The sequence below is a fragment of the Sabethes cyaneus genome, chromosome 1 (genome assembly GCF_943734655.1).
Source record: "Sabethes cyaneus chromosome 1, idSabCyanKW18_F2, whole genome shotgun sequence".
Taxonomy (NCBI): domain Eukaryota; kingdom Metazoa; phylum Arthropoda; class Insecta; order Diptera; family Culicidae; genus Sabethes; species Sabethes cyaneus.
In genome coordinates this window covers 137,143,135-137,215,223 of record NC_071353.1, presented here as the reverse complement: position 1 = coordinate 137,215,223, position 72,089 = coordinate 137,143,135, and the positions used below count along the sequence as shown (strand labels likewise).

Sequence of the window (72,089 nt, the reverse complement as noted above, 5' to 3'; positions counted from 1 at the left end):
TGCTTGATGGATTTTGCGCTGGATTTCCGGACTCCATGGGTACGGATTCTTTCTCACTGGATCTAATCCCCTATGTTCCTCTTTAATCTCAATCGTGTGTTCCAACAAGTGTGTCATTGAAAACTTTCCTGGCTCTGCTACCATGAACAATTTCTGTATTTCCGCTAATTCCATACACTGTCCTTCAGTTAATGCTTTCTCTTCCTCTTCCAAACTTTTATGAATCTCATCATCTAAAATGTCTATTATTTCGTCTTGAATTGTGGGACGAATTCCAAACTTAAGCCAGAAATCGTATCCCAACACACATCTTCGGTTTAGTTTCGGAGCGATCAAAACAGGTAAAATTTTAGTAGTCCCGTTGAACGTAATTGGAATTTCCGAACAACCTTCTACATCTAAATTCTCTCCTGCCGCGGTCTTCAGATTTACCGACGTTGGCTCTACTTTTAAATTTAAAGCTTTTATTATCTTTCTCGCTCCGACGCCTAAAACCGTACGTGCCGCTCCGCTGTCCAGTAAACCGATCAGCTCTATCCCCATCAGTTCGATTCTCGTAAATGGCCGGGCGTCACCACTGAGCTTGACGAGCAAAGAAGCTATCTCCTCTCGTTCAGTTGCTTGCCCCGAAATCTTTGAGTATCCTAACTGTTGAAGAATAGTGGATGGTTCATTTGGTGTAATTATTAGAGGACTTTCAGAGCGGTTAATATGACTGCTGTGCCTCATTGAGCAGTCCGTTTCAAGTTTTTTGCCTGACAATATGGACAACTAGCTGTTTCGAAACCTGGAAACCCACATTTTTCGCAGAATACGTGCCTTTTTTGAGGACAATCTTGCCATGAGTGTCCCTCCTCGTGGCAATTAAAACATGTTCCTTGCCTAACTGGAATGTAAGCATTTACTATTCTCTGAAGGGCGTTTGTTCCACTTGACCCTGGTTTCCCCTCGTCTACGTTTCTTCCAGACTTTTGGTTGTCTGCTGGCTTCGAGGGTTGATTCCTAAAAGAATTTTGTCCCCCGTTACCCTTTTGATATTCGCTAGACCGATTAACCGATCTTTTATCTCCAGCTGAATTGAAATTAGGTTTAAAATTTCGTTCCTGATAACTACCTCGTTGATTGGAAAAACGATTATTGAAGCTATTGCCATTTCTATTGAATATCCGTTGTTGTTCTCCTAACTCTTCTACGTGCGCTCTCTGTTCGAACCTGTTGTCCCTTCTTCGATAAATTTGCCAATTGATAGAATCAAACCGTTTACCGAATTCCCTCATTCTAGGAATCGACGAAATATTGGCCGCAAGCATCGCTGTTCGGCAGTCTTCCCTAGTGTTTCGGAATAACACGTTAAACTTACGGACTTCATCCCAAGGCTGGGACATGCTACGGAATAGACGTACCATATCGAGATAATAGTCTTGGAATTTTTCTCGCGGTCCTTGCATTCGTTTATTGACTAGGCTTTCATACTGGAAGTCAATATCGACAGGTAAAAATTCATTTTTTAATTCACTCACCAGATTTTCCCACGTTTCCAATTCATTATTCCCATTGACCTCCATATACCAACTTCTAGCTTTCCGCGTAAACAGATGGTGTGCTGACAAGAAAAGCTCCTCATCTGAAAACCCTTCCGATCTCGCGTTAAATTTAACCTCCTTCAGAAATTCGTTCAGTCTTCTACCATTGTCCAATCCATCGTACCGCACTGACCATTTGTAAATCGGGAATCGATTACTGTTCGGTCGTGCTTCACCGAATCGTTCCTTATTTCCTTCTCTATGGTTCTTACATTTCCCTTCACTCAATCTCGCTTCCATACTTGCCGACGAACTACACCTTTTCTTGATCCAATCTACAAAGTTTTCCGGTTGAACTTCAATTTCCTTATCGCCAGATCTATCCTCAACATGAGTGTTATTTGAATCCCTTTCTTTGTCCTTCCCTGCACTATTTTTGTTTTTATCCTTTTCTTTCTCTAACGCTTCAATTCGCGCAAGCAGTTGCTGTACCATATCCTTCAACAGATCATTCTCTGATGCCAACTGCATTACCCTATTGCTCTCACCACCCTCTTTTTCACCTCCTATTGCGCCTTCTTCCTGATCGACTTGCCCAACGTGTTCTTCTACCTCTCTCCTAGCTACTACTCTTTCATTTTCCCTGGGCAAATTCTCCTGCTGTTCCGAATCTCTCATCCCAAGCTGATCAACTAAAGCTTCCCCTTCTTCTGAGTTTGAATCCACTTCTGCTTCCGAATTACTCTCTTCTCTTAGCGCACGCAAGCTTTCATTCACGCGCGCAGTTTCAGCTTCTCTCACTTCCGGTAAAGGAGAGGTAATTGAGTAGAAAATGTTCAATAGTCTCAAACATTCTCCACCTATTAACGCAATTTGATTCAGATGCTCTTCATCTTTAGCATGAACTTGCAAACGTTCCATGCGGAAGAAAATGTGTATCAGTCTAGTCTTAAATGATTCGTTAGGGATTTCCCTCGGACCTTTATTCTCTAATTGCGTTTTTATCAATTCTAGCTTATCATCGCAACATTTCAATTCTCCTCTTAGTGACGTCCAACATTTTCTAAGATTCAAATTAGGTTTTTCTTTTTCTGATTTCAGGAAACCACGCAACTTCCGTTCCTGTTTACTTCGCGATTCACTCATCATTTCCGCGCCGCGAATTTGCAGTTCGTGATCGAGTTCGTCGTTAGCAAGGTGTGCTACGTTCATAGTGTAATATTTCGTAAACAGATGCTGGTGTTCCATTATGAAATTTGTAAAAGATATTCTAAGTCGCTAATGTACTACAACTGAAATAAAATGCACGTTTTTCTTTGTGTTATTTCCTCAAACCGATCTCGAATCCCGCACTGAAATTATTTGAGTGTAACTAATTTAGTTTACTATTCTTTTAAACGATCGTATAGTTTTCGTTCAAATTGGACACAGAACCCCTCTGAAACAAAATCAAATTTCACTCGCAGTGTAAGTTTCAATAGTTTCGCCACTTATCAGTGAGAATTGTTTTGTGAAAGCACGGATGTTTTCCCAGAGACGTAAGTAGTAATCGGCTGTTTTTCAGGTAATTCTACGAGCTAAACCCTTCAAAAACGATGGTAAGTCAATTTTTGTTGGGCGCCAAAGTGTAAGTTACTGGTTTAGCCTCAGCCGCGAGCGTTGCTGAGACTCCCTGAAACAAGCCTCAGGGTCGGCACGCTTATCCTGGGGTTTTCGCGGGAAAGCAAGGAGATACCTGATATAGTCGATGGAAAACTCACGATTTACCTTTTCACAAATTTATTCACACTTTCCGGACTTTTACCTTCTATCTTTGATCTTTGTACCACCCACTTTCTTAATCTATCTAACCTTATATTTCTTCGGCGGGGCCCCTCTTCTTCAGCATACACACACAGCCTGCACCACCTTTCGTCCTCTTCGGTTACCACCAATCGCTGCTGCACGTGATCGCCGCTTCCGGCCTGGATGCACGTCGAAACTGTTAACCAGCGGTCCTTGCCGCTTCTTCTGCGTCGGATGAAGGACTCACTCGGGCTTTGCCGATCCGCCAAAGGAGTCTGGCTCAACGGATGATCGTTCTGGGTTTTAAAACAAACACTGCGGGGTTCTGGGAGAAAAACATCGAAGGCGTTAGTTGGCTGGCGAGGGCTTTGGTTGGCAAAACGACGTAGGGATGGCATTACCTGTATTCGCTATGTTACACTCACTTCTTTTACAGCACAGCACTTTCAACAATGGTATATAATTTTTGGCTTTGTACTAGGTCACTGCTTTTGACCGTTCGGTTTGAGGTCCTCTTTCAAAATGCTGTTTTTGAAAGTTGAGTGTAACTTAAATAAGCATTTAGTTCCAGGTCATTGCCCTACGCCAACGGTTAATGCCCTCGCCAAGTACATAAGCTGAGCCTTCCGCCAGATTGTTTATATTTGCATCTGACGCGAGTCCTGTCATCCGCGCGGCCCTCATTTTCAATCGTTTCCTCCTAGTGGTGGGATATGATAGGTGACAGGCTGCGTACTTAAGGTTGATTGGCTGATTGTTAGCTATCTGTTGGGTGGTGTTGGGTGGTACTGTGGGAGAAAAACCATCTACTACGACAAACATTTCCAGCTTTTACATTTTACAATAAATAACATTTAAACGAATTATACAATAAATCTCAGAAACCTTCTAAGCGGAGGCTACCAACGCTTACACGTTGTAAAATCAGCGGTTTACAATAAAGTTTATTGTGAAAACATGAATAATATTCATTGAATATTCATCGTAACTTCAGTGTAACTTACAGAGCTTTTCACAGTTTCAATGTGGTTTTTCCACGTTTTGTAACAGTGAAATTCAATGTTTTTCCGCTGTACATTTTTATTCGGTTTATATTTGAACATATCGCAACAACTTGCATTGTAATCGCTCACTGTACAAATTATCACTAATTTATATCTATTACACGGCTTTTCTTAATGAAACTTTGATCAAAACCTATAATAATGGATAAAATGCTTTACATTTTATTAATTTTAAAATAAACAGCGGCATTTCATTTGTAATTATAGATCACCAACAATTCGGCTAGTATATGAGTTTATGAATTAGCGTTTTGCGATAGGTCGGTTAGCGAATTAGTGAATTAGCAGTACCTAACACTGCAAATAAGAATAAAGTACTAATATGTATCCAACGAAATCGTATTCGATGCGCACAACGAGCTTATTTGTACTATTTTGGAGGCGATATGCACACTAAGGAATAATTTTAAACGATTCCCTTATATAGGCATCTTTATACGATAAGATCCGATTAAGCGCGACCAGCTTAATATTGCTATACAACTTTGTGCTGAAAATCGTATGTTCGACAGATACTATTATTATAAACGATGAAACATTATCTTGTACGCGCGCTTTATTAGTCTTTATTTACGGTTTCGAATTTGTTAAGAGATATTTACGATAATTTTCGTACATTGATAAACGAGTTGGTGCTGGCTGGGTGTTTCTTGACGTAAAAGAATCCGTGCAGAGAGATTGTCGGAGGATAAGACGGTCTCTCACTAGGGGGGAGGAAGGTTTAGTTGGAAAAAGGGGGGCGTTTCTCTTGCATTTGGTCCGAAAGTAGTTCTACAAGTGGCTGAAGGACAAGAGGGGACTTCTGAACGTGGGGGATAGGGTGCCATTTGTCAATGAGTTGGTTTTAAAACTTAGAAAAAGGGTTTGTCTCGTTTTATAGGGAGTACCGAAATAAGACAGGGGGGGGGGGGGGCATAGCTGACAAAATGAGCAGAAATACTCAAATGGAGAAAAAGGTTTTTTGCGTTCTGACAATTTTCGATGCAGTAACAGATGTACAAGTGGTTGATAAACAAAGAGACCCGGAGTAAGATCGGGTCATCAGCTATATAGTTAACAATAAAACATTTAAAATGGGAGGCTTCAGCAGGGTACTTGTTTGAAGAAGTGTGCTTAGGGAGAGTGAAATAGTGAACTTCCTAAGGCCTGGCTTACAACACATGAGCGGGCCCTTCTCCTCACCTATTGGGGTCATTCTGCATTGGGAGGGCTTACTTAACTCATGTGTTGTTACGTAATACCAAGAGGATACGAGTCAAAACACACTTATAGCTAACTATAAAACCATAATAAAACTGAAGTTTTTGGAGCGTCTTAGTAGAATACAAAATCTGGAATTAAATAAAAAGAAAACTTATCCAATTTAATTCTACCATGTATATTTATTCTTGACAGATACTTATTTCGCCTACGACTCACAGGCTTCCTCAGTATCTGTTTTCGAAATAAAAACCAATCAAAATTGATCTTATCACGGTTTCTTGTCAAACCGAAAAAAATCTGATAGTTTTATGGTGCTATGAATATGGTGACACCTTGATGAAACAGATTTATCGCTGCTATTATGAAGAATATTAAAGTTCAACGCGGTACAACGCGCATGGCGGTAGAGGAAATGCTTCGTCAAACACGGAACAATCGGCGTCGACATAGGCGACCAAATAAGGACTACGATTGGAAACTCGGGACATGGAATTGCAAATCGCTCGGCTTCCCGGGTTGCGATAGGATAATATATGATGAATTACATCCCCGAAACTTCGAAGTCGTAGCACTGCAGGAACTTTGCTGGACAGGACAGAAGGTATGGAAAAGCGGGCATCGAGCGGCTACTTTCTACCAGAGCTGTGGCACCACCAACGAGCTGGGAACCGGCTTTATAGTACTGGGAAAGATGCGCCTGCGTGTGATTGGTTGGCAACCGATCAACGCAAGGATGTGCAAGTTGAGGATTAAGGGCCGTTTCTTCAATTACAGTATCATCAATGTGCATTGCCCACACGAAGGGAGACCCGATGACGAGAAGGAGGCGTTCTACGCGCAGCTGGAGCAGGTGTATGATGGCTGTCCGCGACGGGATGTGAAAATCGTCATCGGTGACATGAACGCGCAGGTAGGACGGGAAGTTATATATAGACCGGTAATCGGGCCAAACAGCCTGCATGCCGCAACGAACGACAACGGCCAACGATGCGTAAATTTTGCAGCTTCCCGCGGTATGGTAGTCCGAAGTACCTTCTTACCCCGCAAAGATATCCACAAGGCCACCTGGAGATCACCAGACCAACGAATAGAAAACCAAATTGACCATATTCTAATCGACGGTAAATTCTTCTCTGATGTTATAAACGTTCGCACCTACCGCAGTGCGAATATAGATTCGGATCATTTCCTAGTTGCAGTCTGCATGCGCCCAAAACTCTCGACGGTGCATAACACGCGTCGAAGCCGTACGCCGCGACCCAACATCGAGCAGCTGCGAGACACCGGAGTTGCCCAGGAATACACGCGGCAGCTGGAAGCAGCGCTACCAACGGAAGAGCAACTTGGCGCAGCAACTCTTGAAGATGGTTGGAAAGCCATTAAGACCGCCATCGGTAGTACTGCTCTAGCGGCGCTTGGTACAATGTATCCGAACCGAAAAAACGATTGGTTCGACGGCGAATGCGAGCAAATAGTGCAGGAGAAGAATGCAGCATGTGCGAGAATGCTGCAACACCGTACGAGGGCGAATGTGGAGCGATATAAACAAGCACGGAACAGGCGAAACTCGGTCTTCCGGAGGAAAAAGCGCCAACAGGAAGATCGAGATCGCGAGGCAATGGAAAAACTGTACCGTGCTAACGATAAACGGAAGTTCTCTGAGAAGTTAAACCGTTCGCGCAAAGGCTATGTGCCGCAGGCCGATATGTGACGAGACTCAGACGGTAATCTTGTCATGAACGAACGTGAGGTGACCGAGAGGTGAAAGCAGTATTATGACGAGCACCTTAACAGCGATGTAGCTGAACATGGAGGTGACGATATGGCAATAGATCTTGGAGCACGTGCAGAAGACGACAGAATACCAGCCCCTGACCTCCAGGAGGTAGCAAAAGAGTTCGGTCGGCTGAAGAACAATAAAGCGGCTGGGGCTGATCAGCTACCCGGCGAGCTGCTGAAATACGGTGGGAACGCACTGGCTAGAGCGCTGCACTGGGTCATTGTCAAGATTTGGGAGGATGAGCTTTACCTGAGGAGTGGACGGAAGGCATCGTGTGTCCGATCTACAAAAAGGGCGACAAGTTGGATTGTTGCAATTACCGCGCAATCATACTGTTGAACTCCGCCTACAAGGTACTCTCCCAACTTTTAAGTCGTCGATTATCACCATTTGCAAAGGAGTTCATGGGGAAATATCTAGGGGGATTCATGGGTGCCCGTGCCACCAAGCAAAGCCATGGGTTTATACCGTCTTTAGACATTACCCTTCTTTATCGACAGACTTCGTAGCCGGCTGTTAGAGTACAGGAAAATTACGAAAATTACGTGCCACCACGGACCAGATTTTCGCGCTTCGGCAAGTGTTGCAGAAATGTCGCGAATACAACGTGCCCACGCATCATTTATTCATCGACTTCAAATCGGCGTACGACACGATCGATCGATATCAGCTATGGCAGATTATACACTACTCCGGATTTCCGGATAAACTAACGCGATTGGTCAAGGCGACGATGAATCGAGTAATGTGTGTTGTTCGAGTATCAGGGACAGTCTTGAGTCCCTTTGGATCTCGAAGAGGGTTACGGCAAGGTGATGGGCTTTCATGTTTGCTGTTCAACATCGCTTTGGAGGGTGTGATAAGAAGAGCGGGTATAGACACGAGTGGCACGATATTCACAAAGTCCGTCCAGCTTCTTGGTTTCGCTAACGACGTTGACATCATTACACGTACCTTTGAGAGGATGGCGGAAACGTACATCGGACTGAAAGCTGAAGCCAAACGGATTGGACTTGTCATTAATGTATCGAAAACAAAATACATGAAAAAAAGAGGTTCTAGAGAAGTGAATGCTGAACTCCCTCACCGGATTCATTTAGACGGTGATGAAATCGAGGTGGTAGAAGAGTTCGTGTATCTGGGCTCCTGGTTACCGCAAACAACGACACCAGCAGAAAAATACAAAGACGCATTATGGCAGGAAATCGTGCCTACTTTGGACTCCGTAGGACGCTGCGATCGAACAAAATTCGCCACCGCACGCAGTTAACAATCTACAAGACGTTGATTAGACCGGAAGCCCTTTACGGCCATGAGACATGGTCTATGCTCGTGGTGGACCAACGCGCCCTTAGTGTTTTCGAACGGAAGGTGTTGCGCACCATCTACGGCTGAGTGCAGATGGAAGACGGAACGTGAAGGAGGCGAATGAGCCATGAATTGCATCAGCTGCTTAGGGAACCACCCATCGCTCACACCGCAAAAATCGGTCGCCTGCGATGGGCTGGGCATGTCGTGAGGATGTCGGACGACTGCCAGGTTAAAAAAGTTCTCAATAACGATCCGACTGGAACGAGACGGCGGGGCGCGCAGCGAGCAAGATGGATCGATCAAGTGGAAGGCGACCTGCGGACCCTACGTAGACTACGTGGCTGGCGAATTGCGGCCATGGACCGAGTAGAATGGAGACGACTTCTTCGTACAGCAGAGGAAACCACGGCCTGGAGCTGATTAATACCAATATATTAGGCGTTGATCAAATGATCTGACATAAAGTAATTCTTCATAGAGTAAAACAAGTTATTATTACACCGAGTATTATATAACATAGCCCTAGTTACGTCACCTTTTTGTACAACCTTTAGTAGTTCTTAGTTAAAATTTTCGAGTTCTGTTATTTTCAAATGGATTTTTCTTTTTAAATTCATTACGAATATTTCTTATTTGAGCTTCGGTTTTCATTCCAAAATTTCTCTCTTTGCTGTTTCCCTTTTAAGATTTTACTCTTTATTTTGTGTTTTTTTATTCCTGAATTTCTATTTTCTGTTTTTATTGTCTGATTTGCGCCTAATGGCTTTTGATTTTTAATTTTAATTTTTGATATTTTATTGTTTATTTTTGAGTTGCAGTTTTCGATTTTTGTTTTTTATCATTTTCAAATTTAGCTTTCTGATTGTTCATTCATGTTCTTCTGCGATTTTGATGTTTTATTTTTATTATGATACTAGCTGAGCTAGCCCGATTCTGTTCGGAATCGCTAAAAAGAAAGAAAAATAAAGCCTTTCATCGTTATTTCAATTTTCTGCCTTGTCTTCATCTCTGTACCTTATAAACTCATATGAATCATTTTAAGTGAATTAAACTTGCGTAAATAGTGAGCAATCAATTAAGTCGAACCACATCTATCTCAATTAAAATACAACGAGCAGAACCGTTTAAGTATGTAGTGAATTACATACTTCGTTTTACAGCTGGTCTCATGGAACCCTTCCGTGATCCCGTTACACTATTGAAAAGCGTTGCAGTGCACGAACCATATGCGGAAAGCAATAATTTCCCTAACGGAAACGGAGAGCTCAAAGTTCTCTTACACGATTGCAAATTAGCATCTACCTAGACCTTAATGGTTTGTCCTGTTCGTAGAGCTGTATAGCTTTCCCACCAGTGGAATGCTTAAGGTACGAAACCGTTCGCCATTCGGCTGCTCGCACTTGCTAGGTACCACCGGATATAGCACTGATGAGGACGTAAGTTGTTGAATATGGATAATCTCGTTATTCGCTTAGATTAACACCTGAACATAAAAGTTCTAACCTTTTTTCGCTGCTTCCCGTGATTGGAGTTGTTTTTTCCGCCTCGGAGTTCAGTCTATGCTCGGCCCGTTTGCCTTTGCCAGCCGAAGCCAAAACCAAGACCACCGAGTTAATTTATTCGAAAAGTTATATTACCCATCGCAGAGCAGCCACACGTCAGGGTCATGCCAAAATAATATAACAATAAAGAATTCAGCTCCCATCTTGGCGAGGAAGGACGTGAACCGATAAACTTTTCGAAGCTGTTTCCTACCGCGTGGCACTTGTTGTGTTGGAACCACCAAACAACTATCAGACCTAAGGCAAAACGATAGTTTCTTTACACTGTTTGACACCTACGCAGCACATACCGTAAGTTTTACGCATCCATCCATGATGGGTAACATAATAATCCTTCCCACTGTCAGTCAGATTTCCAACCGAGATTATCTCCGTGTGTTCGAAAAAACTCGAATCGTAAACGAGCAAAGGTCAATCTACCATCACACAAACGTGATGGAATCCCTGTTTCAGCTGTTGCCACATTCCAGCCGATCCCTTTCAGCCGGATGTCGGCAAAAGGTATCCACTTTTTTGCCGACAAATTTATCAAATAGACTGCCCAACTGACTACCTAACTGACAGACCACGAGAGAGCGAGCAGAAATCGTAGTCGTAAAATTTACTATTCAAATTCCACCAACAGTGCCAAAACAACCCAGCCACGGACTGGGGTTTCTCTGATTGCTAATTAAATTATTCCTCGGACACGAGTTGACCAACATTTCGAAAAGCTTTTGACTTTGATTTTCCGTACCGTACCCTGCCGTTCGTTCAGAATAGAGAATGCCGTTGAAGCTTGGAGCTGCTGCCAAGTGTGGATGCAAAACGGAACGGAAACGGAAAAGGTCAATTTTTCAAACCGTCATCGCTGCCTTGCCAGTTTTTCCCCTCCCGAATGAGTGCAATGGCTCTGTTAGGTTTGCGGTGCAGCCAGAGTAGAACCTCATTAAAGTATTGATAAAAATTTAATTACCGCTGTAAATTGGTTTCCGGTGGCCAACTAATCGAGCGGAATGGCAAAAGGTGGAATGGAACTAACCAAAAAAGAAAAGTTTCTTGCAGTGTCTACTTTGAGCGACAGCTAATTTTCTATGTGTCCAATTTATTTAGTCAATAACTTTTTGTTTTCCCTTTGTATCACCATAAAAGATAGTGGAATTTCTAATAAGCACCGGTAATTTCTAATTGCAACGAGACCTACCTACATAAGTGAGTAAAATGTAGGTAAGTATCATCCTCGGCATTCATCGAACGAGCGGAAGCATCACACTCCAACCTGTATTTGTCGTAATCGACAAAGCATATCCTCTTTCAACCTGTACTTAACACATTTCCCACATCATTGAAAAGTATACGCCGGTCGTGCAGCAGGGCTCGGCCCCCGGAATCTTGACGCAAACTTCCCGCTCGGCACGTACGCTTCCGGCAATGGTCTTCTTGCACGAAAGAGACAGTGAGAGCGGTTGGTTGGTTGGTTGGTTGGTTGGTTGGAAGGTACCTACCCGCGGCACCGACATCCGGTCGTGTTGGTACACATGTCGTCGACTTCACTAGAAGTACCTACCAACCGGCAGTCAGCCAGCCAGCTGTTGCGCAACAGGAAGGGGACAAGTGGGCAGCTCCCCCGAAGGACGACGAGAGTTCTTTAACACCTTTTCTTAAAAACTCATCCGCACTCAGCCAACGAGCGCGCGCGGGATGTTCCATCAGCCATCAATAAGAAAGCTCCAGAACGGCACGGGCACGGCAACGAGTGAGTGTGTGACAGGAAATGTAATAAGTGCTTAAGTGTTTCTTGGCGTTTTTTCGACACGTTTAGTTTCCACACGTTTTGGAGCACATTAGAAGGATCGTCAACGACTATCAATTTGAGGACGGAAGGCACTGCTGCTGAACTCAAGCTTCATAATCGAGCTGAACATGTTTAGATTTCAGATGCCGTAGAATTATTCCAATCAGCAGGGAAGGCAAATATATGCGCATTTCCGATGCTGTCAACACCTGTTCGGAAACATCCTAGTTTGTCATGCTTTCCCTAGGATTAGGGAATAGATTAGATAAATAGTGCGTAATTCAAGCCAAAGCGTCCCTGGAAGGGTCACACGGTTCCATGCCATAGGGCACAGCACGGCACGTGCAGCTACTATGAAGCTACGTTTTATTGCTCATAAGATCCAAAAATAGCCACTTAGTGTCAATGGTTGGTAAACTTTCCCCCATGAGTTGTTCCGTAAATGTGTGCGATTCAAACTTTGTTAATTAGTGTTGTTACAAACTTGTTTCCGGTTGACACAGTTTCACATGGGCGAAGCGGTTCCTGTGTACGACGCTGTGAACCAAGCAGGAACCAGCGCAGGAAAACCTCAGATTTGCTCATGTAAACAAGTTTGGCAAGAAACAGGAAATTGAATTCCTTCTTCCAGAATAAGCGAGCGAGAACTAACGGGCTCCAATCAAAACAAAACCACCATCTGCTCTCATTGTTCGGTTCTTCTGTTTGGGTATTTTCGGTCCCACGTGTGCTGTCCAAAATTCAAACGTTATCTCATCCATGAGTGTGTGTGCGTATTCGTAGCTGGTGTTTGGTGGAAAAGCGAAGAAAATCGTAGAAACTGAGTTTCATGAAATAAACCGTTTGTTGCCATGGAAAAGCTTAGTTTTCCCCATAAATTTAACAACTAATTAAGGGGCACTCGAAATGAATATAAATTGTTTCTTTTTTTGTCGGATTTTGTTGAATTTAATTCATCGAAAAGAGTCAATTTAAATCTAATAAGAAAATTGCACGGTGATCAAAAAAGACCAAAAACATATAAATAACATATGAATAATATGAATAATATAATAATATGAATTGAGTGACATTCAAATTATCAACTATTTGCTAAGGGTCCCAGCTTGCACGGGATTCAATATTTGAGCTACACTTCATGTGTTGAATGATACTGATTGAGCTAAAAATTGATGTCGAGAGTCATTTTAAAATTCAAAATGATGAGCCGGATTGCAAGGTAACCTTCTGAATGTTGGGTATGGTAGTAACAGTGTTTGTACTCTCATAGTAAATAACACTGGTAATAATGCGGGACAAAAGTGAAACACTCATAGTTTTCGATTAGCGCTATCATCCGGATGTATGCTGTCCTTACTTGCTGTCGCTTACTTACATGTACAGCTAACGAATAGTTCCCTCCCAAGCAACAAAGTGAGTTTTATTGTACTCTTATGGTAGCCCTGAAGACTAATTTTGTCTTAAATGAGTGTCTTATGAGTGACTCATAAGAGTGTAATAAAACCCAAATTGTTACTTGGGCTAATAGCCAACGAGTATTCTCGTAATGGAATTCGAGAAATTCCTACTAGAAAAATATAAAATGTGTTAAAATGCGTTAGTATCCCCGTAAACAGCGGAAGAGAGGAGGCACAAAGAGAATCTCTCACTGTCACAAAGGTCTATTTGAAAAATTACCCGAGCATTGATTCCGATTCAGAAACACGTCATAGAGAAAAGTGGGCGTTTTGATCGATAGGAAGATCCTGGTGAAGACAATGTAGCAATTTAAAGAAAAAATCGCAGACAAATGCTAATAGTGCGGGTGGTCCACAAGTGCATGTGGAAGTTTTAGGTATAATACTCATCAGGCCGGTTAAACCGATAACACCTGAGGTCAAATGTGCGATCAAGTAGCACTGAATTTCTTATTTCCTTCTTACTTCCTACTTCCTACTTCTTACATCGTACTTTTCACTTCTAACTTCTTATTTCTTACTTCCTACTTCTTACTTCTTACTTTTTACTTCTTTCTCCTACTTCTTAATTCTTATTTCCTACTTCTAACTTCTTACTCTACTTATTTCTTACTCTTCTTACTTCTTACTTTTTACTTCTACCTTTTTGCTCTCTTCTTCTTACTTCCAATTTCTTACTTCTTACTCCTTGCTTCTTAGGAGCAGTTCCACTTCATCGCGTTTCCTACCGCTGTCATCATTCCGTTTGGTAATCTGATGCTTCTTGAACGTCTGATTACTTGGGATACGGTTGAGTGTTCGATTCTGAGCTGTTTACTGCTCCGTCGATGAGAAGCATTCGGCTTTTCGAAGAAAGTACTCAAAGTTTTTTGCGTACTTTCTCTTGTTCCAAAGTTATCACTGTAATCTCTTAATCTTTTTTGGTAAAACTCTACCGAGATAAACAACATACTTTCAACTATTTTCACGTAGGACTACGTCTTACGGCAAGTTTTGAGATAGGGTGTCATTCCAAAAAATCCAAAAATGCGAGCGTCACGAAAAATGAAAGGTTTTGAGCGCTAATAGCTCAGCGGTTTTCCGATCGATCAATATTCTTACACCAATCGTTCGGAAAATCTTCTAAGAATTGACCCAAATGAAGAACAGTATGGATTCTTGATGTTGAACTATTGAAAAATTGAAAATAATGAACCTATGTTTTACCAGAATTCTCGCATTGTGATTGGTTGGAAGATTCTTTACGATGAGCTAAACCTATACCAATTTGATATCTGTGCTTGGAAAGTAAACCAAAACAAGCGACAAAGTTTCCTAATTTCAACAAGATTTCTTAACACCGCGGTTAAACCTAGACCATTTTGATGTCCTTGCTTGGGAAGTATGCCAGAAAGAGTGACAAAGCCCCCTCGTACCAACAGATTACTTACGAACGCGATTAAACCTATTCCAATTTGATGTCTGTGTTAGGGAAGTGTGCCAGAAAAAATGACACAAAGTCGTTGTCCCAACAGATCGCAAATTCTTTACTGCGAGACGATTAAACCTCGGCGAATTTGATATCTGTGTTGGAAAAATGTACTACAGATGTAGTGTTCGGTTATAATATGACTCTGTATGAATACGCATGCTTGCCGTTTCATTAGAAGTGTAGTGAAAAGATGTGCTGTTGATAAAATAGGATTGAATTGGTAAAATCCCTTCAACGTAGGAACCATGGGTAATAAAAACAATCTTTAATTTCAGTAAGGTAGCAGGAAAGCAATAGTTTGTGTTCTTGATTTTGTTAAATGTACAATCTTTTGATAATTGAACGTATGCAATGTTACTACTTTGATAAATGTTACATACAACGCATGTAGCATGTATATATGTTGCATATAGAATGTATACATGATGAATCGAATGATTACAAGCATGAATGCATGCTACTATCACTACAAAGACACTTACGTAGTCCTGCGTCACCTATATATGCGGTCGTGTCGTGTACACAACCCCTCTGATTTTTTTTTGAAACGATGATTCTACAATTGATGAAGGGACGGTAAGGGAAAGTAATGAAGGAGGATTTTTTGGGAATGGAGGGGAAAGAGTGGAAAGGAAGGGGGGGGGGGTAATAGGTAACTACGCTTAACAAGTTGTCGTTGTGACTCCTATCTTTTGTCCAATGCTGGAAGGTGCATGGGTCGAACCAAGCTATAATCTGAGATTATAACCGGATTTGAACCCACAACACCTGCCAGAGCGTGTGGCTCGCTGGTATCCGTGTACCTTTGAACCATAGAGGCGCTGGACAACAGAAGTCTGCACAACCCCCCTTATTAACCGTTTGCGACATGGGTTGGTTTATTTTTAGACACAAATTGTGCCTCTTCCTCCACCTGCTTTAGAAACCACCGACCGAGAAGTTTTAATCTAACTTGTTTTTACTTTCAGGACGACGACATTATGCAGGCCCTTACGACTTGCAAGGTACTGCGTATAACGTTGTTCGTCCGTAGGCGTGTTAGTCCGCGTTTCTCAGCGCGGGTCTTCGGAGAAAGGCTACTTTCCTATTAAATTGACCAAACTCGTGATTTGAATCCTGCTTGAGGACGCCGTGCGGATACTCGGCACTCCGGTAATAGATTTGGTGCTCGTTAGCCAACGAGTGGGGCAAAGCGTCGCCGTGGAACAGATGCAACACCTCACAGTGAGGTAGTCGGGCTTTCAGCGCTTCTACGGACTTGAAATCGACCCAATAGCAATCGTACAAGACTGCCCTACTCAGCTGGGGAAGCTGTGTTCCGATGTCCCGCACGGTGGTGTCGTTGATGTACTCGTTGAAATAAATGAGCAGCTTTTGCAGTGCGGAGAGTGTGCACTGTTGGACAAGCTGCTTCGATGCCTTAATACCCCAGAGGCGAAGGTCTGGCAGCTTCTTTAGTTGATTGAGCTGCAGAAGACCGACGTCCGAGATGTTTTTGCAGAAAGCTAGCTCAAAGCGTTCCAGCTCCGGCAGATTCTGACAAATTTTCTGCAGCTGTCGGTTGTTAAATGATGAATCGTGTATTGCCAGTGACCGGAGATTCGACTGCTTGATGAGGTCGTCGAAATCTTCACCGGTTGATTCGACGTGAAGCTGTCGAAGTTTTGGCAAAGACAGTGACTTCCAGCTGCCTAGTGCGATACTTTCCAATCGAAGGCATACGTCTTACGGCAAGTTTTGAGATAGGGTGTCATTCCAAAAAATCCAAAAATGCGAGCGTCACGAAAAATGATAGGTTTTGAGCGCTAATAGCTCAGCGGTTTTCCGATCGGTTTTCAATATTCTTACCCCAATCGATCGGAAAATCTTCTAAGAATTGACCCAAATGAAGAAAAGTATGGATTCTTGATGTTGAACTATTGAAAAATTGAAAATAATGAACCTATGTTTTGCCAGAATTCTCGCTTCGTGATTGGTTGAAAGATTCTTTACGATTATCTAAACCTATACCAATTTGATATCTGTGCTTGGGAAGTAAGCCAAAACAAGTGACAAAGTTTCCTCATTTCAACAAGATTTCTTAACACCGCGGTTCAACCTAGACCATTTTGATGTCTGTGTTAGGGAAGTGTGCCAGAAAAAATGACACAAAGTCGTTGTCCCAACAGATCGCAAATTCTTTACTGCGAGACGATTAAACCTCGGCGAATTTGATATCTGTGTTGGAAAAATGTTCTACAGCTGTAGTATTCGGTTATAATACGACTCTGAATGAATACACATGCTTGCCGTTTCATTAGAAGTGTAGTGAAAAGATGTGCTGTTGATAAAATAGGATTGAATTGGTAAAATCCCTTCAACGTGGGGAACCATGGGTAATAAAAACAATCTTTAATTTCAGTAATGTAGCAGGAAAGCAATAGTTTGTGTTCTTGATTTTGTTAAATTGTTTTCAAATGCACAATCTTTTGAGAATTGAACGTATGCAATGTTACTACTTTGATAAATGTTACATACAACGCATGTAGCATGTATATATGTTGTATACAGCATGTATACATGAAGAGTCGAATGATTACAAGCATGAATACATGCTAATATCACTACAAAGACACTTACGTAGTCCTGCGTCATCTATATATGCAGTCGTGTCTTGTACACAACCCCTCTGATTTTTAGTCAAAGTTTCTGTTATGTTTACTCACGCGGTAAAAAGTTGCTATCTAATCAGCGTGTCCAGTTTTTCCGAATACAGTTTTCAAAATACCCACAACTCAAAAACGAAAGGCTGAATAAATAAGGTGTATTCGGATAAGTTGTATGAAATTAAATGTAGTTATTAAAAATTTTATAGAAACAGTGGAGCAACTGGAGTAACATATGAAAAATACGTGTTCGACATAAAAAAATAAAATAAATCTGACCACACTCGTGTTTTAGTCTTTGACCTTGAAGTGCGGTCAGGCATTAATATTAATATTTATTTGAAACGATGGTTTTTACAATTGATGGAGAGACAGTAGGGGAAAGTAATGAACATTTTTTGGGAAAGGAGGTCCCTGGCCCTGGCAGGTGTTGTGGGTTTAAATCCGATTATAATCTCTGATTATAGCTTGGTTCGACCCATGCACCTTCCAGCATTGGACAAAAGATAGGAGTCGCAACGACAACTTGTTAAGCGTAGCTACCTATTACCCCCCTTCCTTTCCACTCTTTCCTTTCCCAAAAAATTTTCATTACTTTCCCCTACTGTCCCTCCATCAATTGTAAAAACCATCGTTTCAAAAAAAGGTAAATAAAATAAATCTGCCTTTTTCTCCGAATATCTCGAAAACGGCTGCATTTAGAAAAATAATTATTATGATTAATTTTGTTGTAAATGACATAGAGAATTGTTATTTGCATTGCAAATTTATATATTACTTGCAAAACTCGATTCCAAGTTGGAAAAAAATCACGAAAGTCGTTCTACGAAGTCCGTTTATGAAAGTTGCTCCGTCTCAGGATAACTTTTAAAAGGTTGCAAATTACTTCTATTTTTTCCAAAAAAATTTAAAAATTTTCAAAAATGGTATATTTTTGATATCTTAATTTTAAGTTTTATTTTCAAATTTTTGAAAAATTGGTAAAAAAATTTTCACGTTCAGAAATCAATTTTCTGCAACTTTTGTTTTGGCATATTTTTTGTAAAATCGATAGTTTTCGAGATACAATCTTTCAAACATAATACACATGAAAATAAATACGGCCTTTTTAAAAATGAGTCTTAAATCAAAATGATGCCAAAACCTGTGGAAGGTGCATATTTCCTCCTATCAAACAAGTTTGTAAAGTTTCATCTAAATCAAAAAGGTTCAAATTTTGTCATTTACCTATTTCACGTGGAACTGCTCTTAGTTCTTAAAAATCTACCTGCCTTTTTTGCACAGCTTCTCACATATTCAGTCTCCTTTAAGCTGCTTTGGTGTACGTGTAATTTACCGATGGAATAACCTGGGGAGCAGAACCAACCAAGAAGTGATCCGATGTGAGCGGTTATGTAGGTTATCAGAATCATATAAAAATGAGTGATTCGAAAGCAGTTACAAAACATGGTATTTCACTGACCCTACAGCAGCCTCCCAGAGGCCACCGAAATGAAATGTTCGGGGTGGTATAAATTCTATTCTATTTCTCTGATCCGCGCACACTTTTGTAACTATTTGATGATGTTCTTTGGTCTTCAGATTTTTTAGTAGTAAATTTGTAAATTTCCTAATAGAAAATCATCTTGTACCAATAAAATGCAATTCTACAAGAAATGAAGAATTCTGTTTAAAGCAACAGGTCGTTGCACTGAAAGTTGTTGCACATTTTTAGTTCCGTTTCAGTTCCTTTATCATTCCATTTTGACGTAGGACTACGTCTTACGGCAAGGTTTGGGATAGGGTGTCATTCCTAAAAATCGAAAAATGCGAGCGTCACGAAAAATGAAAGATTTTGAGCGCTAATAGCTTAGCGGTTTCCAGCGGTTTCGATTTTAAATGTTTTTACGCCAATCGATCGGAAAAGCTTCTACGCACCACACCAATAACGAAACCTATTAAGCATAAGCATAGGATACCGCCCGTGTGCTGCTACTCCGTTATTGACCAGGACCGATGAAAATTGCAAAATGATGGCTGGAAAAAGCGTACTTGGGACAGCAAACTATTCCTCATTGTGCAACCATATTAGGTCCCTGCATGCTGCATCAATACCGACGCCGGCCACGTCCGAAGGCGGGTCCTGGTGGGATGGGAAGGAATGTTAGTCCAATACTTGTTGCTACTAAAGACCAGGGAATCCTCTGCATCTTCACAAGTATTTCGGGAAAGGAAATGTTAGTAGATGGTGGGAGCTAGATGGATAATGTAAGTTATATGAGACTAACCTGGATATTCGAAAATTGTCTTGTAAAGCCAGTAATTACGAGAATTAAGATATAAAAAATACCTTTTTAACAAATTTGATATAATGTTATTGGTGCTCATATATACTACCATAATTTAATTAATATCGAAAGATATTAAGCACATGCGAGATTTACGGCTCGAAAACTACGTGACAATCTGAACTTATTATACCTGGAAATAAAAGTCAGGGATAATGAAACGAGTCAATATAGTCCCTAAATTGAAAAGCATTTCCTCTTACCAACGCTAATATGCAGAGATATAGCGCCCTACACGCTTTCCACGCCAATAATGAAACCTAGTGATTTCAAAGCACGTACAATTGAAAAATTGAAAATAATGAAGCATTGTCCCCCTGGAAATCATCGCTTCGTGATGGGTTTTTGGTTGGAAGATTCTTTACGATGATATAAACCTATACCAATTTGATATCTGTGCTTGGGAAGTAAACCAAAACCATTGACAAACTTTCCTCGTCTCAACAAGAATTCTTAAAATCGCGATTAAACCTAGACCATTTTGATGTCCTTGCTTGAGAAATACGCCAGAAAGAGTGACAAAGCCTCTTGGTGCCAACAAATTTCCTCTAAATGCAATTAAACCTAGTCTAATTTGATGTCTGCGTTAGGGAAGTGTGCCAGAAAAATTGGACTAAAGTTCATTGCCTCAATAGATTGCAAATTCTTTACGGCGAGACGTTTAAACCTAGGCGAATTTGACATCTGTGTTAGAAAAGTGCGCTGTAGCTGTAATGTTCGGTTATAATTTAATTCTGTATACATGAAGAACGGAATGATTACATACATGGATACATGCTACTTACACTACAAAGAGACTTTAGGTAGTCCTGTGTCACCTACATATGCGATTGTGTCTTGTACACAACCCCTCTGATTTTTTTAGTCACAATTTCATTTTATTTTCAGTTCCTTTTTCAGTTTCACTTTCAGTTCCATTGTCAGTTCTATTATCTGTTCTATTTTCGGTTCTATTCTTGATTCCAGTTCCAGTTCAATTTCTGTGTTTTGTCCAGTTTCTATTTTATTCACGATTTCATTTTCAGCTGAACTTTCACTATAATTTTCGGTTTCACTGTTAACTGTATTAGAGTTCTGTTATTTTCTGTTTTTTGTTCAGTTCCATTTTATTTTATTTATCCATTCCAATTGCATTTCATTCGCAGTTCAAATTTAAGTTTTATTTTTAGCTCTATTTTCAATGTAGTTTTTAGCCCCGTTTTCAGCTAAGTTTGCAGCTACAATGTAAGTTCCACTGTTATTTCTATTTTAGCTCCTTTAAAAGTCAAATTTTCAGCTCCAATTTCATTCCATTTTTATTTCGATTTTAGTTCCATTTTCAGTTCCTTTCTAAGTTCTGTTTTCATGTCTATTCTTGATTCTAGTTTCAATTCCGTTTCTATTTCTTTAGTGGTTCCTGTTCTGTTCGGTTTCAGTTTTAATTTCGATCCCAAATAAAGCTGAACATTTTAAAAATAACGACCAACCAGTAGTGTTGTCATTTTCAGTTTCATTTTCGATTGTATAATAAATTTCATTTTCAGCTCCATTTTCGGTTACATTTTCACCACAATTATCGATACCATTTTCCCGTTTTCAGTTGCACTTGAGTTCCATTTTAAGTTTTACTTTCCTTTTTCCAGTCGTCGTATGTCCGAATCTCGGCTAAACGGTGCTGCTAGATAGAGTTAGTAGGATTTTTGCACTAGCCCCGTACCTGTACTCTAATAGCCGGCCAGGAAGTCTGTCGATAAAGAAGGGTCAAGTCTTAGAAAGACTTTTAAGCCCACAGCTTTGCTTTCTGTTCCTTTTTCAGTATCATGTTTATTTTCCTATTCAATTCCATTTTTAGTTTCATTTTAGTTCCTTCAGGTGATTCCACTTTCAGTTGCATGTGAGTTCATTTTTCTTGTTTACTTTTTTGTTCCTTTTTCGATTCCATTTTATTTTCACATTTTGTTTCATTTCAGTTCCATTTTCAGTTTATTAATCAGTTCCAATTTCATTTCACTCTCAGTTCCATTTTCAGTGGAGTGTTTGATCTCCATTTTGAGTTCTATTTAAAGTTCCATTTGCCGCTCCCATGTGAGTTCCACTTTTACTTCAATTTCAGTGCCATTTTAATTTTCAATTCCATCCTTAGTTCCCTAGTCCAGTTCCTTTATTAGTTCATTGCTCTGTTCCAATTTCATTTCATTTGCCGTTCCGTTGTCAGTTCTATTTGCAGTTCTGTTTTCACTACGATTTTCGGTGTCGTTTGCACCTCCGGTTTTAGTCCCATTTTCAATTCTATGTTCAGCTTCATTTGTAGCTCCATTTTCAGTTCCATTTTCAGCTCCATTTTCAGTTCCATTTTCAGACACTATCAGTCCTAATTTTATTTTGTTGTCAGTTTCATTTTCAATTCAATTTTATGTTCCATTTTCAGTGCAAATTTTAGCTGCATTTTCCGTACTAATTTCGATTTTTCATAGTCAGTTCGATTCTCGGTTCTATTTTTGTTGGTTCCAGTTTCAGTTACGTTTCCGTTTCTTTTTTGGTTGTGTATTTGGTCAAGTTTATTTTCGATTTTTTCGCAGTTCCAGTTTCAGCTGAGTTTTTATTGTAATGTCCGGTTCCGTTTTCATCCCCATTTTTGTTCCATTTTCAGTTCTATTTTCAGTTTCATTTTTAGTTCCATTTTTAGTTCCATTTGCAGCCCCATTCCAGTTTAATTTAAAACTAAATTTATTGTTCTGTTTTCAATGTCATTGTTAGTTCCTTTTTCAACTTCATTTTCTTTCATTGTCGTTTTAGTTCCAGTTAATGCAATAGAACTAAATGTTTGTAGAATTAGTTATATTTCAGCCTCTGTGACCACATGCTTAACCGTTTAGTTGGTTTCGAGGTACGATGCAGGTCTAACAAGCCAATCGTCGTATGTTCGTATCTCGATTAGGCGGTACTGCTAGATAGAGTTAGTAGGATTGTTGCACTAGCCGCGTAACTATCCTGTACTCTAATAGCCGGCTGTGATGTCTGTCGATAAAGAAGGGTCAAGTTCTCAACAGGACGTTTATACCCATGGCTTTGCTTTACTTTGACCACATGCTTATACATGGTGTATCAATTGTATTGCCCAACCCAAAATAGATCCGCCTCAACCCAAAATAGGAGGTCGATCATTCTTCAATCAAGGAGGCTTTCCGAAATAATGGCCTAAGGAAAACCCTAGACATCCGATCTGTATAAAATAACTTCCGCTTTTTGACACGTCAGTTTTCGTTTCTAGCCGTCATTCTTCTGTTCAACTTTCCGAGTCGACACTGAAGAGTTCATCTTATTTTTTCCACCTCTGCGGTTCAGAACCTCCATAAAAAAGCTGCTAACAAACGATAAAAAGAATTCCAAGAAAATGTGAAAATGCAGAAAAAGGACCAACAACGAGAATTAACTTTATTCAATTCTCGTCATCCGGTGCGAATCGGTGTCTCCCCTTTCGCAAGAATAACTCCGTTGTTGAATGAAGCTTGAAGGGAAGAGTTTTGAAGAATGCCACCCCAGCACCAGCCGCCAACCTGCCGCAGCGGCCCCGTATCCATTTTCCTGGCCATAGGAAGTAAATTAAGCGATTCAGATTAAACCGGATCAGTGCGGGCGGTTAACTTTGGTCCGGGAAGTTTCGAAACTGTTTGGTTTTTACTTCCGCTTGATATAAGATGCCCTTTCAATCACGAAAACCGCACCCTAACTGTTGTTGGGTTCTTTCGGAAGATTATTTAGTACCAATAACTGATGATAAAGTGGCAATTATAAAATCAATAACCTACAATCTGAACAGAATTCCAATAAACTTCACATGAAATTGTTTCAATTCAGAAATCACTTGCTGCCCTTGAACCTAGCAGGATGCCGTGTAGCAATATATTATTTCACAAAATCGAGCATGCAAGCTACTGGTTGCTGGTGGTCCTACGCTTTCGCAGGAGTCAATTTCCGTGCTACACCTTCTTTAGCCGAACAAGCACAAGCACTGCGCTTCATTGAGAATCATCAAGCATTCTTCAGACTTCTTCCGGGATTGAGCTTCTCGAGTTTGTGTGTGTATGTGTTTGTGCACTTGGCGGGTGAACAGCTGTCGGCAGGACGTGAACATACTTACGTGTTATTCGAGGGCAACCCGGAGAAGATCGAAACAATAAAGTGCATTTTTACACGGTCCAACTGAGGCGAACTGTACGTTCCCTTGCATTCCTTGCAGCACATGCATGGTGCTCCTTGGTGTTGACTTTTGACTGCAGCCGACCGACCGACCGACCGAACGACCGACCAGCTTGCCGGGAACAACGGGGAAACAGTTGACATACAACAGTATCAGCAACAGAATGTACTTTTCTTTTTCTGGGTCAAGAGAGCTACAATAAAACCAATCATGGATGAAGAAAACATTTCTTCCGCTCAGCGGGTGCTCCTTGGCAGCTTTGTTAGCTAAGCAACGTATTGCGTGTGGCATGTTAACCCTCTAGAAACGGTTGATGATTCTTGGCTTAAAGTGTGATTTAAAGGAAAACAATAAGGTAAACTAAGTTTTTGAGTTTTTGCTGCTTGTTGAAGCTTCAATTGTTCCATTGAAATGAGAAATTATTGCACAAGTTAAAAACCCGAACATAACGATTTGAATTCTTCACGGGACACGTATTATGGGTTCATCTATTTATCGATAACTCCCGTAACCAATAGGCGGTACACGAACACGAATTGTCGGAGATTGGATCATTCCTAGTTTCCTTTTGATGGCACGTTGAGAAAAATCCGTTTGCGTTGCTGCTGTTTTTCCTACTCTATCTTCGCAATGATTGCACAGCTTCTAGTGCAACATACAAGGTGTAAAAATACACATTGAACTAATTAAACTCAAAATTTTAACACAAAATACCCAACGGGAAAAAAACTTACAGCCATTCGAAAATGATGTAATTTGGTTCCGGTCGCGTTTTACCTTTGATTTAAGCCTCAACGGATGAAGTAGCCGTTATAATTCAGATTGTATTGAATCGCATTCGAGATATTTTGGTCTGTGAAATGTGTTTTGTGCAATAACCTGTCGGCTCCATGCGAAATAGTTTAGATCAAAGAAAAGCCATGGGCTTAAACGTCCTTTTAAGACTTGATCCTTCTTTATCGACAGACTTCGCAGTCGGTTGTTAGAGTACAGGACAGTCACGGTTTGTTTGATTGCCTCGGATGTTCCCTAAAGGAACTTCAATTAGTTTTCTTCCGATTCCTGAATTGTTTCTCTTGTTAGAGTATTAACCCCGACGTCGAAAATGATATGTCTGTGGTCTGATTAACTTGGTTTATAATGGTAGGGTCATTCCCTACATTGGCTACAACGGTTTTTCTGGACCGGCTAGAGGGACGTACGATGCTGGCTACGTTCAGATCATAAAAGATATAGCAAATTTGTCGGGCCATGTTGGCGAAATTTTAGAGAAGACTAGGCTAACGAAGTGGCTTTGGGTACCGACAAAATTGAATGTTGCTGAAGGGACGAAGTGGCAGAAGATTCCCGATCTCTCGCCATTAAGTCGGTGGTTTAGAGGACCTGATTTCCTGTGGCAACAGCGAAGTGCGTGGCTAGCCCAGCCACTAATTAACCACTAACGAGATAAAGTTATCAATAAACGTACACGTTGTACATGATACTCTTATCGATTTTTCAAAATTCTCGAACTGGCGGAAGCTCCTTTGGACCACTGCCTGGGTGCTCCGGTTTCTGAGAAATACTAGAGCTAAACATCAGCACCCTACCTACGATTGGTATCCCCGAGCAGACGGAGCTCTTCGAAGCCCTGAGGCTTATTTATCGACAAGCGCAGTTGGAGGAATTCAGCGAAGAAATGTCGTTACTGCATTCTGGAGCATCGGTTCCAAAAGATAACCCGCTTTACAACCTGTCGCTTTTCCTGGATGAGAATGGTGTACTGCATATGCGTGGAAGTACAATTGGTTGCGAATTCATTGAACCGACAAATGCGACTAGACTAACTGCCAAGGAAGCATCCGGTTACTACTTGCGTCGTACAATCGGTGCACGAACGGTACCATCATCTCTACCACGAAACCGTAGTTAACAAGTTGCGCCAAAAATAACGTATTCCGAGGCTTCGTAGTGTTTGCTACAAAATCCGGCAAAACTGTCAGGTTTGCATGAATGCTAGAGCTAGACCGTAACCGCCCCTAATGGCAGATCTTCCGCCAGCAAGACACGCTGGCTTCACCCGACCTTTCACCTATGTCGGTATTGATTATTTCGGCCCTTTCCAAGTAGTTGTTGGTGGCCGCACGAAGAAGAGATGGGGAAGGCTCTTTACGTGCTTGGTGGTACGCGCCATTCACATCCAGATCGTACACTCGCTCAACACTAGCTCGTGTATTTTGGCCCTGCAAAATTTCATAGGCAGGAAAGGAACTCCGATAGAGATATACAGCGATCGTGGAACGAATTTTATTGGAGTAAACTGATGGAAGAGATTGTGACACCAGAGACTAAATGAACTTTCTTGCCTCCAAGCAGTCCCCACATGGGTGGAAGCTGGGAGAGATTGGTCAAATCGGTAAAGAAGATATTGCACCCAGTGCTTGAAAAGGGATCGAAAGTTGAATGTGACTGCCGTGAATGCGAACTTTCCGCATTCAAACTCCGCTTTTCGAACGATCATTTGACTGCTTTTTGAATCCAGTCAATCTCCCGCTTGCGCTGCTGCCGTCTTACAATTCATGCGGCATCTCAGCAAAAGCAACATCGGCTGCTCACAGTAAAAGTTTGTCACCCGGACGTCGGTCCGACGCAAGCAAAATATTCGTTTGTATTGGACGGAGTCCGACCGACTTCGGCTGCTCACAGTAAAAGTTTGTCACCCGGACGTCGGTCCGACGCAAGCAAAATATTCGTTTGTATTGGACGGAGTCCGACCGACTTCTTCCATGCACATGTAGTGGTTGTTTTTTTGTAGTATTGAATCATACGATTGTGCGGGTGCTTTTAGTTAGCGTGGTGATTGCCAATCATTTGACTGTTTTGCAGTCATTCGCTGCTCCAAACGGTAAAGGCAACTTGATCGAAACAAAATTGTCAACAAATTTTAGAGCGCGTTCGTTCTGCTGCGTGCGATCGGCGTTTGACTGAGTAAACTGCCAGTTGTGTTATGCATAGCGTTCGTATTCCACCTCTAAACGGACGGTGTGAACTTGAATGCGCGTTGGTGTGACTGCGGTAGAAAAAAAAAGATCGGTCGAAGCCCTGGCTGAAAGTGGCTAAAAGTGAAATTTGATAATTGCCTATACTAGTTATACGGAGGATTTAAAAGGATAAATAGTTTATCTAATAGTTGAAATTATTTAGCGCATGCAGTTAACCTAAAATTCCTTATTCCAACCTTAACCTTTTTTTGTATGCCAGACGGGCATAGGGTTAAAAGGCCACTGCGACAGTCTTAATAATCGTCTTTTGTGGCACGCCCCGATTGCTGTACACAGTTTACCGCTCATACCCATTGATGGAGTTGAGGGGGATAGTTGTAATCCTGTGCCCCAATTCGGTACTACGTGGTATATAAAGCCAATGACCGTTTTGGGATTTAGGCTCCATACCCGATATGGAGTAAGAAGGAAACTTCCTAAGAAGTTGTGCCTTGATAATGCAAGAGCTCCGCAATAGCAGAGCAGATGTGGTGAACTTTCAGGTTCAGAGTTACAAAAACGGCAGGTGTCGGATGATACCTTGCCGATATTCTTTAAATGATAAAGAGCGGGGATGTGTCCTGTTAGGAGTCCCGTGATTGTGCGTAGTTTACTACGAGTTAAATGGAGTAGTTTTTTAGCTACTGCACGGTTTAGGTAGATAAACTGTTTAGCTTGTCTACAACCCCGTGTTTGATTCTAACGGGATGCTATTTATAGCTTTTCCCATGTCATCAGTTCGCCTTTCACGGCGGATGTGGAGGTGCCCAGAAACGGTTCAGGACCAATAAACTGCTGAGCTGATCCTTGTCTTGCTAGGTTGTCAGCAAACTCATTGCCCTCGATTCCGCAGTGACCGGGCACCCAAAGTAATAAAACTTTGTTTTGGCGGGAGAGTTCCCTCAATGCTGTGCTGCACTCCCAAACTAATTTGGACACGCATTTGGCGGACATGAGTGCCAGTAGTGCTGCTTGGCTGTCCGTCAAGATACCGATTTTCGTAAGCCTGTACTTTCGTTTCAAGCATATTGTTGCGCAGATGTATATCGCATATACTTCTGCTTGAAAAACGGTGGGCCACTTTCCTAGTGAGATAGTTTCCCTAATGCCGGGTCCGTAGACTCCGGAGCCTGTGCAGGCCCCCATTTATGAACCATCCGTAAAAAAACAGATAGGTCCAGATGGAAGATAGGGCTTTCCATTATTCCACATTGAGCGATCTGTTTCAATCACCTAATATGGATCGTCCATATTGTGCCTGGCTTCCATGCAGTCAGAGACTGAAGTTACTAGGCATGTCAGATTGAATTCCCGATTGAATGCAACCGTAATGCGCCGAGCTCTGCTTCCTTTTTCACATGAATATGCAAAGGCAGTAAGCATAGCATTGCCTCCATGGCTGCAGTAGGTGTTGTACGCATGGCACTGGTAACTGTAAGACAGGCCAGGCGCTGAACTTTGTGAGCACCATAACATGGTGATGTTCAGAGCTCCTCGCAAGGGACTCGACAATACTGCGTCAAACTTTCCTCTGACGATAAGTACAACGTCATCGGCGTAAGCAATGGTCTCATAACCAAGCTGTGATAGCTTGTGAAGGAGTGCGTCGGCCACCAGTGACTAGAGCAGGGGGAGAGAACTCCTCCCTGTGGACATCCTTTGATCGCCGAAATCGTTACCGACGTATCTCCCAATGATGCTGTAATTTCTCTGCTCGAGAGCATTGCTTGAATCCAGCTCATTGTAGTGTGGTCGATTGTTTTTTGACAGAGAGCCGTATTAATTGACGCAAAGGACGTGTTATCGAAGGCACCTTCAATATCAAGAAAAGCACAAAGTGCTGTCTCTTGATATTTGAGCGATTTCTCAATTAACGTCGCTAAGCAGTGCAGTGCGGTTTCCGTAGATTTACCGTGTTGGTATGCATGTTGATTTACATGTAACGGAGAGTTTTTTGAAAACTCATTGCGGATATAGTTATCCGTGATTTTCTCCATCAGCGTAAGAAGCGTTGGAGTCAGACTTATCGGTCTGAAAGCCTTAGGCATGGTTTTGTCTTTTTTGTCAGCCTAAGGTATGAACACCACCCTGACTTTCCGCCAATTCTCCGGGATATATCCCAAAGTGAAACTGGCTCGAAAGAGGTTGATGAGCTTGTACATTATAACACCGTTCGTTTTTTGTAAGAAAATGGGTAGAATACCATTCGGATCTGGAAATTTCATTGGTTCAAAAGAGCTGAGTACCCAATTGATCGAAGCCTCCGTAAACAATCGGCGTGCAAGTAGAACCGAATCATTTGGCACATTGTATAAAGACCCATTCCGCTGTTGCCCGCCTATGTCGTGTGCAGTGGTCACTGTCGACCCAGGGAAGAGCGTGTTCATTAGAACTTCCAGAGCTTCCCTGGTGGTAACAGTGAGACTCCCGTCCTCTTTTTTTTAATTGTCCCAGACCATTACAGTGGTCCTTGGACAACGCTTTCTGCAGACGCGTAGCCTCTGGCAGAGTTTGTATGCTTTCGCAAAATTTAACTCGTGATTTCCTTTTAGCTTTTCGTAGCTCAGCGTTGTATTTGGTGAGGGAGACTCTGTAGTCGTCCCAGTTAGACGTGATTAATTGAACAGACGCCTGGCCTTCCGTCGGAGATTGCTAAGCGTCTCATTCCACCAGGGCACATCACGGCAAACTGTTCGCGTGTTTACGGGACAATTTGTGTCCGAGGACCGTGGATCGTGGTATCGTTGATCCATGGCTCCTGGATCAAAGCAGCACTCAGCTGCTCTTTGATGAACCTCCGGCATAGGACACTAGACGCGCCCTTGGCATGGTTGAGGTTCACCTGGATGCAGCGAAAGCTGCTCATTTTGTGGCAGGATTGCCGTTTTCAGCTTGATCCAATACTGGATCAAGCCTTGGCGAACGGGTATCAGCAGCGTTTTCGCTGAGTTGAGCGGCTTCGGTTGCCGCAGGTGACAGGCCACAGATGTCCGACCATCACTTAACGGCGGATTGAGCCTCTGAGGTCTACTATCGACTGGTGATTGCTGCGTACGCCTCTTGCGAGGTTTTCGTGGCGCCGGCTAGTCTTCGCAGGATTGCATTGTTCAGGTGGCGGCGGGGCACTCCAGAGGGAAGTTCCGCACTTTCCAACCTCAACGTTGCGGGATTGCATTGTCTTGGTGGTGGCGGGGCATTCCCAGAAGGGAGTTCCGCTCGTACTGTCCTTGACTTTGCAGCAGAGATTGTTGCGCCTGTGTTGATCAGACCTCTGCCAACCTGTCGCATGCGTGCGTTGCCAAACATATAGTTTAGTATAAAGCGCTGCTCAGCGATCTGACTTGCTGTATTTTGGTGAACCTCCATCAACAGTTCCACGGTCTTTCCACGCACAATGCGACGGCGTATCTGCCACGCTTGCGTTGAAAGCCATCGTTCTGATTCTGGAGGAATCTCAAAATTTTCTCGTCCGTGGTGCCGACACTGTCCTGGAAGTTCCCTATGAAGGCGTGAGCCTTTGGCAGGTCCTTCGTGTCGTAGGCCCGTAGTTGTGCCCCTTCCCACGGGACGAGAGTAAATGCCGTTTGCTCCAGCCATTTGACCGTATTCTGGGCAGAGCAAGCCAGTATCAAGTAACCGTTCTTGAACTGGCAGTCTAATGTCTGGAGTCTCCTGGTCAGCTATGTGATCCAGAAGAACGGCTCGGACAATCTGGAGCTGATCCGTAGTGAGCAGGGAAACGGAATAATCTGCTTTAGTTATGGCTACGCTGAAAGCATCCACCATTTCTCTGTATGTGAACCCCGAGTGTGGTTTTGGAGCCGAAGGACCCGCGCAGGCTCGACTGCGTGGTCTCGTTTTAGTGGGACCTTTGTTGCTGATGATCGGCGACGCCGTTTCCGCGGATCGTTGCCTTTTGGTAACGACCCGGTCCCGCCGGCCAGGCTGACCGGCCGGCAGAAGGGATAGTTCCTCCGCTTCCTTCTTTGAGTACCCCTTGCTACGATACCACTTCTGCCGTCGCAGTTGCGCGTTGGAGAGACGCTTGGCCACAGCTCTGGAAGTCTAAGGTTGCCCCTTGACTTCAGGTAGCGTAGCCAGATCGGGAAGGTTATCCGCGTCACTCTCCGCTCCGTCCGGCTCCGCACTCCTGTTGGTGAATTCAGGATCAGGGATGAAGCCGAGAGTCCTCCTTCCAGTGACATGCTGTCGAAGTTGAAGTCCTCTTCCATCCCTGTATCCATCACTCCGCCAGTATCGTCCGTGCCGATCGGACTACGGACTTCCGGTCTACCGTCGTGCGCCACCTCTACCCCTACTCCGGTGTTTATCATCAACTCTTGGGGGTCGTTGGTTGCCCCATCAATTGTTTTGTAAAGTTTTCCATGGCGATGGTTGTACTCTGTTGGGGAGAAAATCAACTGTGCTTTACCACCTTGGAACAGAGGGAGCAATTTAATGCACAGGGTACTCTGGTACCATGCAGGCTCCGTTCGACCTTGGAAAATTTTATTAGACCCCCCAAGCATTCTTCCCTAGGAGGATTGGGGTCCTCCTCCGCACTTTGCACAGAATGTAGTATGCTGCTAGACTACTTGCTGCATTGAGAGCAAAATATTTTTACAAGATTTGCCGAAGATTTGGAAGAGACTCGATGTGCAGTTCCGGATGGATCCAGCACAAATTTACCCTGGAGCCATCCGGAGCTGCATGCCGAGCGACAAATCGTAACAGTCCTCCTTTATCATGGCTTGTGACAGACAGCTCGGGTCCCGATACAATTTCCCCATCACTTGTTCACTCTTTTTAGGGAGCCACACGTGGTGGTTCATCAGCGAAGATCCGTCACTGGCGGAATTAATATATCAGAACTAACTAACTGAACAAATGAACGAAAATAAACAACGAACGATGAACGAACGAAAAACGGGTTTGAAAATGAGTTAAAAAGCGAAAAAAGACGAAAACCGAGACCGAAAAAAAATCGAGACACGATAGAAAATGACAAACAACACCAAAAAAAAGGAAAAGAGGAGAATTCTGAAAACGGAACAAAATGGAACAGAGGAAATTTAGGACTCAGGAAAGAGCGAACAACGGGACAGGAAGAAACAGAGATTGTGGAAATAGCACACAGAAAGAGGAAACACGGGAGAGACAATAAGACAGAAAATGAGATAACAAAAGGGAATACGGAACAGAAAACAAGAGAATCGAACAGGAAAGACTAAATTAACGAGAAAGAAGAAAGATAGAGGAAACAAGAAAATCGGGAAATGGTGATCAAACGGGATATAAAAGGAGGAATATGCGATATAAAATAAGAAAAATTAACAAAAAAGAAAAAAAAACATGAAAAACAAACTAAAGGAACGACAATGAAAAGAACGAAAAATATAAGAGAAAAAAGATAAAGTGGAAAGAAAAGAGTAAACAAGAAGCCAAAAACAGTATAAAAACCTGGAAAAGATGGAGTTACGGAGCATTAAAAAGAGGAAAACGGAGCAGACGAAGATGAAAAATGAGAAGAAAAGGAAGAAATAAGAAAGGAGAGCCAGAAAAATACAAAAACTGGAAACGGAAAAAAAGGGGAAATAAGAAAAGACTGAAAGTGGGAAAGAAACTGTTCCAAAAACGAGTGGAAAGCATTAGGAAAAACAGGAATTACAGTAAGAAAAAATGGAACAGGAAACGAACAAAAACGGGAACAATGAAACAGAAAACACGGGACAGAAAAAATATAAACGAGGGAAAAGTGGAAATGTGGATGGAAAGTGAGAGTAAATATCAAGAAAACAATACAGAAAAAGATAAAAAACAGAACAAAAAGTGAAAAAAAGGGATTGAAAAAGAGTGTGAGAAAATAATCCAATTTAGGTCCAATGCCAAATCCGATTTCAATTGCAAATTTAAGTTTTAATTTGATCCTTATTTCAAATTCAATTTTAAGTTTGATTTGAACTTTAATATCAGATCTAATTCAATTCCAATAAAATTTTAAGTCCAAATTCAAATAAAAAGTTCGAATTCTACCATAACAAATAATCGCAACATCCACCGTTTTGGAACTATGCCGTCACCTTCATCAAGTAGGTATGTTCCTAAAACCAACCTCAACCAATGAGATAGTGCTGTTCATTAGCAATTTAAGTTCCAAACAATCTGCTAGAGCAGATAAAATAACAGCGAATTTTATTGAAGCCCATGACGAATTTTTCGCATAGCTATTAACGAATATTTTAATGAAATCATACAACCTGGGCAGAAACTCAACAACTACCGTCCAATCTCTACGTTGTCTATAATCCACAAAATAGTTCAATAGCTCATCGTATCTAAAAGGCTCCAATACGCTCACAGCTTCAAGTGACTTGGTGGAGAATATTTATGACTCACTCGACAATACTCGCTTCGGTGGAGTTTCATTTACCGATCTGAAAAAAGCATTCGACACCGTTGATGAATGACCTGTTACTGATGCAAACGCTTGAATTCTACGTAGGGGAACGGCTACGTTGCTATTGGGAAGTAACGTGACCAACCGCACTCAATATGTGTCTATTGGAAATTGCTCTAGCTCTAGTGGCCCATATCGATTGGCGTACCGCAAGGCAGTAATTTAGGTCCTATGCTCTTTTTACTATTCATCAAGGACCTTCGCAAGTTAAAGCTACACGGGAAGGGTGAACTGTTTGCTGACGATACTTTAGTATTTTACCAAGTGATACTTGGTTACTGTAGAACAGTTAGAAGCGTTCAAAAACTTAGTATTCCTTGAATTCTTTCCAAATAGTCTATACGTTTGTTACAATAAACATGCGCTTATCCCCCAGATAATAAATTATTGTGAAGTGTAAATCTGCAAGTGTTCTCTGGGTGTAATTTTTACCAAAGTGAATTCAATTCGCGCTTACCAATCGTATCGAAAACAAATTTCACACTTATCCGGACAGGCAAGATAGCAAACTTAGTCCGCTTTGCGTCTCGTACGTACGTTATCTTCCCCTTCTACAACACTTACAGATGATCATTTCAAAGACACCCTCTTCTCCGAACCTACGTCGCTCGAAATGTGGGTGACACGTGCTACTAAAGAGCCAAGTTGAATAATCGAATTGAATTGCTGGGTGGACACTCCTCCCCCTCCCAGGGTTGGAGACTGAGTTAACTGCAACAATCCGGTCAAAGTTGCTATCTTATCTGTTATGAAATCTAAACTCCTCTCTAGGAACCGAGCACCCATTTGGAGGCCACAATATCCACGAAGGAAAAAATAATCTTCCAACATCCTGTGCGAAAGCGGAAAGCCGGAATGCCCCGTAGGAAGTCAAACAGGATGTGGATTGTTGGACACACCACTCTCTACCGACGACGATGCGATGTCATCTAATGTGACACTAGCTGACGGACTGAAGTTAAGATGTCACCGACGCGACGTAGCAGAGTGGGCACCGGCACCGACTGAAATTGACAACTGAAGCATTGTAGTTTACATCCGGTTGGAGGCGTTTCGCCTTAATAATTTTACAACTTTCCAGACGCCAGTTGCCATCGTCATCGGACGGGGGGCGGGCGAATTTTAATAACCGATAATAGTAATTGATAACGTAGTTTAGAACTTTTACGTTGAATGTGGTGAAAATAAAATGCGATAAAGCAAAATGTTCGGTTGGGTAAATCTGTGCGCTTGGAGTGGACGAGTTTTGGGGCTCATCTTCCCTCGGTCCCTAAATAGAACATGAAAAGGCTTCCCAATTCATTGACTATAAATACTAATTTTATCGCCTGATTAGATTCCGAAGGAGGAGAGGAGTAAGCTAAAATTGGCCACCCTGTTTGATACGGATCCTATAGCTATAATTGAATCGGCATCTTTAGCTCATCATTTTCCCGTTCACCTGAATGGTTCTAAAGAAGGATTCGTGGCTGACTGTTCCGGCAGGTGGTTAATCAAAAATCGGGAAAATATGCTCACAGTTGGATGAGCGTTCACATCCAGTGTCTAGTCATGCTACAATCCAGTGAGGAATCTCCTCTTTTGTTTTCCTACATTCGTCCGTTCGCAATTAGAGCGTATGAAAAACCCTCAGATTTTTTTTTCGCGAAAATAGAATCATTCTCGATAACATTAACTGCCTCCGGTTGCTTCAAGCAAATCAGTTAATTAATTAGGACGAGGCTGTAGGTAGGTATTTGTTCGGAAAATGAAAGTAACCAATTGTATGATAACTCATTTTCACTGTTCGGTAAAACCATCGGTGAAAACAATTGCGTAGCATAAAGTTTCTCCCACAACAGACTGGCATGTCCGCTCCGCATGACCGTTCCCGCCAAGTGCTTCAATTCCACAGGTCCCGTCCAGTCCCACCCACAAGCAACGTTCAACTTCCCATCGTGGTGGGTCTCATTTCTGCTTAGTTCACATTTCAAAAGAGCAGTCCATTGTTCGGAAGTTCCACTAATCTCTTTCCGTGGTTTGCACTTCGATAGACCCCTCTTTGCTCTGCCGGGAAGCCGGCCGTGCTGTGCCCCACTGGAGAGGAACAGAAAACGGTTAGCGGTTTACTGGCTGCGGATGACGGTAAATCGTACAGAACCCGAGGCCATCGCTCATTAGAGTTTGGTATGCTGTGGGATTTTTTTTCTCCACTTTTTCTACCTTCCTTCCGTAGCCCGAGCGGCTGAAAAGAAATGCATTTAATTTTTAAAACAATCGTAGTGAGATTACATAATGGAGGTACTGTGAAATGTGAGAGCAGAAAATTTTACTACCATTTATTTGTTTATCATTGACAGCAACAGAGCGCGAAACAAAAGGGAAAGAGTCATGGTTCTTGGAATTTATATTCGAAGCTTCGCTTCGCTTTTGGTCGCAAGTTAAAATTACCGGCGTCACTTACAACAACAGGGTTAACATAATTCTTTGATCTAAATTTGCTGGTATTGTTTTATGGAAGCAGAAATTGATGCGCTATAGAGCAAAAACAAAAACCTGTAGTTTTCTCCGGCGATCTTGCATTTACTGAGTATTATGGTAATGTAAGTCACCACAATCGCATTCTTTATACTTCTCTAATTAACAGCGACCCGGTATTCCTCTGACCCTTATTATAAAAAACTAGTTGAGCCCGAATCTTACGATCCGGAAAATATAATAGTAATAGTTAATAGAAAATATATTAGCTCTAAGATATTGTACATAAAAGAGTCATAGCCGGAAACTGAAACGATTTTTTATGGTCGTATTGGATTTTTTTAACAATATAATTAGACTAAAATGTTGCTTAGAAAACTCTTGATCGTTTGCTATCATTAACTCATTTTTTAAAATTTTGCGATTTGGTCGGGTCTGATTTAACACCGACCATATGATATCGCGACAAGCAATCGAGTTGAGCAGGCGAGTCGAGCAGTCGAATCAAGCAATTAAGTCAAGCAGTTGGGTCGAGCAGTCGAGTCGAACAGTCAAGTCGAGCAGTTAAATCAAGCTGTTCAGTCAAGCATTCCGGTCGAGCTGTCGAGTCCAGCAGTTGAATCGAGTGGTCGAGTCGAGCAATCAAGTCGAGCAGTCAAATCGAACAGTCCAGTCGAGCTGTTTAATCGAGCAGATAAGTCAACTGGTTCAGTCGAGCAGTTGAATCGAGTAGCGTAGTCGAGCATTTGGGTCGAGCAATCGAATCGAATGGTTTAGACAAGCTGTCGGGTCAAGCGGTTAAGTCGAACAGTTGAGTCGAGCAGTTCATTCGAGCAGTCGAGTCAAGCAGTTGAGTCTAACAGTTTATTCGAGCAGTTGAGTCGAGTAGTCCAGTTGAGCAGCTGAGTCGAGCAGACGAGTCGAGCAGACGAGTCGAGCAGTTGATTATAGCTGTCGAATCAAACAGAAGTCAAGCAGTTGAGTCGAGCAGTTTAATCGAGCACTCGAATCGAACAGTTTAGTCAGGCAGTCGAGTCAAGCGGTTCAGTCGAGTAGTTAAGTCGAACAGTTGAGTCGAGCAGTTCAGTCGAGACTCGAGAAGTCCAGTCGCATCTAACAGCTAAGTCAAGCAGTTGAGTCAAGCAGTCGCGTTGAGTTGCTAAATCGAACAGTCTAGTCGAACTGTTGAATCAAGCTGTCAGTTGAATCGAGCAATCGGGTTGAGCAGTTGAGTCGAGCAGCTGATTCGAATAGTCCAAACGAGTAGTTGAGTCAAGCAGTTCATTCGTGCAGTCGAGTCGAGTCGAGCAGTTGAATTGAGTAGTTCAGTCGAGCAGTGGAATCAAGCAGTTGAATCGAGCAGTTGAGACGAGCGTCGAATCGAACAGTTGAGTCGAGCAGTCTAGTCAAGCAGATGAATCATGTTGTCCAGTCAAGCAGTCCAGTCGAGCAGTTGAATCGAATAGTCCAGTCGAGCAGTTCAATCGTGCAGTTAAGTCGAGCAGTCGGGCCGAGAATTAAGGCAAGCAAATGTGTCAAGCAGTCGAATCGAATAGTTAAGTCGAGTTGTCCACTCGAGCAGTTAAATCGAGCTGTTCAGTCAAGCAGTCAAGTCGATCTGTCCAATCAAGCAATCGAATCGAACAGCTCAGTCGAGCAGTTCAGTTAAGCAGTCCAGTCGAGCAATCAAATCGAGCAGTCTAATCGACCAGTTCAGTCGAGCAGTCTAGTCAACCAGTTGAGCAATCGAGCAGTCCAGCAGTTGACCAGTGAGATGACTGAGAATACAATCCATTGCTACGAAAGCATGACGTCCTGTCAGAGACCTGGTTTTCGGTACAGACATAAGCCTCTTATATAAATAGATAAGTCATCAAAACGTTAAATGCCAGTTGACACCTCTAAGCGAAATTAAAAAAAAATCATTGAACAAATTTTTGAATTACGTTTTTTTGGAATTTGAAAAGGCAGATTGCTTATATAGGTAAATCAAATTAAATTATTTAGCAACACTTCTTAAATGAACAAAATTCGAAGTTGGTATTGGTTGTTCTGCAATATACGCTTACTACTACTATATACTTACTAGATCAATAGAAGCCAGAGCACACAGTACTTTGCAACAAATTTGCAAAAATGTTTTATTTATTTACTAGCTGAGTGCCCAATCTTACTCGGTGAGCCTTTGTGTCACAGCCACTTGTACATCGGTTATTGTAACCGAAATGCTTATAATGCAAATATACAACGCTTGTTTCTCTTTCGGACGTTCCTCCCTATTTGTCAGCTCCCCCTCTTTTGTCTACCCGACCACCTGCACACCTGTTTTCTTAACGGAAATCCCTATAAAACCCTACAAAGAAAGAAAAACAAAGCCATTTTTCCTATTTGCACCTTCCGCTTTTAACAATGGCCACCACACCCATAGGAAATGAATAGTTTTGTTATGGTACTTTTCTAAGCACAGCTTTTTATTTATTTATTAGTTTAGTATTACATGCTATTCTAATAAAAAAAAGTAGAAGGTGCAACAGTGTTTCTTCCACGGACACAACAAACCTATCATTCCTTTCATCTCATTTCAAGACAAAACTTGTTTGTAAACAATGTTTTTAGTGTCACCACCAGGAGCGAGTATGCACAAATTATTGGCTGAGCCCACTCTGCAACACGCCACATAAAGTTTACCAAGGGAAAAACATGGTGTTCTCAGATGAACTCCACATTGTTTGAATGATTGCCCCTGGGACTCAAACAGAGTCGGCCAACAACAATTAGCACTAATGATCGAACACTTTTTATACAGGTCACTTTGATTCGGTGCATAATTACACTTGACAAATCTACAGCGGCGAGCATTGCAGTTTAGTGTTTCGTATTCTGATTTTTTCTATTGTACGGATAAATTGTTACAGTCATATGGGCGTTACTCCCCCCTTCTCGGTAGCAACCTCCGGTCATCAGCTCCTCCTTTTGCCCTACCGTTACTTATGGGAGAACCGTCTAAACATTTCGGCCCCCCTGCTGTCAACCGCTCAGTGCTGATTCTCTTATGTCAAGAAACATGTCTGCCAAGTTTGATGAAGAACGGTCAAGTCGTTTCGGAGTTTGGCCTCCCCCTATTAGGGACGCTCCCCCATCTATTAAGGAACCTTTCACCCCCCCATTTTTGTTGAACCCCCAGTTCTGATTCCCTTATGTCAAGGTACATATGCACCAAGTTTGATTAAGAACGGTCAGGGCGTTTCAGAGTTATGGCCTCCCCCTATTAGGGACCCTCCTCCACGTATTACGGAACCTCCCCCTCTTTTTGTTGACCCCCCAGTGCTGATTCTCTTATGTCAAGGAACATGTATGCCAAGTTTGATGAAGAACAGTCAAGCCGTTTCGGAGTTATGGCCTCCCCCCTGTTATGAACCCCCCCGATCTTTTGTCAACCCCCAGTGCTGATTGTCTTATATCAAGGAACATGTGAGCCAAGTTTGGTGGAGATCGGTCAAGGCGTTCTGGAGTTATGGTGGAACATACAAACATTTAAACATACAAACAAATATACAAACATACTCAACCTCACTTTTATATATATAGATAGATTATCATATCTTCAACATAGAGTTGTAGTGACAATTTACTAATGTAATAATTGAATTCTACGTCTACAAACGGTTCCTAGTAGCTTAGCTGCATCATTTCAGGGCAGAAGACCCATAGCATATCTCAAAAAAATCTTTAGATTGGCCTCTATCCTGTTAATATGGACAGCACAATATGGTGCCCACACAATGACGGCGTACTCCGGAAAACTGCGTACAAGTCACCACAATACAAAGATTTAAACGCGTATATCCTTTAATACGTCGATGTTTCTTTTCATGAATCCAAGTATTGCGAGGGCCTTAGCAGGGGCTCACGTAGACACAACATTTCGTAGCTTTGGAGTGTAGAGCAGCTCTGGACTGGTTTAAATTTCGCGGAATATCTTTAAGTCGTCGGCATGCATCAGCTTAGATGAGCTTAAAAGCCTTGCCTAGCTCTTTTCCGAAAAGTACAAATATCAAAGACCCTAGATAGCTACCTTGGGGTACGCCAGGTGATATCCCGAAACATGACTAATTAATACCTTTGATAATGACCAAAGCGGAGCGTTCGGTAAGATAAGATTGGATCCACTGTGACACCCAGTTTGGTAAGCCCAAGCACCGTTTTTTCTGCTTCTGCTTCGTGTAGAGTTTTTCTGCTGCGATTGCGTGTAGAACTTTGTCGAATGCCTTGTTGAAGTCAAAGTATGTCTTCTCCTTTCTACACTCTCGATCAGCAAGTTGACGAATACAGTTAAATTCGTGGTTTTAGAACGTTTTTCCATAAAAAACCGTGTTGATACATAACATCGAAGACCATCTTTTCAAGAACTTTAGGGAGACAACTTAGATTTGAACTACCGCGATAGTTTTCAGTGTCGTGGATATTTCCAACCTTTTGTATTGGGGTAATTGATGCAACTATCCATGCCGTTGGATTGGAACGGGGATGGAAAAGGGAATTGGAGCGGGGACTGGAGCGGGGATTGGAGCAGGGATTGGATGGGGATTGGAACGGGGATTTGGGCGGAAATTGGAACGGTAATTAGAACGGGGATTGAATTGGGGACTTTAATCGGTATTGGAGCGGGGATTGGACCGTGGATCGGAGCGCGAAATGGAATGGGAAATTGAACGAGGATTTGAACGGGGATTATAGCGGGAATTGGAACGGGAATTAGAACATGAATTGGAACGAGGATCGGTGTGGGCATTGGAAAAGGGATTGAAACGGAGATTGGAGTGGGGTTTGAAACGAGGATTGGAACCAAGATGGGACCGGAATGGGACCGGGGGATTGGAACAAGGATTGGAGCGAGGATTGGAACGGGGATTGGAACGAATATTGGCAAGGGGATTAGAACGGGGTCTGTACGGGTAATGGAACGGAGACTGGAACGAAGATTGGAGCGAGGATTGTAATGGGGATTTATGCGTTATTGAAATGAAAATTGAAATGGGAATTGGAATGGTGATTGACCGTGGATTGGAACGGGGAATGGAACGGGTATTGGAACGAGGATTCAAACGGGAATTGAACCGGGGATTTGAACGAGAATTGGAACGGAGATTGGAGCGGGAATTGGAGCGGGGAATGGAACGGGGAGTTGAACGACGATTGGAACATGAATTGGAACGAGTATTGGAGTGGGGATTGGAACGGGGATTGAAATGTGGATTTCAAACGGGATTGAAGCGGGGATTGAAACGGGGATTGGATCGTGAATTGGAGCGGGGAATGGAACGGGGAATTGAACGAGGATTTGAACGGGGATTGGAACATGAATTGGAACGAGTATCGGAGTGGGGATTGGAACGGAGATTGGATCGGGGCTTGAAACGACGATTGGAACCGGGATTGGAACCGGGATTGGACCGGAGATTGGACTGGAACGCAGATTGGAGCGAGGAATGGAATGGGGGTTATGCGAGGATTGAAACGGGGATTGGAATGGGGATTGACTGTGGATTGAAGCGGGAAATGGAACGGGGATTTGAACAGGGAATTGAACGAGGATTTGAATGGGGATTGGACCGCGGATTGGACCATGAATTGGAACAAGGATCGGAGTGGGGATTGGAACGGAGAATGGAACGGGGATTGGAACGGAGATTGGAGGGGGTTTGAAACGAGGATTTAAGTGGAATTGAACCGTGGATTGGAGCGGGGAATGGAACGAGGAATTGAACGAGAATTGGGACAGTTATTGGAGCGTGGATTGGAACGAGAATTGGAACAGGGATTAGAATGATGAACATGGACATCTATGAACGACACTTACAATAGGTATGGATGGAAATTCCGCTAGGATTGACCTGTTCATGTATTTGGCTTATCCTCTGCTTAAGTGTTCTTGAATGGTGATATGATAATATATGTTCAATTTTCGAAAATGTCTAATATTAACTATTGCAATGTTAATTTTGAACATCTCATTAGAATTTCAAACGTGTGGAGTGTTTAGTATAGGATGTTTCTTTTTCGTATTTATTTGAACAACAACATATTTACTTAAAGAATTGAAATAATTTATTGAATTGTTCTATCAGCTTTCAAAATGATGAGAAAACGCAGAGATAGAAATTTATTTTTTGAATTCTGAGCTTTACGACAATAACCAAGCGTCTCCTTTCTTGCTCCGGAGATGGAGGCGCATAGTACATTGATTCAATTGAGTGGCGGAGAAATGATGCAAATTAACAAAATCAATTTGAGTAAAATTGTTCAGCTTGATAATGCCCAAAAATCTAAATAATAAAGCTGTTTTAAAGCACAGTTTATTTTATTTTCGTCAATTATATTGACAATAGATAACAGACAATTGTTTCTTGCTAAATTTCCATTTTTTTGAAAGAATATTACTTATATAAGAAAGTATAAGAGTATAAGGGACTAACCTCACAGTTCCTGTGCACTACTACGTTAATGCTTCTTGCAACTGCCATTTGATCCAGTAAAAATTTGCATTCCAACGTGACATTAATTTCGTTTTTCGCCCCGAATACAGGATTTCCGGGATCTGAGATTCCTCGTCCTGAAGGTGTGATTAATAAATACCCAAATTAGCTTATCCTCTTGAGACGACCAATCGGTCGTTCGTCAGTTCTCATTCATACTGCCACCGCCAGCGGATGAAACAGATACTTCCGGTCAAGTTCATTCATCACGAGCGGTGGTCCGCTCCTGTCGGTCGGTCGGCCGCTCGGTCGGGAACATGCGCACTGATGGTGTTGGTGTTGGCGTGAACCGATGAACCCGATCACCCGAAGCTCGGCCGTTCAGGGGAGTTTTTCCCCTCCCATCAAAACGGGAGTTTCATTTTCCGTTCCCAACGGAACCCTTCCAGCAGTGTGAGCGGTGTCCACGCGAGGGAGCTAACATTTAAATTATATGTCAGTCCTATTTCTATTTTAAGCCTTCGAGTTGCTTCACGTTTCAAAAGCATCGCGCGTTAATCGCTTTGCCGCGTCGTTTGCCATGCTCTTTTTCAAATGCGATTTACGGCGACTGGCAGTGCATTGCATTGCATTCGCCTTGTGTCTCATAGTACGATTGCACAGCGGTCCGACATCCGCCGCGGGCCAGGCTCGCCCGTTTACTCTTTTGCTTTGTGAGACGGAGTCCTTTGGCACGCGCGCAGGGTGCAGATTATACATTTTATTTATAAGCGAATTTTCCGCTGAGTTATCAGCGAGAATTTTTAATTAAAAGAAAAAAGGGACTTTCAATACATTTGTGTTTTTGTTGTTTCGTTTGTACCAGACAGTAACAAACAGTAACAATATTGGCATTCTCAATACAAAAAACGAGTATAGTAAATTGATGGCTTAAAGTTATTTGCTTTTATTTTGGTTGTTTGCTTTTGATCGAACGAATGGCAGCAATGTTACTTTCCTTTATGCAGCCATGAAATATTAACCGCTGCCCACGCTATATCTACGCTATCCTTTGCCCTAATATCTATTATTTTGCTCTTCTCATTAACTTTTTATTAACTGAACGCAGATAATCGCAACTAACGAAAATACCACCCCCTGCACGAGTGCAGGTGCAGATATAATGCACCTGACTGGGTCGGCGAAGGTAACCGGCATTCGCAATCCAGTGAAGAGTGAACACTGCCTTATTCATGGTGTGCAGCACAGAGCAGGGCAGAGCAGAGGAGAACTGCCAATAGTTCCACACCTACGCGAGCGCTAGCATAACTCGACCCAGCAAGAGTTCGTCGACTAGATTACTTCCGGCTTCCTCGAGAGTAAAGTTTTAGCTTTCATTGCTATAAATTTAATTGATTAAATAATTAATCTGCAGTGTGGAAAAGAGTTTTATTTTTCTTTCGGCTTTCCGCGCGCTGAAAGCGGGAAAAATTACAGTTCGAATCAGTCGAGGGTTGGGGAAAAGTTGCTATTATGGAAACACCTATCTGCAGGAGAGTTTCAATGTTTTTGCTCCTAAGCTGAAAGATCGACGGTCTCTATCAAGTGGAGACCATAGAGCTGCAATGAGTATTTATTGCTTTAATTTTGATCTAGACATTAAAACATTAACTAATTCGCAATACTGATTGCACTACGCTATCATTTGATTAATAGACCCAAAGGTTGGACCATTAGTACTTACTATTATACATAAGTGATTCTTAGACACTCGAGAGTCTAAGACGGGTACGTGTCCCACCTTTTGATTAAAGTTTGATGTCGAACAAATTACACAAAAATGACTCCTAAATGTTTCTAATTTATTGATACGATTTTACCGCCTTACCGTAGGGTGTCATTCTATAATTTAAATATTAGTTACCATCACGAAAATATGAAAGATTTTGAACGCTAATAGCTTTGCCAATTCTGAATAGATTTTCATGGTTTACATAACGACCGACTCAGAATAGATGTAGCAATTATGTGACGTCTACTATAACTTTCTTTTTTAAGCACTAATTAGTGAAAATTAACGAAAAGTTTCAAAGTCAAATATTCCCATACATTTTCTGCGTGATCGCCTTGCTTCTCACGCAGGGACGATAGCTAAATACACCATACGTTTATTGTGATTTAGATCCCTTTACTTTTAGAAAAAAAAGTGATAGAGTCTCCTCGCCCCAATAGGTTGAAGAATATTTACGACAATTAAACCTAGGCCAATTTGACGTCTGTGTTAGAGAAGTGCGCCAGAAAAAGCGACAAAACTTCCTCTGTTGAATAACAGAAGGAGAAGTTAGTTCGTTTATGTGCTCTAAATACTCTCAATTTTGTTCTAGGTTATAGAATCGCAACATTCAGTTGAGTACTAATTTATTGAATGTTGACTATGCAAAGCGCTTGGAGCTACGCAGTTGTATATCGCTATTTCAACACTAGTAGTCACTAAAAACGTGTGACGACTACAGCTTGATTTAAAACTTGACGGACAATCAGAATCTTAGCGTGACATAATGTGGTGCCCTTGGAGAAGACCCGATTTAGCACTTCCCCGTCGTTTCTTAAGTCAGTTTTCCTTCCATGTTATTATTTCTGATAAGATTTTAAACAACCAACCAGATTCTGAACCACATTTTTCATCAGATTTTGGACCTCTAGTCACATTTTGGTCCAATTTTTTTCATTAGATTTCGAATCAGAATTTGGATCAAATTTTGGACCTTATTCTGAAACTGGACCATGGTATGAACAAGATTTTGGACCACATTGTTGATCAGATATGGGCCAGATTGTGGACCTGGACTCATCGTTGACTATATTTTTTGTCAACATTTATTTCAGATTTTGTAACATATTTGAACTAGATTCTTGAACAAATTTAGAAGCAAATTTTTGGTCAGATTTTTAACCATACGTTGAATCACATTTTGGACCCAAAATCTAGACCTGGTGTGGATCTCTTTTTAGATCAGATTCTGGACCTGGACTACATTTTGGATTTTTGAGCTACATCAGATTCCAGATCAGATTTTGGGTTACTTTTTTTATCAGATTTGAACCAGACTTTAGATAATATTTTCTATCACATTTTTAATCAAATTTTGGATCAGATTCTAGACCTAATATTCTGAACATTTTAGATCAGATTTTAAATCACAAATAGATTTTGAATCAAGTTTGAAACCAGATTCTGGATCTGGTCCGTTTTTTAGACCTAGACTATAGATTGTGAACTACTGTTTTCATGAAATTTTCCAGATTTTGTAACAAATTTTGGAACAGATTCGAACTAGATTCTGGATCAGACATTTTTTCAAATTTGAACCAAGTTTTGGATATTTTGGGCCACATTTTTTTATCAAATTTTGGACCTGAAGCAGATTTTGGGCCACATTTTTTATCATATTTTAAACCAGTAACTAAATTTTGGATCAGATTTTGAACTATTCGAGCGTATCACTTTCGTTCATATTCTTGAAGTTGCCTACGTTTATTCATTCTCGACAATCGTGTATGAAAATGGATGTGAATCATTCATTCATTTTAAACTGCCGACAGCGACTAACGAAATTAAAATACACGTAGGGTAATGTCGTTATCGTCGGGACACTGTTATAGTCGGGCCACCATGATTTTTTCAGTTTTAGTAACTCGTGATACCTATGTACAAGCATTATAAAACCACAGAGAACAGACATCCAAGGTCCCCACTTGGATAAAACTTATGTCAAATTAGTTGGAAACTATAGTGATGATGTCGCTAAAGGCGAATAAAATTCTACACTAAACTCACAACAGCTAGCTTCTGGCGCTAGCATAACGGTTACAGTCCATATATATCAGCGCCAGAGGAGCCAAAGGTTGTCAGTGTGCAAATCAAAAGAATCATTTAGTTGGGAAACTTTAGTGGTGGTGACGCTAGTATATTAGGTGATTTTAATTTGAAATTTTATCCAAGAATTCCCGAAAAATTTGTTCTTGAATGGATGTCTGTTCTCTGTGGTAAAACTTCTTAGATCTTTTTATGTATTTAGATTTTAGAAATTCTTTTTGAAATGGAAGTTATGGGCGAATGTCCAGAAGACGGCCCAGCCACGACGACATTCCCCTATACATTGCTTCGAAGTTTCAATTATTTTCCTTCAGCTAGTTTTTGACTGATCTTAAAAAGCAAGCAGCAAAATTAAACTTTGAGATTTAAAATATCAGTTAAGAACAAGAAAAGCGACTTGTCTAGTAATCATTCAGCACTGCAGCTCATGAATGAATTGTTTCGAAGGGTAGAAAACTGAGTAAGACAAACATTGTCAGCAGTTCAGTAGTGATATCCATGGGCTGACAGATAAAAGTATACTACCAGGGGTAAAACAGTATGTGCTGAATGCGTTGTATATTCGCCTTCATGCAGAGTTGTCAATTTTTTCGAGTACTGCTTGTACACTGAAGTCGCCTTTTACGCGGTTTTTTACGCGGTTTGTTTTTTACGCGACTATTTTTAAGCGAATTTCGGAATTTACGCGGTTTTTTACGCGAATTTCGGAATTCACGCGGTTTTTTTTACGCGAATTTCGGAATTTACACTGTTTTTTTACGCGATTTTCGAAATTTACGCGGATGTGCGCAAAACGTCTATTTTTTCGCGTAGTGTTGAAATCCATAAAGTTTTTTTACGCGAAATTTTGGTTTTTTTACGCGAATTTTGGAATTTACGCGGTTTTTTTACGTGAATTTCGGAATTTACGCGGTTTTGATTTACACGGAACGTATCCTTCGCGTAAAAAGCGAATTGAGTGTATATCGAAATCTGTATTATTTTTACTTTCAAATGGGCACTCAAGTACTTTTTTTACACGGTTTGTTTTTTCGATTATTTAGAACGGGGAAACTTAGAGACCCTTCGTTTATTTCTCAATACATTTCAGAGGGGACCGACATTCGTCACCTAGTTTGTAAATGCTCCCTAAGTTGCACCGTCCTTGAGTAATCGAAAAAAACAAACCGTGTAAAAAAAGACTTGAGTGTAAAATTGAACGTTAGTTTGTACTTAAAACTGAATTTGAAATTCTACTTTAAATTAGGTATGAAATTAAACTTCAAATTGTATATACGATCGGATAAGAAATTGAAAGCAAGTGGACATTAAATTGGATACAAAATTACATCTTGAAATTTCTGCCATTCGTTGTCAAGTGATTTTAACATGAGTTCAGGCCTCTCATTTGCCTTCCCTTCAGGCTAAATTCTATATTACCTGCTGAAACCTCTTGACAGTGCAAAAGTCCCTCCTATAGAGTTAAAGTGTATTGGTCAGAGGAAATTAAGATCGGAGCTGGTATAAGAATTAAATTAGACTCGAAATTGGTTTTAAAATTAAATATTAACGGGAAACTAGCAGTCATTAACTTTTCATCGGAAAGCCCTATTTCGGGAGCAGTTTTTAGGTATAAAACCGGAGTTCTGTATTTAAAAATTTATTCACTGCATTCTTCTTGCCAATCTGAACACAGCGAATATATTGCCATGAACAGAATTGTTGTTTCAAACAAAAAAGATGTTTTTGAAATTTGCAGAATTGATGACGACTAATTTCACTTTATATTGGACACAAAATTTCACTTGAAATTATATTTGAAATTAGTTATTAGACCACAAATTGGATTTGAAATTGCTATGAAATTTGATATGAAATTGGACTATATGTGGATTAATATAGGGTATGTAGCTGCTCCGTCGTAATTGCCTAATTCCATCCTATCCAACGCCAATTATTAAAAAATAGGCGTTTTTTATGACGCACAATGCAAAATTAGTTATTCCCTAATAGTTTAGTTTGTTGACTATCATACGCGATCAATCAAAGTGAGCTGAGATCTATTCAAATGCTTTATTTCATTAAAGAATTCCTAGCAGCCAAATCTTCTACATTTTTTCGTGTGACGAAGATGAAAATTTCGACTAATCATTTCAATTTCCGTCATTCATAATATGAAAATAACTCACGCATGTTAGGAGTTTGCGGTTAGGAGTTAGTCTCCTTGATTCTACCAATCAACTGTTTGCAATTCGTGGCTCTCCAGTTATTTTTATACACGAAAGAACTCAAAATCCCGAAGAAATCTTCGATTGGGCGCACTGAGACAGATTTTTCGAGTCGTGGTGTTTGGGTAAAAATGGGATCGAACGGGTATTCAGGAACGACTGTGTTTTTTTTTTTTGGCGCAATGCGATGATGCTCTATCCGGCCAAAACACGTATTGTCCATCTTCATGATGTTTTTGTGGAAACGGGATCAAAATTTTCTTCAAACATTCGTCTGGTGCATCTTAAGTGATAGCCAAACCAGAGGGCTTGTTGTTGAAGAAACGAGAAAGAGAACGGTGTCCTTCTACGTCCATAATTTAGGCTGGTCTTCCACTACCTTCCTTGCGAATAGTTGTTGGGCATCTTAGGATATGGCAAACAGTCGAAGCCGCAACATATTTGCTTTTTAAATGTTGTACCGTATACTTTTTGTCGAGAATTCTGTGGCAGTTCGTAGAAGTGTACAACGCGCTCCCGAAATGCTTCTTGTTTCGACACCATTAGCAAAACTGGGCAAGCATAAACAAAACAAAAATATTAACAAAAAGAGGAGAGAGAGAGCTAACACATACATACTCTCATTTCTCTCTGAGCTCGTTTGTTATTGAGCATAAGGGCTGCGAAAAAATTCCAAGACTAAGACTGTTAAGTCTGTGGTACTAGCAAGAATTTCAGGTATGTTTCGTTGTCCATTGATATGTATTTAAAATTTCCAGCAAGCATCATATCGTACAGCTTTCGCACTCCAGGTCTGATCGATGCATTTTGTTTTGGAGTTTGTTCTGGATGCTTTTGCTTCTTAAAGGTTCGCTGATTTCCAACTATTTTCTTTTGTGCGATAAATTTGTGCGTTTGATTTCGACGTGTGAACCATTCTAGCCACATTCCGTACTGAACGTACTGAATCCTTCTTTTATTGCTCGAACGCCTCCGTTATTCGATTATCCTAACGAGGGCTGGCAGAGCCTTTTTTCGACCCGTTTTCGGTTTAAAAGGAAACCTGTGCGAAAACGTCTGAGCCATGAGAAATGACTTTCAGGTTCAAATGAAGCTCTGTATCTCTGTTCTTCATTAGTGTTGTCGATTTTTCTCGTTGAAATAGATTCTATTTCGCCGAAAAAAATCAGCTGCACGTATGAACAACAACGTTACGGTGACTAAAAACTTAGATTATTAAGGAAGTACATATGCCTATGCCAGTCTTTGATTTCTTCACACATGAGTGAAGAGTATGCCTGTCTACTGGCGGCAGGGTTTTCTAGACTATCATAGTCTTTGTATAACCTTCTCATTCTACACAAGTGTTAGTGGTAGATAATATAGCTAAACATGTGCCTTTGAGAATGATATGCACATTACGACAGGTTAGTAACCCGTGGTAACCCCTCTTGCCGTCAGGAGCCACTTTACTGGCGATAGAATCTGCGAAGAGTGGCGTATCTATTTGTTTTAATAATCTAAGCTAAAAATAAAGTCTCTATCCGGCAGAGCTGCCACAAATACAGATATTTGTGCATGCATAAATTTGGGACCCATCAATTATTTCAGTTGCTGTGATATCTGGCTCTACTAATATTCCTGAAATATAAAGTACTTCATGAACTATTTATGTTATTTAAAAGATTAGATCGAGAAAATTAAATACTCCGGAGAAAACAGTATGGTCCCAAATTTATGCATGCACAAATATCTGTATTTATGGCAGCTCTGCTATCCGGTCGTTGACGCTTTTCGCCAAGGCTTTCGCAGATCATCTGCCCGGTGGCCCTCTGGATGTGAACTGCTCAAGCTCATCTGCTCGATTTCAACTAATGTTATCTGCCTCCGACATTCGCTATCCCCTCGCTCGATTTGTTTGTCAACAAAACAGCAAAGTTTGAAAATTCAATCAACGTTTAGTTTAGTTCTAGTTATGATTTTCATTGTGTGATGCGTTAAATTTCTGAATTTATTTGTGAGGAAAACCGTGCCACTATCAGCATTCAAAGTAAAATGAGAAGCCGTTGGAAAGGTCGGCGTAAAACCATCAAACAACCATGCTCAGTTGCTGGCCGCTCGAAACGTCCGTGTCGTCAGGAACCACTCCAGTGTCGGCTATGTTTACGGTTTCTATCGCAAGAAGAATTATCGGAAATATTCCCCAATAACGATACCAGCATTCAAGAGGCCATCAGTGCTGCCGTTTCAATCGAGGTCGGTTTTTTGAATTCCACAATATCCAATACATAAGTCCCTTAAGTTAATTGTTCCGCAGGTAACACAGCAGGACCGTACCGTTCGGATTTGCCATTCTTGCCTGAACCTGGTGCTCACGGTGAATGATTTTCGGATCGTTTGTGAGAAAAGTCAACAATTGTTTGCACAAGGCGAACAGCCTGAATCAGGTGCCGAATTTTGGACCGATCCGACTGATCGAGAAGTATTCGTAAAATGTTTTACGTTAGTGCAACATTGTAAGGATAGTATAGAAAAGCAGTACGTTAATTGTGGGAGCTTTTCCAACAATTTACCTAACCAGAGATTTGATTTACTGACGGAGCACGGTCAAGAAAGCAGAAACGAGAGCCAGCAACCAGATCTGCAAGTCAAATGTGAAGTAGATGTATGGCAAGTGGAACTTAATGTTGGTGGTATTTTAGAAAACAATCCATGCGGATTGAAATCAGAGCAAGAAAATCAATCTGTAGAGCATTCATACTGCGATGACTCTATTGACGGTGATTTGAACACACCGGAACGGGAACTAAATTCCAGGAACACTATCTCAGAAAATGAAAACCGAATAGTTGACAAGAAAACCAACAAAGACAGGAAACCAGATTTTGTAACAAAATCTCAGCGACCGAAAAGAGCATGCCAACTAGCTCTACTCAAAGCACTCGAAGAGCAGTCGAAGCGTAAGGGCCGAAAACCGAAAGAACCCAAGAAAAAACGAGGACGCCCCAGATTATCAGCTCAAGTAAGAGAATATTAGTCACAAAACACATTTTAAATTATTGATTTAATCAAACTGATTTTTAGATTTGCGAAATTTGCGGTAAATCAGTAAAACGCTTAGCCGAAGAGCAACATCGGAACGAGCATCTCGGAGTGCGACCGTATCGTTGTACGATCGAAGGTTGCACGGCTACATACTACAGTAAGATCAGTCTACGCAGCCACCTGTATAGGCACACCCATACCGAGGCTGTTTACGATTGTGACATTTGTGGAGCGAAAATCAAAGGTAGAAGCTCTGTGCGACGACATCGGAGGATGCACACCTCGGAGAGGCCGCACGCTTGCGACATCTGCGGGAAGCGTTTCTGGCGGCGGGCCTATCTGGCCCATCATGCGACCGTACACACGGGCATCGCAAAGTTTCCCTGCCAGTACTGTGGGTTTGTGTTTAAGAATAAGAACTGGTGGGCGTTTCACATCAAACAGAAACATGTGAACAAAGGGAAGGAACTGAGGTTAGAAGGGCCCGAGCCTCCACAGGAGCACGGGGATGTTCCGGAGGATGGGAATGAAATTAGTATCGGACATATTAAATTGGAACGAAAATGAGTTTAACAATTTCTCCACATGTTGCGATTATTATTGAAACATGTTTAGAATGAAGTTTTCAAGATAAAATATGGTCAAAACTACGTGGCTGATAGGTTGGTACTATATTCAGCTCTCTTTAGTAGATTGTAGGTCAGGTTAAGTTACTGTTACTTCTATAATCTTAATTTCGAATTAGAACAATTCCTAACTATACCAGTGTCCAGAAGCCAATACTTGTGATTAAACACACAGTGTATGATGTAGAATCATTCCTTTCAAGTGCTTAAGAAGTATCGAGTGTATGTAAGGTGATTTCTAATAAATGCAAAGCAACTGATTATTTCTTTTAATTATTTCTGTAGTCATTTTGAATTTCGAAACAAACGCATAATGCACCAATCGTTTCGTAAAATTACATTTACTGTACGTAAGAGCACAAGTTGCGTTTTTCATCCATCCATAAAGACTCAACTTTCGTACGTTAACGTAAGTTAACGTTACTTTCCAGAAATAAATACTTTGTTCTTTTCTGCTCCCAGAAGCAGATAAGCTTCTGCGGCGAACTTATGCAAAGATTCACCATCCAACTTAGGATTATAATCGTACACACCTAACAGCCTGTTTTACTGAACACACCATACGTTCCCATGTTCCTCCCAAATGAGGCGATTAAGGTGGAACGTAGAACGAAGAGTACGAGCAAATGAACGAGAACGCTCTGCTAAATCTTTTCAATCAAGCACCTGTTAGGTACCGTGAAAATTACCTTCCGTTGCCTCTGTCGTCTCTGTTGCAGCTTCCAAGGCAATGCACGAAACGGTGAATGTTACTTCATAATGCACTGCTTAAATGATGAGGCAGCTGAAGAGTGCAACCCACCACTTTGCCTTACTCAGCCCTATCTTTACTTGCTATTGGGTTAGATTCACCAACTATGAGTGAGCAACAAGTTTCATTGTATGTAAGCTTTAAGCTGCAACCAAATGTTTATTTTAGATAATTTATTGATTTTTAACCTTATTTTAGATAATTTATTGAATTTTAACTTTAACAACCTACAAATTTGATATGTTTTCTCTGAAACTGCAGTGGCTTTAATTTAAGCATCAGCTTAAATAGCTGTAAAATATGCAAGAGCATTTTCCCAGTCGGTCTACGCAAAATGCTCGCCGCTTTTCAAACCTACGACGGTCACACTTACCGTCTCGTCCTGATCGGATTGCACGCTTAATCCTTCCCTGTAGCCACTGGCTCCTCGATTCCTCATCAACCACCACACCAAGTTGACAACTTCAATCTGCGGGAACCGACCCGCAGCCAAAAATCATCGGCAATGTACCACACCAGCTTCATGCTGTTTTGATCAGCTCAGTGAGGTGGAATTTTCCTTTCAAAGAGTTTTTGCCTAGCACCTAGCAGTTGCTAACACCTGTCGATCCACAGCCTCGGGTTTTATGCAGGCAATTTATAGTTAACTGAATCGCCATTTTATCCGAGCAAACGAGTCTCTCCCAGGCTCCTCCCATGTGAGGTGCAGGGTGGAATAAATTTCCATGTTGTTTACGAGACTTTTCGAAACGAACTTCATTACATGCGTTCTTTTCGTGGGTTCAGCACATCACCATCAGTGCATTGGAGACTGGTAGCATTGTTTCTGTGAGCCGTAATCATTTCACATTTATAATACTGGGTTCAGCGCTTAACTAGAGCATTGTGTGAGGCAGTTGAAAAGAACCACACCAACATTAGCTTTGCCTAACAGTGTAAATGTGATGTTTCTGGATAATTTTCTTCAGACGAACGCACTGAGCAGCTGAACGGAAATAGCATCACGAAATGCGAAGTAATATTATACAAATCAGAAAGGTGTACAAGACACGACCGCATATGCACGCAGGTGCAGGTGACGCAGGACTACGTAAGTCTCTTTGTCGCGATAGTAGCATATAATCATGCATGTAATAATACGATTTTTCATGTATACATGCTACTTGCAGCATATAGAGGGTTTGTTGAGACTGCAGGTTGAGAATATTGATTATTTTCGAATGAATGTTAATAGCGCCACAAATCTTACTTCAACATCAAAGACTATTTAGTTAGACATTTACGTGGCTGATAAATGACTGGGTAACATCGGTATTTCGAATACCTGCAGTTGTAAAATACACCCCACAGTGGTCATTAGCCTCTCATCCAGCAACTCCTTTCCCTACCTCCTCGTGGTACCAGCCGGAATACGAGCAACCTTGGTGGAGATCGAGTAACCAACCCCGGTGGAAGCTAAGGTCGTGTACCGACAGGGAAGGAGGCACTCATGCATCTGCTGAGTGTTGGCAAAAGGAACAGCCTTGCCTTGTGAGCGTCTGACTCCAGGTTAGGGGCGGCTAGCGACGGTGATTCCAATTCACGGTGAATCGCCGTTTCCGTACCAGGTATGCGGCTGTATCCCAGTTTAGGGGCGGCATACAACAGCGACTGATCCGGAGCGGACGGCTGACATATGAAACGCTGTGTCTCGCCAGCTATACCCAAGATAGCAGCCCTGTCCGCGAAACTAGGCATCGCAGCCCCAGTAAGGCAGTATGCTTAGACAACTTTCGCTAGAAGAAATTCAGGAAAGGAAGTACAACCGGAGAATCGGCATGGACCCAGGCAAAAGAGAAAGGACAACGATTATTGGAAATTTGGTACTTAGAATGTCAGGACTCTACTTGAACCGGCACGCGCGGGTATCCTGGCAAAAGAGCTGCAGAAGATGAAGGTCGAGGTTGCAGCCATCCAGGAAATGCGGTGGCCGAAGACGGGAGAACGTGAATTCCGCGCAGTAGATCCTATTCCGGGTACGACATTCAAGTATCACTTCTATTCTACTACAGTGGCGGCGATAAAGCAGAGCGTGGAGTCGGATTCGTATTACATGGAAAACAAATGAAGCGTGTCATTAGGTGGAGGCTCATCAATGACCGTCTATGCATGTTGAGAATTAAGGGCAAATTCTTTAATTACAGTCTGATAAATGTGTACGCACCGACGAACAACAAGCCCGATGACGTAAAAGAGGCGTTCTGTGATCTTCTCGACAGGACATATGGAGAGTGCCCAAGACATGACATAAAGATAGTCATCGGGGATACAAATGCACAGGTCGGACGGGAAGAGTTCTTTCGTCCCGTTATTGGTAGAGAAAGCCTCCATCCTACCACAAACGACAATGGCCTGAGGCTAATTAACTTCGCTGCAGCCAGAGGAATGGTTATCTGTAGTACCCATTTTGCACGATGGAACATTCGGAAGCACACCTGGAAACACCCTAATGGAGAGGCCTTCTCTCGGATCGACCACGTTCTGGTTGATGGCCGGCACTTTTCTGATGTCGCAAACGTGCTATCCTTCCGGGGACCAAACGTTGACTCGGACCACAATCTCATAGTAAACAAGATCCGCGCCCGGTTGTCCAACGTATTCAAATCGAAGCCAACGAGGAAGATACGACTGAACATTCGGCGGTTACCAGCGGAGGGAGTTGCTGCAGAGTACTCTCGGAAGACTGATGTTCGGATCGGTGAACATCTCGTAGAGAACCTGAACGAACAGTGGAGACACATCCACGACGCGATCAGTACTACAACCCGGGAAGTGTTGGCTATTACTGCTGCAGCCACTTACAGTAAGTGGTTTGACGCAGAGTGCCAGCGAGTGACTGATTAGAAGAATCGAGCCAGAAGTCACATTTTTGATGCAACTGTGACACGCCAGAGCCGAGAGATATACCGAGATGCTAGAGCTGCCGAAAAGAGACTTCACCGTTGTAAGAAACGTCAGCACTGGGACCGCGTTCTTGCGGAGGCGGAGAATTGCCTCGAGAGGCACGATTCGAGAAGCTTCTTTAATACTATCAACGGAATCAGGAACCGGACCGTGCCAACTCCTGTTATGTGCAACGACAAGGAGGGGAACCTGATTACGGAAAGATCGGAGGTGGCTAGGCATTGGAAACAATATTTCGATGCATTGTTGAACGGTCAACAAGATGGAACGGTCAACTAAAACAGGATAACGGTTGCGAATGATGGATAAGCTGTGGGTCCCTCAACTACCCCGCAATCCCCACCGAACTCGGGAGCAAACGGCTGTATTGTGCAATCCATCAGGTCCTGCGGACTGGTTGGAAGGTTTCATATGCCCAATTTACAAAAAGGGCCATCGACTCGAATGCAGCAATTATCGAAGTGTTACTCTCCTCGATTCTGCATACAAAATTCCTTCCCGCATCCTGTTTCTCAGACTGAGGCCGTTACAGGAAACCTTTGTTGGCGAATACCAGTGCGGTTTTCGAGAGGGACGCTCCACGACGGACCAAATGTTCGCCTTGCGACAGATCCTCGATAAATTCCGGGAATTCAACTTGCAGACTCATCATCTTTTTATAGACTTCAAGGCGGCGTACGATTCAGTTAAACGAAACGAGCTTTGGCAGATTATGCTTGAACATGGTTTTCCAACAAAACTGATTAGGCTGATACGTGCTGCCCTTGATGGTTCAAAATAAAGCGTCAGGATAGCGGGTGAGACATCGGACTCGTTTGTGACGTTAGATGGTTTGAAGCAAGGTGACGGATTATCGAACTTGCTGTTCAACATTGCAATGGAAGGTCCTATTCGAAGGGCCGGCGTGCAAAGAAGCGGTACCATTATCACGAAATCTCATATGCTCCTAGGGTTCGTGGACGACATCGATATCATCGGTGTTAACCGTAGAGCTGTAGAAGAAGCGTACACGAGGAGGAAGCTGCGGGGATAGAGCTTATCATAAATTCTACCAAAACAAAGTATATAGTGGCTGGTAGAAGGGTGGTAGCCCTTCGGGTATTGGAACTGCGGTGGTGATAGATGGAGATACTTTTGAAGTGGTCGACGAATTTGTTTACCTTGGTACGTTAGTGACATGTGACAACGATGTGAGCCGTGAAGTAAAAAGGGGGATAGCGGCTGCCAACAGGGCCTTCTACGGATTACGTAGCCAGCTGAAGTCCCATAGCCTACAACTCTGTACAAAACTCGCGCTCTATAAGACGCTAATTCTCCCGGTGGCACTCTACGGCCACGAAGCATGGACGTTGAAAGAGAGTGGCCGACGAGCTCTTGGCGTTTTCGAGCGTAAGATCCTGCGATCAATTCTTGGCGGTATATTAGACGAAGGAGTGAAGACTGATTGACTGAGTGAAGTAAGGACGAAGACCAGCGAAAATAATATCTAGCAGAGAGCCCGACAGCGGCCGACGAGTTCGAAGCAGACCCCGTACCCGTTGGATGAGCGCTGTTGACGAGGATGCTAGAACTGCAGGTGTTAGGGGCGACTGGAGAGTGGCAGCCCAAGACCGAGTAATGGGGAGACGGCTCCTGAATTCGGCAATGGATTCGATAAGCGGATTGTCGCCGAAAAAGTTAAAGTTAAGTTATATGTATTTAATATTTATGTATTTGATTTGATGATATCAAAAAATTGTAATGCTAAAATAATTTGGTTGTGCTGCAGGTTGAGAAAAGCAAATTTTTGCAAGTCGATAATTTTTTACAGAGTTTTATTCATTCTCATGATTGAAAGCTACTAAATTAGTCAAAGTTGTTTGCAAAATGTTTTGTACCTTACTGCCTTATACTGAGTTGACAGTCAAATAAACATTAGCATCACTACGGGTCCCTCCTGCCATGTCGTGTCCATCATTTTCGAAAGAAATTAATCTAAATGTAATGCTTGACTGTGGAAACTATGTAAAGAACTGCCAGCAACTAACTGATGCAAAGCAGCAAATAAAACTTTCAAAACTATTCTCCCATAAGAAAGTCGCTGATTTTCCTCGCTTTGACAATTCTATGTCACGTCACATGCACAAATTGAAGACAACAGTTTCGAATAAATTCTTGCAGTACCTATCCCAAGCAACAATGTGAGTTTTATTGTGCTCTTATTACAGTGTTCAAGACCAATTTTGGTCTTAAATACCATCATAAGAGTGTAATAAAACACAAATTGTTACTGGGGATATGATGTATATGCATACAATCTGGCAAAAGGAAAGGCTGACCGCTCACTTTTCGATGCCGTTTCATCTTCAGGACATCAATTTGGACTAATTTCAATCTTAAATGTCAAAGACGGTTGAAGAAAAGGGGTGGTTTTATACTTTAAGAAAATTGTTTACCTTTAGGACATCACATTGGAGTAGGTTGAATGCTGAAACGATAACATCGGTTAAGGAAGAGGGGTGGTTTTGCACTCTGAGGTACTTCCCAAGCACACCCAGGTAACCAATAAGCATTTCCAATGCAATTTAAAAGCAAGCCAATAAGCATTTAAGTTGCCTGAAATGCTACTTAAATGCTATTTTGGCAAAATATGCGGCTACTTTACTGCTAGCCCTCTTATAGTGCTGACAATGCTTATTTGCAGCTAGTTACCAACAAGAAGAATTTAAATAGAATTGTGGATGCCAATTTACAACAGTTATGCAGTCAAAAAGCTGATAAACAACAACCTGCAGTATAAAACGCCAGGGATGCTAATAAACGGCTGATTTACTGCTTATTTTAATGCTTATTGGTTACCTGGGCAGATATCAAATTGGTATAGGTTTACGCGCTGTAAAGAATCTTTTTTTTGTGAAAAAACACACGTGTAAACCATGACGACGTCTTTTTTCGACCAATCAGGATGCGAGGATTTCTAGTTGGACAATGCTTCATTATTTTCAATAGTGTACACTTACGAAATAATAGCGTTCTTGATTTGAACCAATTCCTCAAAGATGTTCCGATCGATTGGTGCAAAAATATTGAAAATCGATCGGGAAACCGTTAAGCTATTAGCGTTCAAAATCTGATCACTTGTCAAGAAAGATTTTTTGGAATGACACCCTACCCAGCCAAAAGTTGCCGTAAGACGTAGTCCTACGTCAAAAATGTGCTTTCCACCTATTATCCTTGGCGAATGAATACATTCAAGCCGATTACTTTTATAGACTAATACAAAGCTTTCTATCTGTTCGATAAAGCTTTTTTCGCCGAAAGCTTTTACAGCCTCATCGGGTCGATGGCCCTCTGAATGTCAACTACTTAACTACATCTACTCGATTTCGTCTCCCTGTTTTCAACGACATTCGTTAGCCCCTCGCTCGGTTTGTTTATCAACTCAACAAGATTCAAAATGTCAAGCACTGTTGTTGTATAAGTTGTATTAGGGACGATGATTTGTGTTGCGTTTAGTTTTTAAATTTATTCGGAAGTAAAACCGTGGCATTTAAACTAAAAGAATAAGCTAAAATGAGAAGCCGTTCAAAAGGTCTGTGTGAAGAAACCATCCCGTCACCAGCTGCGGGCCGCACTAAGCGCCCGTATCGTCGGAAGTCACTTCAGTGTCGGCTTTGTTTACGATTTTTATCGAAGGAAGAATTAGCGGAAGTATTCTCCGGTAACGATACCAGCATTCAAGAGGCCATCCGGGCTGCAGTTTCAATCGAGGTACGTTTTAAATTGAATTCCATAATATTTAATAAGTCACCTACTTAAATTATTTCGCAGATAACAAAGCAGGACCGTACCGTTCGGATTTGCCAATCCTGTCTGAACCTAGTGCACACGGTAAATGATTTTCGAATCGTTTGTGAGAGAACTCAGCAGCTGTTCTCGCAGGACCAACAGTCTCTATCGGCTGGAGAATTTTGGACCGATCCAACGGATCAAGAAGTATTCGTTAAATGTTTTACGTTAGTGCAACAATGTAAGGATAGTATAGAAAAGCTTTATTTGAAGCAGTATGTCAGTTGCGGGAGTTTTCCCAATAATTTACCCAGCCAAACATCCGATTTACCGACGGAGCATAAAGAAGATAGTGAGGATGAGAACGAACTGGCAGATCTACGAGTCAAAAATGAAGAAGAGGAAGTCAAAGCGGATGTTACCGCTGGTGTGGATTCAGAGGACAGTCAATGCACACTGAAATCAGAACAAGAAAGCAAATCCGTACAGGATTCTAATGACGATGACTCCATGGATGGAGATCTAACCAAACCGGAACAGGAACTAGATTCCAGTCATGCAATCTCAGAAAATGAAAACCAAATAGCGGACGAGGAAAGCTGCGAAGACCAGGATCCCGATTTTGAAAGTAAACCTCAACGAACGAAAAGGGCTCCCGATGAGCCTCGCAGACGCCGAGGGAGACCAGCTCTACCCGAAGAACTGCTAAAACGTAGGCGCCGCAAACCAGGAGAACCTAAGAAAAAACCGGGACCTAAAAATCGCATCAAACTGCCAGCTCAGTCGGTAAGGAAATACCCTATTTAAATACAAGTTTTGGTTAGTAAAACACTAACTTTTAGGTTTGTGAAATCTGCGGCAAGTTAGTGAACCGTGAAAACCAAGAGCGCCATCGGAACGACCATCTCGGCCATCGGCCGTATCCGTGTACGATCGAAGGCTGCACGCATGCCTTCTCCAGCAAGGCCGGCCTGCACGGCCATCTGGCGCGGCATGCCGATCGGGACAACGTGTACGATTGTGACATCTGCGGAGCGAAAATCAAAACCAAAAGTTCGCTGCACCGGCACCGGAAGATGCACACCATGGAGAAGCCGCACGCTTGCGACATCTGTGGGAAGCGTTTCTGGCGCAAGAGCTATCTGAATCATCACTCGACGGTGCACACGGGAATTGCCAAGTTTCCCTGCGAGTACTGTGGGTTTGTGTTTAAGAATAAGTACTGGCGGTCGTTTCACATCAAGCAGAAACATGTGGCTAAAGGGGAGGAACCGAAATTCGAAGTGCAGGAGGCACTGCAGGAGAACGGGGAAATTCCCGAAGAAGTGACTGAAATTAGTATCGAGTATATGTAACGGTGAATGTAATAAATGGAACGTGACCAGGTGGATAGTTTTATTCGTTGTTCTAGTTATTGTATTTTTTTCTAAAAGAATATTTTGAATTAGGCCATTACAAATGTTTTATAAAGTTTTTGTCCTTCCGGTGTTGGGCCACTGAAGGAGGGGCTAAAACAAAACAAAGATTTTTTTAATCCAGCAAAAACAATATTGATTTTAGGCATTTTTACTTAAAGTTTAAACGTGAGAACCAAATCTATTCTTGCTTTTAATATATACGTTATTATTTTCCAAGCAAAAAACTACGTAAAAAGACAAAAACGAAAGAAAAATTTTTTCAGCTGATTTTCGGAAATTCCGTTGTTTGAATTTCCATTTCTGTTTCGTGCTAGAAGCATTAACTCAACTCGTACACTCATTTTTCGAGTTTTTCAGGCTGAAGAACTCACAGATAATTAATTTTATGAAGAAAAATTAACTCGTATCCTACAAATTATTTTTTTTTGCCCCCGATTTTTTAAGACAATTTCCAGGAGGAGGGGAGTGACCAAAACTTTTGAAATTATTTGCAATGGCCTTATTCTCCTCGAAGCGTCCTTAAAATTTTTATTCAGCACCTGAAATTCACAGATAAGGAAGAGAGCGTAGACCTCTTGTATCAATCAATCATTCGAAATTCTTAACTAATAATGACTAAGTGATACTCCGAACCCCAGATGATGATTGTGGCATTTTGATTCATAAAAGAAGCACTACTGTTAAAATATACAAAAGGTTACGTTCCGTTACGTACGTTTTCGTACAAGAATTCAGTTTTGCATAAACTCTTACACAATTAATCGCACAGAAAAGATTGTGAGGCATTTTTACAACACGGTTTACTTTCAGGACATCAACTTGGTCAAGGTATAAACGAAGATAACTCGACCTCTTGGGTTGGGATGGGGGGTTTCTGTCACTTTTTTCTAAATCGGCAGTTCCGAATCGAAATTACCAAAACTGATCTAACTCTCGGTTTAGCAGGAATCAACAGCATCGTAGCACTAGCTCTGCATTTGTGACATCTGTCGAAATTGAATTGTTTCGTTTGCTTTATTTTTGCTGGCCCAATTCACAAGTGTAAAAGTGTTAGAATATGATATTAGAATTGCGTTTCAAAACCACTTTGCCCATTGAATTGAGCCTGGGCTAGGCGATTTGCTAGTAGAATATCAAAGTTGAAGTCTTGTAAGGAAACATGATGAACGTTGATGATATTACATGTCGATGGTCACACCTTCATTATGTTTTCTTACAAGACTTCAGCTTTGATTATATTCTAACAGTATACCGACATTATCGTGCATGCGTTTTTACGGAAATCCTTTTGAACGGAATTACGTAATACCGCATAGCGACAACTAATATTAATTTGAACTAAAGATGGTCAGATATGACGCATATTATGACAGTAAGTATTTCGTAAGTATTATTGTTTTCGACACAATCAATCGCACGGAAGAGATTGTGATGCATTTTTACAACACGGTTTACTTTCAGGACATCAACTTGGACAAGGTTTAAAAGAAGATAGCTATCCTCGACCTCTTGGGATGGGGAATTTCCGTCACTTTTTTCTAAATCGGCAGTACCGAATCGAATTTACCAACACAGATCTAACTCCCGGCTTAGCAATTGTCGAGATACGAATCTGGCCCAAGTCACAAGTGTAAAAGTGTTAGAATATGATATTAGAATTGTGTTTCAAAACCACTTTGCCCATTGAGCCTGGGCTAGGCGATTTGCTAGTAGAATATCCAAATTGAAGTCTTGTAAGGAAACATGATGACCGTTGATGATATTACATGTCATTACCTTCATTATGTTTTCTTACAAGACTTCAGCTTTGATTATATTCTAACACTATATCGATCTTCTCGTCCAATGCGTTTTTACGAAAATCATTTTGAGCGGATTTACGTAAGAACACATAGTGACAGCTATTAATTTGAACTAAAGATGGTTAGATTCAACGCATATTATGACAAAGTACTTCGCAAATGGTACCATTAATAGTTACACTGCATTTTGTGGCCTGCGTTTTCGTACGAGACCGAAGTTTTCAGTGAATTCTAACAGTACAGTAGATAATATAAGATTAAACAGTACATCAATTGCATGATAGGGATCGTTACGCAATTTCAAGGCACGGTTTACTTTCAGGACATCAACTTGGTCCTGGTAGCATCGAAGAAAACAGCCCTTGACCGGTTGGGATGAGAGGATTCTCGCGCTTTTTTTATGCATTTGACAAAAACATCTGGAAGAACCAGAACCAGAACCACACGGAAAACAGAACCGCACCGAAAACAGAACCGCACGGAAAACAGAACCGCACGGAAAGCAGAACCGCACGGAAAGCAGAACCGCACGGAAAACAGAACCGCACGGAAAACAGAACCGCACGGAAAACAGAGCCGTACGGAAAACAGAACCGCACGGAAAACAGAACCGCACGGAAAACAGAGCCGCACGGAAAACAGAGCCGTACGGAAAACAGAACCACACGGAAAACAGAACCGCACGGAAAACAGAACCGCACCGACAACAGAACCGCACGGAAAACAAAACCGCACGGAAAACAAAACCACACGGAAAACAGAACCGCACCGACAACAGAACCGCACGGAAAACAAAACCGCACGGAAAACAAAACCACACGGAAAACAGAACCGCACGGTAAACAGAACCGCACGGAAAACAGAACCGCACGGAAAACAAAACCGCACGGAAAACAAAACCACACGGAAAACAGAACCGCACCGACAACAGAACCGCACGGAAAACAAAACCGCACGGAAAACAAAACCACACGGAAAACAGAACCGCACGGTAAACAGAACCGCACGGAAAACAGAACCGCACGGAAAACAAAACCGCACGGAAAACAGAACCGCACGGAACAGAGAACCTCACGGAAAACAGAACCACACGGAAAACAGAACCGCACGGAAAACAGAACCGCACGGAAAAGAGAACCTCACGGAAAACAGAACCACACGGAAAACAGAACCGCACGGAAAACAGAATCGCACGGAAAACAGAACCGCACCGAAAACAGAACCGCACGGAAAACAGAACCGCACGGAAAGCAGAACCGCACGGAAAGCAGAACCGCACGGAAAACAGAACCGCACGGAAAGCAGAACCGCACGGAAAACAGAACCGCACGGAAAACAGAACCGCACGGAAAACAGAGCCGTACGGAAAACAGAACCGCACGGAAAACAGAACCGCACGGAAAACAGAGCCGCACGGAAAACAGAGCCGTACGGAAAACAGAACCACACGGAAAACAGAACCGCACGGAAAACAGAACCGCACCGACAACAGAACCGCACGGAAAACAGAACCGCACGGAAAACAGAACCGCACCGACAACAGAACCGCACGGAAAACAGAACCGCACGAAAAACAGAACCGCACGGACAACAGAACCGCACCGACAACAGAACCGCACGGAAATCGCACGGAAATTATTTGAAAACAAATCTCCGGCTAATCGAATCCAGCGTTTTAGATGATCAAACCTCAGATAATCAAATCCTCAGATAATAATCGAAGAACCTCCAGACCGGCTAATTGAGTCCGGCCTGTAACCTATAATAATATTATTTACGACCGTAAGTGGCGGTTTGAATTTGAATTGCCTTTGTTGATCTATTCATTTATCGTCAATTGACAGTATTTTTGTGACCTAATTGGCCTAATTTTTCGGGCAGTGACTTTTGCTAAATATATTTCAGTTTCTTATTTGCAGCACTCCATGTGTATTCCCTCCAACAGAGTTGTAATGGTTATTATCTACTTATGAAATATGTACCACCAACTTTTGACTTTTGATGAAAAGTTGGCCACCAAACGATGAGATTGGATTGGAGGCTGATTGGAATTGCAATATGTCTTTCCAACCATCGCGTTTGAATTTTTTTTTTTTGCTCGAAGAAGATTTATCGGTTTCTGATTCAAAATATATTGCTTGTAGGCAAAATATGTTTTCCAAGGAGTAAATGATGACGGCTGAGCAAAACAGCTTCTGGATTCGTACGGAACAAATTTGGTCGGCATCAATATCGGTGCTGGATGGACGGATGAAGGATGATGGATGATCGTAATAAGGGATGGAACTGTTTTATGCTCGAGCCTTCCTTTAGAGAAGGTTAAAAAGTATCGTTCATTATTGCCGACATCTCGTTATAAAATAAGCTTATCTGTCAGTCATAAATATATGACTTTTATTATTCTAAGTCGATCTACGGATATTTATTTTCCTAGGAATTTTCTGGAAAATCACTGAATATCAATTGCTGCAGCACAGTTTAAAAAAATCTCGTGATTCTATTTACGAAAGAAGCGTAAATGAATATCAGTGAAAACGGTTGTATAAATAAATTGTTTTAAAATCACAGAGATCCGTCGATTGGCCGGTGTGAGCACTGTTTTTCCCTCTTTGCTGTGAATTTCTTATTTTTTTTGACGTAGGACTACGTCTTCGCTGGTACCCGTGTACCTTTGAACCATAGAGGCGCTGGACAAAAGAAGTCAGCACAACCCCCCTTATTAACCGTAGCGACATGGGTTGGGCTATTTTTAGACACAAATTGTACCTCTTCCTCCACCTACTGTAGAAACCACCGACCGAGAAGTTTTAATCTAACTTGTTTTTACTTTCAGGACGACGACACTATGCAGGCCCTTACGACTTGCAGGGTACTGCGTGTGACGTTGTGTGAAGTGAGGTAGTCGGGCTTTCAGCGCTTCTACGGACTTGGAATCGACCCAATAACTATCGTACAAGACTGCCCTACTCAGCTGGGGAAGCTGTGTTCCGGTGTCCCGCACGGTGGTATCGTTGATGTACACGTTGAAATAAATGAGCAGCTTTTGCAGTGCGGAGAGTGTGCACTGTTGGACGAGCTGCTCCGATGCCTTGATACCCCAGAGGCGAAGGTCTGTCAGCTTCTTTAGTTGATTGAGCTGCAGAAGACCGACGTCCGAGATGTTTTTGCAGAAAGCTAGCTCGAAGCGTTCCAGCTCCGGCATATTCTGACAAACTTGCTGCAGCTGTTGGTTGTTAAATGATGGATCGTGTATTGCCAGTGACCGGAGATTCGATTGCTTGATGAAGTCGTCGAAATCTTCAGCGGTTGATTCGACGTGAAGCTGTCGAAGTTTTGGCAAAGACAGTGACTTCCAGCTGCCTAGTGCGATACTTTCCAATCGTAGGCATCCTAATCGTTTGAAATGTCTTACTTTTGTTAGGTGTCTTATTTGGATTTCTGGTGCCTCAGTTCTCCAGGGACGAAAGTTTACTACTGGTACTGATTACAGCGTCCGTTATACTGCCCTCCAGGGTCAACGATCGAAGTTCTCGCAGTTCACCGTGAAGTATTGGGTAAACTGTTCCAGATGTTTTCAGGGATAACTGAATTAGCTCGAATTTAGCCATAGAAAATGTACGCGCTGTACAATTCAACTTTTACAGCTGTTTGCTGAAGTACTCGATGGTGGCGAGACTGGCGTTTTTCAACTCGTCCCGAGTTTGTATGCTCAGTTCTTCCAGGTTGGGTGCCAAGGTGCGTACGTCTTTGAAAAATTGGCAATTGGCATCAATTTTGACGTAGGACTACGTCTTACGGCAAGCTTTGGGATAGGGTGTCATTCCAAAAAATCGAAAAAAGCGAGCGTCACGAAAAATGATAGGCTTTGAGCACTAATAACTCAGCGGTTTTCCGATCGGTTTTCAATATTCTTACACCAATCGATCGGAAAATCTTCTAAGAATTGACCCAAATGAAGAAAAGATTCTTGATGTTGAACTATTGAAAAATTGAAAATAATGAACCTATGTTTTATCAGAATTCTCGCTTCGTGATTGGTTGAAAGATTCTTTACGATTATCTAAACCTATACCAATTTGATATCTGTGCTTGGGAAGTAAGCCAAAACAAGTGACAAAGTTCCCTCATTTCAACAAGATTTCTTAACACCGCGGTTAAACCTAGATCATTTTGTTGTCCTTGCTTGGGAAGCACGCCAGAAAGAGTGACAAAGCCCCCTCGTGCCAACAGATTTCTTACGAACGCGATTAAACCTAGTCCAATTTGATGTCTGTGTTAGGAAAGTGTGCCAGAAAAAATGATGCAAGTTCGTTGTCCCAACAGATCGCAAATTCTTTATTGCGCGACAATTAAACCTCGGCGAATTTGATATCTGTGTTGGAAAAATGTGCTACAGCTGTAGTGTTCGGTTATAATACGACTCTGTATGAATACGCATGCTTGCCGTTTCATTAGAAGTGTAGTGAAAAGATGTGCTGTTGATAAAATAGGATTGAGTTGGTAAAATCCCTTCAACGTGGGGAACCATGGGTAATAAAAACAATCTTTAATTTCAGTAAGGTAGCAGGAAAGCAATAGTTTGTGTTCTTGATTTTGTTAAATTGTTTTCAAATGCACAATCTTTTGAGAATTGAACGTATGCAATGTTACTACTTTGATAAATGTTACATACAACGCATGTAGCATGTATATCTATACCTATAAAGAAGGATTTCTGTCTGTCTGTCTGTCTGTCTGTCTGTCTGTCTGTCCTGTGTTCCTTATAGAATCAAAAACTACTGAACCAATCGGCGTGAAAATTTGCATGTAGAGGTTTTTGGGGCCAGGAAAGGTTTTAGTGATGGTTAGAGACCCCTCCCCCCACTAAGAGGGGGGGCTCCCATACAAATGAAACACAAATTTCTGCATAACTCGAAAACTAATCAAGCAAATAGAACCAAATTTGGCATGTGGGTGTTTTCGGTGACAAGAATTTATTCTAGGGTAATTTGAGACCCCTCCCCTCTTTATAAGGGGAATTATAACTCCTCTCCCCTTTAAGAGGGGGGGTTTCCATACAAATTTCATCATAACTCGAGAACTAATCAAGCAAATGGAACCAAATTTGGCATGTGAAGGTTTTCGAGGGCAAGAAAATTTTCTATGTTGAATTAGGACCCCTCCTCACTTTAAGAGGGGGGCTCCTGTACAAATGAAATACCGATTTCCTCATAACTCGAGAACTAATCAAGCAAATGGAACCAAATTTGGCATGTGTGTGTTTTTGAAGACAAAATTTTTTTCTATGATGAATTGGGACCCCTCCCCACTTTAAGAGGGGGGGCTCCTATACAAACGAAATACAAATTTCCTTAGAACTCGAGAGCTAATCCAGCAAATGGAACCAAATTTGGCATGTGGGTGTTTTCGGTGACAAGAATTTATTCTATGGTAAATTGAGACCCCTCCCTCTTTATAAGGGGAATTGTAACTCCTCTCCCCTTTAAGAGGGGGGGCTTCCATACAAATTTCCTCATAGCTCGAGAACTAATCAAGCAAATGGAACCAACTTTGGCATGTGAAGGTTTTCGAGGGCAAGAAAATTTTCTACGGTGAATTAGGACCCCTCCCCACTCTAAGAGGGGGGGCTCCTGTACAAATGAAATACAAATTTCCTCATAACTCGAGAACTAATCAAGCAAATAGAACAACATTTGGCATGTGGGTGTTTTTTTGGTGACAAGAATTTATTCTATGGTGAATTGAGACCCCTCCCCTCTTTATAAGAGGAATTATAACTCCTCTCCCCTTTAAGAGGGGGGGCTTCCATACAGATTTCCTCATAACTCGAGAACTAATCAAGCAAATGCAACCAAATTTGGCATGTGAAGGTTTTCGAGAGCAAGAAAATTTTCTATGGTGAATTAGGACCCCTCCCTACTTTAAGAGGAGGGGCTCCTGTACAAATGAAATACAAATTTCCTCATAACTCGAGAACTAATCAAGCGAATTGAACCAAATTTGGCATGTGTGTTTTTGGAGACAATTTTTTTTTCAATGATGAATTGGGACCCCTCCCCACTTTAGGAGGGGGGGTCCTATACAAACGAAATACAAATTTCCTCATAACTCGAGAACTAATCCAGCAAATGGAACCAAATTTGGCGTGTAGGTGTTTTTGGAGGCAAGAATTTTTTCTGTGATGAATTAGGACCTCTTCCCACATTAGGAGGGGGGGCTCCAATACAAATGAAATACAAATTTCCCCATAACTCGAGAACTAATCAAGCAAATAGAACCAAATTCGGCATGTGGAGGTTTCTGGAGGCAAAAATATTTTCTACGGTGAATTAGGATCCTTCCACACTTCAAGAGGGGGGGCTTCTACACAAATGAAATACAAATTTCCTCATAATTCGAGAACTAATCAAGCAAATGGAACCATATTTGGCATGTGGGTGTTTTTGGAGGCAACCATTTTTCCCTTGATGAATTAGGACTTCTTACCTTTTTAGGAGGGGGGGGGGCTCCCATTCAAACGAAATACAAATTTGCTCATAACTTTAGAACTAATCAAGCAAATGGAACCAAATTTGGCATGTGAGAGTTTTAGATGGCAGAATTTTTTTTCTGTGGTGTATTACGACCCCTTTCCCTTTTAAGAGGGTGGGCTCCCATACAAATGAAATACAAATTTCCTTATAATTTGAGTACTAATCAAGCAAATGGAACCAAATTTAGCATGTAGGAGATTTTTGAGTCTTGAATCTATTTTATGATAGTTAGAGACCTCTCACCCCTGTGGTAGGGGGATATGGACTCTCATACAAATAAAACAGAAATTTTTGCGAAACTCAAAAACTAATCCAACTCGAGAAATTCGAGACTCTTCCATAAAACATTAATCAATAACAAGACCACAAAAACTATCTATAGTAACACTAGATCATTCAGGACGAGCCGGTCGCGAGTGTTGCCGGTGACCCGCCGTCGGAAGCGCCGCCCACTGGGGGGCTTGCAAAACTCGAGAAGTGACAAAGATCATCCGAGATTCATGATTTATGTACAACACAGGTTAATTTGTGGCAATACGAAGTTTGTCGGGTCAGCTAGTATGTTATATATCGCATGTATACATGAAGAATCGAATGATTACAAGCATGAATACATGCCACTATCACTACAAAGAGACTTACGTAGTCCTGCGTCACCTATATATGCGGTCGTGTCTTGTATACAACCCCTCTGATTTTTAGCTCAATCTCCCGAAGTTGTGAATTTCGGCACAGGATTGTAGCCAGGATCATCACTTTTCGGTCCCGGGAGACCACTACCCTCTGACGACGTGCCCGAGCTTCGGTCTCCGGTTCCACGTTTGCATTGTTGTGATGATATCTCCATCGACACGGTTTGTCTGCCGGTTTGGTTTGGGGATAATACATACTCTGGCATCGGTCACTGACGCGAGGCAACGTGACGCTGGCGCTGCTGGGGTGGGTGAGACAGGATATAGACAAGATTTGTTCGTTTCATTGAAAGCTGGAATGGAAACAGCTGCTGATAGGCGGCCACCCCAACCTTTCCAACTTTCGGCGCGACTCGACAGTCGGTAGTAAACGGATATGTTGACTTCAATTTTGTGTCCCGTTCAATTTGTCGGCGCGCCGCGGAACGAGCACGCGATTGAAGGGCAAGATAAGCGGTGTCACTAGCGACTGCTGGCCCAGTGAGAAGTAGAAATCAAGACCATTCTACTGTTTTTTTTTTCTCGTAGGTAAAGATTTTTTACTTTTCGTGTGCTCTGTGTGTGCCTCTGAACTGTCATTTCAAAATGTTAACATGAGGAAATTTAAATAAAGTGTTTTCCCGGAATCATCTAACATTAGCTTTCAAAGCAAAATCACCGTAGGAAACCGATAAGCTTCCTCCGAACCGAAATAACACCTTACAACAATGACAACTATGCCAAAGTTTAATCTCATCTTAGCGACCGTCATCCGGAACGCCTTTTGTGTGTGTCCCGCTTACATACGAATTCACGAATCCGTTTCTCTTCTGTGCATTTAGTTGGTACTGGTTGTTGAGGTCGGATTCCTTCGCTCCTCCCGTAATTTAATATGTATGCTAATTTTGTTTAATTTTGAATTGTCTTCGAAGATTTGAAGTTTTACCGGCCTTCGGATTCCCGTAAGGAACGGGTTTTAGCTGCTCTATGAAAGCGTAATGATTTTCCGGTATAGAAGCAATAGAACAACGCCATCAATGAGAATTATGAGAATCGAACCATCGAATACATCGCTTATCGGTACGACCGACCCTTGCTTGGTTTTTCCTAGCCTTTCTATTGTACTAACGGTTTTGATGGCAGGACCGCAGAAATCGTCTTCAGTAGTTCATTCATTAGAGTTGTTCTTTGTTTCAGCAACCGAAACGAATCCTGCCTACCGTCGGTATTACGGTTTTAATAAGCACCGCTTGCGGTGACAGTTTCCTCACGTTTTGATATCGGTCGAAATTGAAATTGTTTAATTAAGATTGATTCCAACTATTTTGATAGAAACCAACTATCGGTGGGTGTTTTTGTAATCCTATTTTAATGTTAACTCTTCTTTGTGTTTCTTATAAAATGTTTCCAACAATCAATGGTATGTTTGAAAATTGAATAATATGGAAAATACAATAGATTTGTAGAGCCACCATTAAAGCAGGCAGGATTTCAAAAAAAAAACGAAAGAGTTCCCTCGTCTCAATAGGTTGAGGTCGGTTTTCTTTGATTGAACCTATCAACAGGTTGACGTCCTGAAAGTGAACTGTGTTGTGTAAATATATCGACAATTCCCACCGTTGGATTGACTATCGGTTTGACTGTTCATTTCAACTGAACAAATACTTAAACCACGACGTATAGTGATTTAAAATGCAAAAATCGTGATCACCATTCTAAGGAGAATACAGTAATGTCCCGATTTTGTCTACCCGCGATTTTGTCTACCCCCGGTTTTATCAGCTTTTTATCCCGATTTTGTCAGCCTATAAATTTGGTTTAACTTTTGTGCTTTTAAACATGATTTATAAAGCTTTTCAGCCTGCTTGAAACTATTCTGATTCTCTTGGGAGAGTTTTTGAATAAAATGATGCATTCTTGCGAGTAATTCGAGGTCAAAATTAGAGTATTATTATAGTAAAAGTTCTATAGTTCCTAAATAAGGAAAGATAGAGGTAT

At 41.8% G+C, this 72,089-nt stretch overlaps 4 protein-coding genes across 4 annotated transcripts; all 4 read left to right on the top strand.

Annotated features, from left to right (window-relative positions):
* Nucleotides 1-41,050: 41,050 nt before the first annotated feature.
* LOC128746279 (octapeptide-repeat protein T2-like) lies at nt 41,051-41,722 on the top strand. The gene has a single exon (XM_053843328.1). The coding sequence runs from the start codon at nt 41,051-41,053 to the stop codon at nt 41,720-41,722; it is 672 nt and encodes a 223-aa protein (XP_053699303.1).
* Nucleotides 41,723-50,572: 8,850 nt separating this feature from the next.
* On the top strand, nt 50,573-52,432 carry LOC128746278 (zinc finger protein 112-like). Its single transcript, XM_053843327.1, has 3 exons — nt 50,573-50,790; nt 50,852-51,556; nt 51,619-52,432. Exons 1-3 carry the CDS (start codon nt 50,590-50,592, stop codon nt 52,144-52,146), a joined length of 1,434 nt encoding a protein of 477 aa, XP_053699302.1. The 5' UTR covers nt 50,573-50,589; the 3' UTR covers nt 52,147-52,432.
* A 6,949-nt stretch (nt 52,433-59,381) lies between these two features.
* On the top strand, nt 59,382-61,022 carry LOC128746277 (zinc finger protein 771-like). The gene is made up of 3 exons (XM_053843326.1): nt 59,382-59,649; nt 59,710-60,453; nt 60,510-61,022. Exons 1-3 carry the CDS (start codon nt 59,452-59,454, stop codon nt 61,020-61,022), a joined length of 1,455 nt encoding a protein of 484 aa, XP_053699301.1. The 5' UTR covers nt 59,382-59,451.
* A 2,240-nt stretch (nt 61,023-63,262) lies between these two features.
* On the top strand, nt 63,263-64,570 carry LOC128746276 (uncharacterized protein FLJ40521-like). The gene has a single exon (XM_053843325.1). It carries the CDS (start codon nt 63,263-63,265, stop codon nt 64,568-64,570), a length of 1,308 nt encoding a protein of 435 aa, XP_053699300.1.
* The last annotated feature ends 7,519 nt before the right edge of the window (nt 64,571-72,089 follow it).

Bases quoted from the DNA above. Each gene is read 5' to 3' on its own strand.
- LOC128746277 (XM_053843326.1), top strand. From the start codon at position 59,452: ATGAGAAGCCGTTCAAAAGGTCTGTGTGAAGAAACCATCCCGTCACCA. The intron at 59,650-59,709 runs GTACGTTTTAAA...ATTATTTCGCAG, and splicing joins GGGCTGCAGTTTCAATCGAG to ATAACAAAGCAGGACCGTAC. The intron at 60,454-60,509 runs GTAAGGAAATAC...ACTAACTTTTAG, and splicing joins TCAAACTGCCAGCTCAGTCG to GTTTGTGAAATCTGCGGCAA.
- LOC128746276 (XM_053843325.1), top strand. From the start codon at position 63,263: ATGAGAGGATTCTCGCGCTTTTTTTATGCATTTGACAAAAACATCTGG.
- LOC128746279 (XM_053843328.1), top strand. From the start codon at position 41,051: ATGGGAATTGGAATGGTGATTGACCGTGGATTGGAACGGGGAATGGAA.
- LOC128746278 (XM_053843327.1), top strand. From the start codon at position 50,590: ATGAGAAGCCGTTGGAAAGGTCGGCGTAAAACCATCAAACAACCATGC. The intron at 50,791-50,851 runs GTCGGTTTTTTG...ATTGTTCCGCAG, and splicing joins GTGCTGCCGTTTCAATCGAG to GTAACACAGCAGGACCGTAC. The intron at 51,557-51,618 runs GTAAGAGAATAT...ACTGATTTTTAG, and splicing joins GCCCCAGATTATCAGCTCAA to ATTTGCGAAATTTGCGGTAA.